Source organism: Lemur catta, chromosome 5 (assembly GCF_020740605.2).
Source record: "Lemur catta isolate mLemCat1 chromosome 5, mLemCat1.pri, whole genome shotgun sequence".
NCBI classification, from domain to species: Eukaryota; Metazoa; Chordata; class Mammalia; order Primates; family Lemuridae; genus Lemur; species Lemur catta.
In genome coordinates, this window is record NC_059132.1 from 29986938 (window position 1) to 30058547 (window position 71610).

General features: G+C 42.2%; 4 protein-coding genes across 13 annotated transcripts in view; 1 reads left to right on the forward strand and 3 right to left on the reverse strand.

Annotated features, from left to right (window-relative positions):
* Positions 1 to 4700: 4700 nt before the first annotated feature.
* On the reverse strand, positions 4701 to 20885 carry LOC123638061 (zinc finger protein 569-like). 4 transcript variants are annotated; one of them, XM_045551357.1, is made up of 6 exons: positions 20786 to 20885; positions 10725 to 10870; positions 10301 to 10345; positions 9409 to 9535; positions 9021 to 9116; positions 4701 to 6802 (listed from the first exon to the last, which is right to left on the reverse strand). In XM_045551357.1, the coding sequence occupies exons 3-6, from the start codon at positions 10313 to 10315 to the stop codon at positions 5886 to 5888; spliced, it is 1155 nt and encodes a 384-aa protein (XP_045407313.1). In that variant the 5' UTR covers positions 10316 to 10345; positions 10725 to 10870; positions 20786 to 20885; the 3' UTR covers positions 4701 to 5885. The 4 variants fall into 4 exon arrangements, with proteins under 4 accessions (XP_045407313.1, XP_045407314.1, XP_045407312.1 ...); XM_045551358.1 differs by lacking the exon at positions 20786 to 20885 and adding an exon at positions 12347 to 12480 and having other exon boundaries at positions 4701 to 6799; XM_045551356.1 differs by lacking the exon at positions 20786 to 20885 and adding an exon at positions 12347 to 12480.
* On the forward strand, positions 20846 to 29935 carry ZNF300 (zinc finger protein 300). 4 transcript variants are annotated; one of them, XM_045551352.1, is made up of 6 exons: positions 20846 to 21169; positions 21894 to 22020; positions 22706 to 22749; positions 25669 to 25795; positions 26036 to 26158; positions 27349 to 29935. In XM_045551352.1, exons 3-6 carry the CDS (start codon positions 22735 to 22737, stop codon positions 28881 to 28883), a joined length of 1800 nt encoding a protein of 599 aa, XP_045407308.1. In that variant the 5' UTR covers positions 20846 to 21169; positions 21894 to 22020; positions 22706 to 22734; the 3' UTR covers positions 28884 to 29935. The 4 variants fall into 4 exon arrangements, with proteins under 4 accessions (XP_045407308.1, XP_045407309.1, XP_045407310.1 ...); XM_045551353.1 differs by having other exon boundaries at positions 20846 to 21138; XM_045551354.1 differs by having other exon boundaries at positions 20846 to 21003.
* Positions 29936 to 44864: 14929 nt separating this feature from the next.
* Positions 44865 to 46362, reverse strand: IRGM (immunity related GTPase M). The gene has a single exon (XM_045552698.1). The coding sequence runs from the start codon at positions 46355 to 46357 to the stop codon at positions 45071 to 45073; it is 1287 nt and encodes a 428-aa protein (XP_045408654.1). The 5' UTR covers positions 46358 to 46362; the 3' UTR covers positions 44865 to 45070.
* A 20353-nt stretch (positions 46363 to 66715) lies between these two features.
* The window catches only part of SMIM3 (small integral membrane protein 3), a 24602-nt gene continuing 19707 nt past the window's right edge, over positions 66716 to 71610 (reverse strand). For 3 of the 4 annotated variants that reach the window (XM_045551363.1, XM_045551361.1, XM_045551362.1), the window contains exon 2: positions 66716 to 68076. In XM_045551363.1, coding sequence (XP_045407319.1) covers positions 67883 to 68065 — 183 coding nt within the window. In that variant the 5' untranslated portion in view covers positions 68066 to 68076 and the 3' untranslated portion in view covers positions 66716 to 67882. Of the gene's footprint in view, positions 68077 to 68625; positions 69122 to 71610 lie in introns of those variants that run through there. The other variant, XM_045551364.1, reaches the window with a different exon arrangement.

Sequence of the window (71610 nt, forward strand, 5' to 3'; positions counted from 1 at the left end):
CTCCTCTAGCACAATGAGCAGCATGTTTATCCTTCCAGAATTTTCACTATGCCTACACACACACACACCATTTAAAATACACATGTCACAGCATTTTCTGTTTGGCTTTTCTTCTTCTTTTTTCATAAGTATTAATACTATTATACATTATCATTGTGCTACAACTGGCTTTTCTCATGCACGCTACGTTTTGGAGATCTGTCCATGTTAGTACCTTTGATCTACTTACTTCTACTTACTGCACAATGTGGATGTTTAATGGTTTACTCGCCTGATCCTTCCCTCTCCCAGCCTTTCCCTGCCGCAGATAATGCTTCTGTGAACACCCTTCAAGGGCTTTCTTGCGCACATGTGATTTTATTTTTCTAGGACAGAAACCTGGCTATGGAATTTCCAGTCATCAGGGTCTGAATATCCCCTGGGCAGCTCCCTGGGTCGTTTCTTCTGATTCTCAGGTACCATGTGTAAATCACCAGCTTGTTATTCCTAACCTCCCACTGAACATCTGCACCCAGACGTCCCTTGTCCCTCGGGTTCCTCAACCTTACAAGAAGACTGAGGAGACTCCTCTCCCCTGTCCCAGCCCCTCCCCGGGTGGACACACTCACATTCTCCCAGAAATGCGGAAACCTTAGTCACAGTTCTCTCCTCTCTCTCCTCAACATCTAATGAGATGCCAAATCTTGCGGATTTTATCTCAGTAATGTCTTTCGGTTCTTATTCCTTCTCTAGTTACCTTTGCTTGTTACTTTAACAAGCCCCAAACTAGTTTCCTTGTTACCTTATGGAATACACCAAACTAATGCTCATAAAGCACACACGATGTCATTCTCTTTGGCAAGTTCCCTCCTGAATACAAAACACAGGAGGGTCTCCTTGGCGTGCTAGTCCCAGACTTCTCCAATCTGGCTCAATTTTCTTCCTCTAGCTTTTCTGTCTTCAGATTCCTCCTCTTTCACACCCGGGCACACCGATCCCCTTGCCATTCTCAAATATGCCTGGATTTCTTGCCTCCAAAGTTTTGTTTCTGTGTTTCGTCTCTTAGAAGTCTCTCTCCTGGCTCTGCCTGTCGAAGGTCTACCAGCCCGTCTAGGGTCTGCGCATGCACATTGAGCATGTGGGTTCCAGGGGTCTGAGGCAAGTAGCCAATTTCCTAAGCTCTCTAACCATCAGTTTTCTTCTCTGTAAAAATGAGTATGATACCATCGAGGTGTACGAGGAAGTTTTATAGAGATTATGAGATTAGTACAGTGCCTCTTATAGAGTAAACACTAAATACACCCTCGCTCTTTTTGTTATTGTACCTCTTTCATAAAGCCCTGCCCAGCCTCACTGTCAAAGTGAATTAATTTCCTGCCTTCCTGGGCCCTCCTCTCTATTACGGTGGGTGTGAGCACTGAGTCAGTCGGTAATTTATGTATAAGTCTGTCCTCATACCGCATAATGACCCCCAAATGGGCAGGGATTTTTCATTTGTGCGTGCCTCATAGTGTCCCCAGCACAGCGCCTAGAATTGAGTTGGACGTGGCAGAAAGTGGCCCTGATGTCGGCTTATTTGGAAGCATGTGAAGGGAAGAGCGCCCGCCGTGGGGGATCGGTGGGTGGCTTTGCATTCCAGCACGGCGCTCGCTGGCTGGTGAGAATCTGCACACATCGCTTCCTCTCCCCACGCCCGGTTTCCTCACTCATGCAGCGGACATAATACTAATGCTAATGCTCGCCCACAAGATTGGGAAAAGCTTATGCATGTGAAAGGACTTTCTAAATGCTTTTCTTTAGGGGAAAAAAAAAAACAAAAAACGACAAACCTTAGCCTGTCTGCCCATGGTTGCCTGCTTCCCCCTTGTGGTTAAAATTAAAATCGTGTATGAAAGTCAGTCACTATAAATCATCTAGCAGCTAGTAGCTGGAAGTTTATCTCAGCATTGTTTACAGTACCAAAAGATTGAAAACAAACCAGATTCCAAGCAGAAGCTTGGCTAAATAGATTGTGATACATCCACACGGGGGAATATTTAAATAGAATGAAATAGATATCTATGCAACGCTGATGAGTAAAAACCTAGTTATATAAACTACATCCCATTTTTTCTAAGTATCTATATAAATGGGAAAGGATCATACACTAAATGTTAATAGTGTTTATGATGCGTGGTGAAATTCAGTTGATTTTCACTTCCTTCTTTATAGCTGTATATCTGAGTTTTTAACAAGGAGCATGTACTATTGCTATTAGAAAAAATTAGCTGCTCCTTTAATTTTGGGAGAACCTATCAACAAAACAAGAAACTCATGAGTTAGCATCTTTGGCAGACTGATCTGAGTGAAGAGGCAGCCTCAGCCATCGTTCATCTGCTCCTTGTGCATGCTCCGCGCAGAGAGCCCCGTGCAGGGAGAGGTGGTGTGTACAGACAGGGAAGGATCCCAGGCTGGAGCTCTGGGAGCATGTGAGAGGCGGGCTGGTGGCAGCAGTGTACCACTGTTCTTGGCCAGGCTGATCTGAGTCCTGAATCCAACCCTTTCAGACTCACAGCTTAGCCGTAATCCAAGGACCATCACAGGCCTAACTGGAAAACCGAAGCGTTTCCAACCTTGGCACTACAGACATTTTGGGCCAGATAATTCTTTGTTGAGGAGGCAAGGTCATCAGCACGTTTACCCTCTGTCCACTAGATGCCAGTAGCATCTCCCAGTTGTCACACTAAAAATGTCTCCAGACATTACCAAATGTCCCCTGGAAGACAAAATCATTCCCCATTCAGAGCCACTGCCCTAGAGAATTCCCACACCTGTTCTTCCTTCCATTATGCTCTTTCCTTTCAAAGCAGGAAAGGGATTGAGATGCCCCCAGAGAACAGGAATATTACTCTCTCGACCTTCACAGGCAGAAAGGAACGAATGAACAAGGCTATGATGATTTGCTGTAGGAGAACAGCTCCACGCCAGCACTGACAGCCTCGCACACATCCATACAGGCCACCTTGAATTGCAGCTGGTAAGAGTCTTGGCAGAACGATTGTGATCATCCCAGAACAGGAACTCATGGTAATCTTGTGAGGAGCTACTACAAATCTATTTCTTGCTTCCCTATCTACGAAGGTGGCTATCATGAAACAATTTTCTTATCATCTCCCAGGTTCTGATGAAGTGTGAGGCTTTCTGCCTTGCCCTTGGGGTACAGCTGCAGGCTATAAAACTGCTTCATTAGAATTTTGGCTCCTCAGCAACAGGGTGTCCCATCATTTGTGTTTCAGTCATATAGCCACTTTTGGTATCACACAGTGGAAGGGCCAGGGCGAGCTGGCACCTTTGGGTACTTTTCCTCTTGCTCTTTGCAAGTAATAAATTCTGAATCTGCAAGGGGTTCACTGTCACTTTGCCAGTCAAATCTGTCAGGACTTGGCCTTGTACTTGTGCTTAACAAATTTGGCACCCACAGTAAAGTTATAATGCCTTTTAGAAGACAAATGGGCCTGCATGGGCCAGGTTAGGGGACAAGAGTCTGGGATTTGGTAGCAGATCCTCTTGCCTATGTGGTGCGTCAGAGGGTAGGATAAGGGTCCTCTCACCATCCTGTTTAGGGATTGTGCCATCCAGGTTGGGGAATAAGACTTTGCATGGGATTGCAAAGACCAGGTTAGGGGACATGATAAAAATCCCAGGATTCAGTGGTACATTCTCTTATCTAAGTGGCAGGCCAGGGGGGAAAGAATGTGTTCTGAAACCCACAGCTACCTGGAAGAGTCTGGCACGTTAGAGCTCACCAGCCCACCAGTAGATGGCCTAATGACAAGGAGTTTGGAGTGTCAGCAGATGACATTGCTCCTGAGCAAACAATTACAGGCTAGATGTAGAGGGGCATGCAGGGCAGTGATTCCAGGCCCACGCCTGAGTCAGAAAGATACACATGGTTGTGAGAATGAAACACAGTGATGCCTGTGACCCCCTACAGTCCTTCCCATCTCTCTCTAGTACAGGCCTAACTAGAATGAATGGTTTCCTTGTCTGTCTTCATAACTAGAATGGGAGCTCCAGTTATATCCTTAAATAATATAAAAATAGCTAATATTTTATGAATACCACACATACATTATATTGCATAATTTCTTGAAATAATCTCACAAATTAGGTGCTATTATCTCTAATTCACAAAGGAGAAAATGAAGCTGAAAGCAGATCCAGTATCTAGATCTGTCTAGCTCCAGAATGAGAGTTCTTATACCACCTTTTGTACATTTCTTCCGTGTAATTCTAATTCTGTCACAACTCACTTTAGGAGCATCTGTACCCTCTTATCCACTCCATTTAGAATGGGGTTCCACTTTTAATTCATAAATAAGGAAAAACTGATTTCTAATGGTATGGATATTCACATGGAAATTTACAGAACACCTATCCCCACCCCCACCCATTAAATGGTATTTATTTTAGTGAACAATTCTCTTTGCAAAAAGTTTCTTATATTTCTGAATTGTAAAATCCTCATGAAAGTATTTCTCTTACTAATCTGTCACAAGGTTAATTAGCAAATGCCAAATAGATAAAACTGGTGTGTAGGATAGCAAGTCCTCTATCATATTGGTGGCTTATGTAGTACTTATAATTTGTATACTCAAGCTGATGAAGTACTCTAGTGAAAAAGAACAGTAGTATGTGTATCTGTCTGCTAGGACAGCAATAACAAAATACCACAGACTGGGTGGCTTAAACAACAGAAGTTTATTTTCTCACAGTTCTGGAGGCTTGGAGTCTAAGATCAAGGTGCAGCAGGGTCAGTTTCTTCTGAGGACTCTCTCCTTGGCTTGTGGATGGCCACCTTCTTGCTCCTTCTTCACACAGTGGTCCCTCTGTGCACACCTGATCCTGGCCTCTCCTTGTGTGTCCTAGTCTTCAATTCTCCAAGGACACCAGTCAGATTGGATTAGGGCATACTCTAACAGCTTTATTTTAACTTAGTTATTCTTTAGAGGCCCTATGTTCAAATAAAGTCACATTCTGAGGTACTGGGGGTTAGGGCTTCAACATATAAATCTGGCAAGCAGGGAAAATTCAGCCCATATTAATATGCAAGAAGAGGGTAATTTACCCACCTAGAACTACTTTTTAAATTATAGTGAGTCTTATAAGAGGCCATGACTATTTTGTTTTGCTCATTCAGCCACATATGACAGCTATCTCATATTTATATATTTTACGTAAGTAACACCTTTATATACTATATCACTAATCAAGAAGCAGCAGGAGTATATTATATATACCAGCAAGCAACAGGAAAAAATTTGTTATATTATACTTTAGAATTCTTATTGAACACTGTAGTTTTGCTTATAATTCATATTTTCTGAAGACTGAAGAAAAATGGCATTATTTAATGTGGAAAATCTTGGTAGATGACATTTTGTATATAATATTTTGTATTCACAATTATGATAGATTCACATATGTAATTCCAACACATATATGACTTACGTTATATGGGGCATAACATAATGTAGTGCAACCAGGACTTACAGTAATAATAGCACTTATAGTAATGCTTTTATAACTTGTTGATTATCCACATATGATTTTCTAATTTTGTTCTGACTACAGAACAAAATATTTTAATATTTTAATATTTTAAAAGCCTTTGTGGTCCGCAGTGAACATTTGTCTGTTAATAAGCAGGTATAATTTCTGTAATATCTTCTAGAAATACTTTGGAATCACATCTGGAATATGATTTCTATAGAAGCATAGCTATGTATTTTTCTAAATAAATTAATAGACTTATCCTTAGTAAGGTTTTTTGATACATAATAAGGTTTGACTTCTACTGAAGGCTTTTTATAACTTCAAATTCTAGTTGAAGGTATGCCCTCATTAATTTCTTTTAGGGAATTTTTTTATTTATGACTCCTCTTATGTCGACAGAGGCCTGAGCTATGTCTGAAGGCCTTCCCACATTGACTGCATTCATAGGGTTTTTCCCCTGTATGAGTTCTGTGATGTATAATGAGGTCAGACTTCTCAGAAAAGGCTTTTTTACACTCACTACATTCATAAGGTTTCTCACCAGTATGGATTTTCTGGTGTCTAATAAGGCATGACACTTCAGTGAAAGCTCTCTCACACTCAGTACATACATAAGGCTTCTCTCCTGTGTGTATTCTCCGATGTACAAAGAGGTGTGACCTCACACGGAAGGCTCTCCCACATTCATCACATGCATAGGGTTTCTCTCCAGTATGAGTTCTCTGATGAATGTTGAGGTGTGATTTCTGGAAAAAGGCTTTCCCACATTCATTACATTCATAGGGTTTCTCCCCAGTGTGAATTCTCTGATGTTCAATGAGGTGTGACTTATGGGAGAAAGCTTTTGTACATTCAGTGCACTGATAGGGTTTCTCTTGAGTATGGACTCTGAGATGTATAATGAGATTCGATCTCTTGCTGAAGGCTTTCCCACATTCAGTACATACAAAGGGCTTTTCTCCTGTGTGACTTCGGTTATGTATAACGAGGTCTGACTTCTGGAAGAAGGCTTTCCCACATTCACCACATCCATTCTTTTTTGCATGTCTTCTCTTGCCACTGCATAAATTTAAACAGTTCAAATTCTTACCATTAGAGTCACATTTTTGGAATCGTTGTTTTGAAGAGGCAAAGTCTGTGCTCAGACGAAATGTATTTTCAAGTGCATTACACTTGTGACCCTTTTCCTCAGTCACAGTTCCCTGATCAACACATTCAACATGCCTTGAAAGTGTTTCTTGGCACTTCTGGTGTCTCTCCATGTGGCCATCAACGTGCCAGACTTCTACTAGAAAGAAGCACAATAAACCATATACTGGTGAATACATCTCCGGATGAATTATGGCTCATAAGTTTTTGCCATATTATGAGATTGAATCTTTACTTTCAGGCCTAATATCCATATCTAAAAGAAACAGCAAGACTAAACGGACTTTCCTAAAGAGCACAGCCCTGTCAGCTCCTTGCTTTTGAACTTCTGGACTCCAGAACTCTGGGACAATATATTTCTGTTGTTTTCAGCCACCCAGCTTGTGGTAATCTTTTATGACAGCCCTGGGAAACTACTACAATGTTAAAAAACAAGACCCTGTGACAATGCAAGGGTTGTGGTGGTGAGGCTACAATGCTAGAAAAATGGAGATAAAAACACTCTAAATCCAATCCCAAAGACATTTTTTTAAGAAACAGAAAAATCTATCCTCAAATTCAATGGAAGCTCAAAGGACCCCAATTCATCAAAACAATCTTGAAAAAAGAACATAGTGGGAGAACTGACACTCCTTGGCCTATCTTGGCTTTTGATATGCCTTCCCCACTAAGCTTAATCATTTCTAGCTTTTGATTTAAAGTGAAAGACATGCAACTCTTCTTTTTACTTAAACATTTAGAAGTCATTTTAGGGTTATTAATTGGCCTAATTTTAATAATGTGTCTCAGGTTATACGAAGAGGGAGAGAGGTCAGTGGAGCAGTGAAACACATACAATATTGATCAATTAAGTTCACTGTCTTATATATCACAGTATTATGTTATGATACTAATATCAAAGATCACTAATCATAGATCACCATAACAAATATAATAATGAAAAAAATTTGAAATATTGTGAGAATGGCCAAAATGTGACACAGAGAAACGAAGTGAGCACATGCTATTGGAAAAATGGTGCCAACAGACTTGCTCAATGCAGGGTTGCCACAAACCTTCAATTTGTAGAAAACATATTATCTGTGAACACTATAAAGCAAAGTGCTTTAAATAAAACAAGGTATGCCTGTATTTTGTAAGGGATTAATATCCAGAATATACTAAACTCCTACAGCTCAGCAACAAAAAGACAAATAACCCAATTAAAAATGGGCAAAGAAGTTGATAGACATTTTTCCAAGGAAGATGTGCAAATGGCCAATAAGCACATGAAAACATGCTCAATCAATCATTAGGGAAATGCAAATCAAAGCCACAATGAGATACTACTTCATAGCCATTAGAATGGCTATTACTTAAAAAAAAAAAACCCAGAAAATAGCAAGTGTTGGTAAGGATGTAGAGCAACTGGAACCCTTGTGCATTGCTGGTGGGAATGTAAAATTGTTCAGTAGCTGTGGAAAACAGTATGGTGATTCCTCAAAAACATAAACATAGAATTACCAATAAGATCCAGCAATTTTACTTCCAGTTATATATCCTAAAGAAATGAACGCAGTAACTCAAACAGATATTTGTACATCTATATTTATAGCAGCATTATTCACAACAGCCAAGGGGTGGAAACAACTCAAGTATCCATCAATGGATGAACAAATAAATAAAATGTGGTATATACATAAAGTTGAATATTATTAAGCCTTAAAAAATGAAATTATGATACATCCTACAACATTGATGAGCCTTGAAGACATTATGCTAAGTGATATAAGGCAAAAACAAAAACAAATATTGTATGATTCCAATAAGAGGTATCTACAATAGTCAAATTCGTAGCAAGACAAAGCAGAATAGTGGTTACCAGTGGCAAGGGGTGAGGTGAATAGGGAGTTATTGTGTAATGGGTACAGAGTTTCAGTTTGTAATGATGAAAGAGTTCTGGAGATGGATGGTGGTAATGCTTGCACAATGATGTGAATACATTTAACGCCACTTATAAATGGTTAAAATGGTAAAGTTTATGTTACATATATTTTGCCACAATTACAAAAGAATGAAAGAGGAAAAAAAATCCTGTCAAAGTCCTAAATGAAATTAATAGGATCATGGGCAGAATACACCTGAAGGGGAAAATGTTGCTCTCTAAAACCCATGCAAGGAGCACTGATGCAGAAAGATGACATCTGGAAATGGTGTTCAGATAGATAAGAAGCTTATGTCAGATGTCCACAGTTATTTCCAAAGGTCCAAGGCCCATAGAGTCTTGTAGCATATTTCTCAAAAGTGCCAACCTTAACTGACCAACTGTGATCTCACTTTTACTCACTGCCATCCACACAACTCTTTACCTAACTCACCTGGAGGTCTCCGTCTTGGGAAGTCTCTCCTTATTATCCATGGTTCTTTTCCTTGTTCCAACTTGTAGATCACAGCTGGCTTGGGGATTCGGCATCCTGTCAACGGGAAATAATATGGGGTTTGGGCCTAGCTATAATGCTTGGGCTTCAGTCCTTTGAATTTTGAACTTCATCAGAGACTATCTGATGAAGGTGCCCTAAGAAAGGAGGTCTTTAAACAAACTCCCCCAAAATCCAGACCTCCCAAAAGATTGCCGATCTTAATCTCCTGAGACTCAAGTACATACACTTGTAAAAGTACTTCAAAGGGCTGGCAATTTGGCGTCAATGAGAAAGGAAAAGTACTCCACCAGGCACAATCCAATCAACACTGGGAAATGGTCCTCACCCAAAGAGATGATGTTGGAGTAGTTCTCCAGCATGACATCCTTATATAAGGCCCTCTGGGTAGAGTCCAAATACTGCCACTCCTCCTGGGTGAAATGCACGGCCACATCTTTGAAGGATACTGGTTCCTGTAACAACATATTATTTCTCCAACTAAAGCGGTTAGTATGGCATAAAATGGAAGAAAAAAAAACATTCCTGGCAACTTATTCTAAGCATGTTTATTATTATGTAAATGGTAGTCGGGCAGGCACTGAAATTTAGCTCCATTTTATTTTGGGTGACATTACACTAAAAGTTGATCTCATTCTGCCTCATTAGCACTGTGCTAAATTAAACACAATGCTCATGTGTGTAGTTTTATGTCCCATTTTGTGGCTAACATAAAACTATATTTGACATACTTTATACTTATTCATCAGGCCATTCATTTATCAAGTCATTATACACACATTTACTGAGTATCCACTACAAGTCCAGACCTGACTGTCCTAAGTGCAAAGGATCAAATATTGGAAGCTGATTCAATTTGCCAAGGCATAGAAATGATGCTCTCTCTGTATTGAAAGTTATACAATGAGAAGGCACTGTTTAAATTACTGTTGATTGATACTTTTTTTAAACAACAAAAACATTTTAATTTTTAAGGTTTCTAATGTTTTAAAACTACAGTGTAAGAAATATTTGTTTTATTCTTTTTCATTTCCCTATACATGTATAACCAACAATAAGAAAGTATTTAATGTTTCAAGAAAACATTTTTAAGGTCACAGAACAATTGTAACCAGTGGGAAAATCCCATTGATGATGGAGATTGTATGATTTCGGCTTGCATGGCTATCTTTACAGTCCCGCACTACTGGACCTGTATAGAATGAAACATGCAAACTCACCGGGCACTTGGTCATTTTCTACAGCACTTGAGTGAAGGCAGATATCTATGAAGGCAGAGGTAGGGTAAGAGATAGAGCCATGAGGTAGGGCAGAGTAAGAGAGAGAGCCAGGTATGACTTGAAGATCCCAGAATCACTGGCCTAACTAATCTCCCCACAGTAGGTAAATCAACAAAGCCCTCCTGAGGGAGAATGTCCCTTGGGCCCTCCAGAATTCACTGTAGGAAAATTACAGATTTGCCCTAAGATTTTAGCTACAAAGATATCTGTTGTAGCACTTTTTAATATACAGAAAAGTTGGAAACAAATTTGAAAAACTGGTTAAACGAATAGATTATAGGACCCAAAGATAAAGTAACTTGCAGTCATCAAATATGACATTGTCAAATATTTATCATTATGTAAATGGTAGTTGGGTACATACTATTCTCTGACCCTTCAGTCATGCCTTCCGTAGACTCTAACCAGGGCCATTGCAGGCAGAGACAGGCTGGAGGAGTCTGCAGGTAGGATGTACCAGGATTGGTTTTTCAGTAGGACCCAAGGACTAGGCAGAGACACCAACAAACCCTGGAAAACATAAGGTGCACAAGGTGAGCTTCATTCAACAGTGTCTCTGAAACCTTCCCCAGGGGAGATGAGGTGCAGGTCCCTGTGCTTTAAGTTGATGAGGAGAGTAAATGCTATGTTTTAGGTTGGGAGATATACTGTAAGGAATATGAAATTTGGAGACAAGCATTTGGGTTTGAATTTACCTGCTGGCTGTTTGACCTGGAGCAAGTCACTTCACCTTTCTGAGCTTCAGTAAAATTGGAAATAATACCTGTATTATACCAGGGGCTTTTTAGTTTTTATTTTTTGGATTAAGGTAAGTTTATTTTACAAAACTACTTAGTGTTAATTTATGTGTGTATGTATGTCCATGCTGGCTGTTCCCTCTGTTCAGTACATTCTTTCACTATTTCCTTCAAGTTTCTGCTCAAATGTCACCAAGGAGACCTCCCTCTGTCTACTTAATTTACATTTAACCCCCCCAATCTCAACCTTACCCTGATCTACCTTTTTTTTGATATATAACACAATTATCTTCTACCATATTACATTATTTATTTCTTATGCTTATTGACTGTATGTATTTATTAAAACAAAAATTTCATGAGGGTAGGATTTCTGTCTGATTTGGTATTCTATCCCCAGCACCAGGAACTGTGCCTGGCTCACAGATGCTTAATAGTCACTGAAAAAAATATCTATATAGCTGCAGTAAGTTTCATAAAACAATCCTTGTTAGGTGAATACCCATGTGATAGTTTAGAGTATTTTACTTACGTGTTTAAAATGCCACTCATACAAGAGTACATACTATGAGATTCCATTTGTATGATGTTCTAGAATGGCAAAAGTAACCTCTGGCGTAGAAACTGAGACACTGTTTCTTGGCTAGGTGGAGGGAGGCGATGATTGAAAAGGGGTAGAACTTTGTGGGGGATTGAAATGTCATATATTTTGATGGAGGCAAGAGTTACACAGGCGTATACAATAAATATTACACTTTTATTCCCTGTAAATTCTGTGCATTTCATTCTATGTAAATTATACTCTAATTTTTAGCAAGAGCACTGGTAAATAAAGATACTAGCTTGAGTCATTAGGTTTCACGACCCATACTCACTAACGGGTTGCAGTCTACTCTTTGAAAAACACTGACTTACAGGTTGCTGTTAGGGTTAGACGCCTCCGCAAAAGCAGGTAGTACTCGGTAAAGCTTGGTTCACCCCCCGCAGCCGGGAGGGCGCGCCTCACCGTTCCACTCGCCACGCGTGCGCGCAGACACCGCTGGATGCGCTTCGGAGCGCGACACCTGCAGTGCCAGCGTACTGCGTCATGTCCCCAGACTGGCAGAAACGCAGACCCCGAAACTCGCCCCGGGAGCACGCCCGCCCGGGGCTCACAGACCCAGTTTGGGCGAGGGTCCCTACAGCTTTTAACACACGCCGGTCCCCGCCTACCCCAAAGTCCCGCTGAGCCCCGTTGTTCTTTCCCCACCTTGTCCGAGCCTGTGTCCTTTTCCTCGGCTTGCCGCATCCCCAGCGCACACCGAGGCCAGCCAGATGAAGGGCGCAGCCCCTCGGGACTCACCCCGGCCCCTGGGCAGCGCAGTGAGGACCGGTGTGTGTGTTGGGGGGCCGGGGGGGGGGGAGTGCACACATGCGCAGAAGAGGGCTGCGCCTGCGGGGCTCGCCGGAGCGCGCTCCCCGGGACTGCAAACTACATCTTCCAGGATGCCCGCGCTGCGATGGTGCACATGCGCGGCCACAGGCCGGGCGCGCGGCTTTCCCCGGCGCTTTCCATCCAATTACCGCACTGCATTCCCCACTCCAGCTCCCCACCCTTTGCCAAAAAGCCACCCAGGGAGAGCGACGCACTGGCACACTGGGCCGATCTTGTGGAGGACTGCTCACTCTTAACCTGTGTAGTCTGGCCCGGCTCCAAGTATGAGATGTCGAAGTCATTGTGACTGCGTACCATGCACTGTTCTAGGTGCTTCGAATATAGTAACAATTCTGTGAACTTGGTTCCGTTATTAATCTCATTTTACACATAAGGAAATTGAGACACATAGGGATTGATCAACTTGCCTGAGGACACGCAGCTAGTTAGTGGGAGACCGAGGCAGATTTGATTAGTAAACGGCCACTCTCGGGCTAAATCAGCCAACAGCCTGTTTGTGCACTGCCTGTGACCTAAGAATGTTTTTTATATTTGTAGCTGACAGGAAAAAAATTAAAAGAAGAATATGATTTGTGCTCTGGTCTTAATTTATAGAGGCGACTGAGTGTTGACATGGAGAGGTCAATGCCATTGAAAAAAAATTTCTCAGCGTTGCCATAGAAATCAGGGGCAGGGCGTGCCATGTAGGGGCAGAGGGGGAAGCTCCCTGTCAGTCAGGAGGCAGAAAGCAGGGAGGGGAAAGCATAAGACGCAGCGTTTATTGTGATTTACTTGGGAAAGGCCAGGTGGGCAGGATAAACATGTTAGGATTGGCTCATTTGAATAATTCAGAAGGGCTTTGGGACAAAGGGTTGTCTTTAGTTGTCTGGTACCTGGTCCGAGGTTGATTTAGGGCAGGGGGAAAATATTGGCTTGGTGTGTGAGAGCTAGATAAAAGGAGGTGGTTGGGGGATGGATTTGGGATTGGTTGGTTTGCATATTTGAGGAGTGCTTTCAGGAACGTTACCATGTTAGGAATTAACTAACTCTGGGAGGGGCAGTCTTTCCCCAGCCAGCAAATCCTCCTGCCCAACATTTCAAAACATCGTAACATACAGAAAACAAAAAATATAATTGATACAGAATAATGGCCGGGCGTGGTGGCTCACGCCTGTAATCCTAGCACTCTGGGAGGCCAAGGCGGGTGGATTGCTCGAGGTCAGGAGTTCAAGACCAGCCTGAGCAAGAGCGAGACCTCGTCTCTACTAAAAATAGAAAGAAATTATCTGGCCAACTAAAAATATATATAGAAAAAATTAGCCGGGCATGGTGGTGCATGCCTGTAGTCCCAGCTACTCGGGAGGCTGAGGCAGTAGGATCGCTTAAGCCCAGGAGTGTGAGGTTGCTGTAAGCTAGGCTGACGCCGCGGCACTCACTCTAGCCTGGGCAACAGAGTGAGACTCTGTCTCAAAAAAAAAAAAAAAAAAGAATAATATCTCATGACACATGAAGATTATATGAAATTATAATTTCAGTATATATAAATAAAGTTTTATGGCAACACAGACACATTTATTTAGTATTGTCTATGGCTGCTGTTACCCTACAACAGTGGAGCTGAGTTGTGAACAGAGGCTATAAGCCCTGCAAAGCTCAATTTTTTTTTTATCTGACCTTTCACTAAAAGCAATGTTTGCCAATTTCTGCTCTATAGTAAATGCCCTTAATCTCTATGATGTACTGCATAAAAATGAAAATGTAAAATTATAAAAATATTTTTTTAAAATATAGGGGATATGTATCAAATATTTAGAGCTAAGCTTGGAGAGTTTAGGACTTTCTCAGGTCTTTAAAAAATTTTTTAAATTGATGCATAATATTTGTACATATTTATGGGATACATGTGATATTTTGATACATGCATACAATGTGCAATGATCAAATCAGGGTATTTACAATATCCATCACCTTGAAAATTTATGATTTCTTTGTATTGAGAACATTTGAAATATTCTCTTCTGGCTACTCTGAAATATATAATATATTGTTTTTAACTATAGTCATCCTACTGTGCTATCGAACATTAGAACTTATTCTATCTAATTGTATCTTAGTACCCATTAACCAACCTCTCTTCATCCCTCCCCATACCCTTCCCAGCCTCTGGTTAACTACCATTCTACTCTCTACCTCCATGAAACTGACTTTTTAAGCTCCCACATATGAGTGAGAACATGAGATATTTGTCTTTCTATTCCTGGCTTATTTCACTTAACACAATGACCTCCAGTTCCATCCATGTTGCTGTAAAAGATTTCATTTTTTATGGCTGAATAGTATTCCACTGTGTATATATACCACATTTTCTTCTTCTTCTTCTTTTTTTTTCTTGAGACAGAGTCTCGTTCTATTGCCTGAGCTAGAGTGCCATGGCTTCAGCCTAGCTCACAGCAACCTCAAACTCCTGGGCTCAAGCAATCCTCCTGCCTCAGCCTCCTGAGTAGTTGGGACTACAGGCGTGCACCACCACGCCTGGCTAGTTTTTTCTATTTTTAGTTATCCAGCTAATTTCTTTCCATTTTTAGTAGAGACAGGGTCTCGCACTTGCTGAGGTTGGTCTTGAACTCCTGACCTCAAGCCATCCTCCAGCCTCTGCCTCCCAGAATGCTGGGGTTACAGGCATAAGCCACGATGCCCTGCCACACATTTTCTTTATCTACTCATTTGATGGACACTTAGGTTGATTCCAAATCTTGTCTGTGATGAATAGGGCTTCAATAAACATGGGGATGCAGGTATCCCCTTGATACACTGATTTTCTTTCCTTTGGATAAATAACCAGCAGTGGGATTGCTGGATCACAGGTAGTCCGATGTTTAGTTTTTTGAGAAACTCGCATTGATAATGGCTAACTTACATCCCCACCCACAGTGTGTAAGAGTTCTTTTTCTCAGACTTGTAGGAAGACGGCAGACTAGAAGCAGACTGAGTGCACTGCTTTCAAGGAGAGGATCTAAAGTGGTAGGTGGATGGTTACCTAGAGATAACTCTTCTTGGAAGGAACACTGTAAAACTCCGGAGAAATGATGGAGACATTCAGAGAGAAGGAGAAGGTGATGGGGCGACTCATTTGGCAAGATTGAAGGGAGCTGCGGGGAGGCATACACACATGGGGAAGGTCAGGAGGATAGAGCTTGCGGGCTCCACGCTCCCCCTGCTGGCACTGTGGCCCCAGCTGTGAGGGGGCTCCCTCCCCCACCGCAGACCTCTGGACTGATGGGGAGCTGCTCAGAGTCTGTGCAGAGACATTGCGCCAGACAGCAGGCGCAGCAGGGATTGGGTGGCTGCCAACCCCTGGTTTCTGCAGCTGAGACCATCCTGAGCATTCAGATGCAGGACGCCAGGTCTGTGTGGGACCCTGGCTTTGCAACAGCAGCCTTCACATTGTCCCCGCTGGCCTGGGGAGGGAGCCGGCAGACCAGACACTCCCCCATGCCATGCCCTGTGACTTGAAGCCGAGCGTCCCCCTGCCCGATCCGAGCAGAGGAGACGCAACAGGTGCCACAGGGACCACCTGGGAAGACTTGAGCCACTGCCTCAGCGGGACCTAGGCGGGGTCGCTGGGCCACTGGAACTCACTCCTGCCCACGTAGCTCGGTGTCCGCAGTGGCCATGCTGCCAGAACAGCTGGCTGCCCAAGCAGCTCAGCCTCTGTGGTCCCCAGTTCCGGCTCTGGGTTTCTTGCTGCGCCAGAGCCCGAGGCTCCGCCCCTGTGGCACCGGAGCTGCCAGTGGGCCTGCAGTGCTGCCCCCAAGATTCCAGCGCTGTGCCTGGACCCCGAAACCCCACCCTGAGTCTCCACCAGTGCCGCTGGGCCCACAGAACAGCCCCGAGGTCCAACGCTCTGCCAGGGACCCCCTAGCCTTGAGCAGCCATTACACCTGGACCTAGTTCGAGCAAATGCCCACATCCCAGACACCCACGACAACCTCTGTGGACAACAGTATGCAGATTCCTCAAAGAAATAATTATAGACTTACCATTTGACCCAGCAATGCCACTACTGTTATCTACCCAAGGTTAAAGAAGTCATTTTGTCAAAAAGACACATGCACTCGAATGTTTATTGCAGCACAATTCACAATTGCAAAGATGTGGAAGCAACCTAAGTGTTCAACAATTCATAAGCGAATTAAGAAAACGTGATATATATACCATGGAGTACTACTTAGCCTAAAAAGGAGTGAATTAATGTCTTGTATAGCAATTGGATGGAACTAAAGACCATTATCCTAAGTGAAGTATCCTAGGAATGAAAAAATAAACACCACATGTACTCTCTAATAATTTGGAACTAATCAATGGGCAAATATGGGCACAGAGAGAAGTAAAAGTCATTGGAAATCAAGAAGGAGGGAGGAAGAGGAGGGAAGGGGCAAAAACTCACCTAACAGGTACAATGAACACTATTCAGGTGAGGGGCACACTAATAGCCCTGACTTAAGCACTATAAAAGCTACCCATGTAACAAAAACATTTTACCCCCTTAATATTTTGAAATAAAAGAGTTCCTTTTTGTCTACATCCTTGCCAGCATTTATTATTTTTTGTCTTTTTGATAATAGATAAAACAAACAAAATATGACTCTGAAAGGTGGAGAGAAGAAGGCAGACTGGTTAGAAACTTTGGGACTCAAGCGGATGAGTTTCCTAGGTTTTCTTTTTGCCTTGTATATCCCAGGGCTGGAACTGAAGAAGCTGGTAACTCAGAAACATCATTGGACACACACTAAAAAGTCCTCCTGCCCCCCCAAACCCTGCTTTCTAGCCAAAGGTCAGGGTAACATAACCAGGTAGAAAATTTTTAGAAAATAACTGCTCTGCTCCAGCCAAATGCTATGGAAAAAACTAGCTCCATCTGCACTTCTATGGATTGAATTCTGTACCCCCCCTTTCATATATTGAAGTCCTAATCCCCAATGTTATTGTATTTGAGGACAGTGCCTTTAGGCAGTAATTAAGGCCAAGTGAGGTGTTAAGGGTAAGGACCTGATCTGATAGGATTAATGTCCTTATAAGAATAATAACCAGAGAGCTCCTCTCTCTCTCTGCCACATGGGGACACAGGGAGAAGGTCTGCAAAGCCAGGAACAGATCCCCCAATGGAAAAAGCACAGCTGGCACCTTGATCTTGGACTTTCAATCTCCAGGATCAAGAGAAAATTAATTTCTGTTGTTTAAGCCACACAGTCTGTGGTATTTTGTTGTGGCAGTCTGAGCAGACTAATACTCACCCATGTCAGAAAGATGGAGTGGGGAGTCTAGACTCCCACCCTTGCCAAGTTGTAATGGAGAAGGCTGAGTATGGAGTCAGGAATTTCATCCCTATTGGATGGTAAAGAGCCCTTCTTCATGCATCCTGTCACAAAGGACCAAGGGAAGAGCTCAGACTTTCACAGCCATCCTGCAGTCATGAGGTTCCTCTTCTTTTCCCACTGGGGTGGTGTCAGAGAGTACTGGGGTAGTGGAAAGTCAGGATTTTCACCACTGCTGAACAGTAATGAGGCTCCTCCCCTGATAACATCAGTGTAGGCCACTGAAGGGGAGTAATAACAAGGTACTCCTACCCCTTCCAGACAGACAGGTAACAGTGGAGGACTAGTGGGGAGCTTAAACTCCCATTTCTCCATAAGGTTTGTGTGCTTCCATTTTTGTAATTTTAGCATCACCATGAAAATATGTATAGCCCACTGGTTCCACGAGGAGGATGAGAGACACATGGTACAGCTGACCCTGCTAACATTTTCCTTCAAGGCCAGACTAGAGTGGAGCTCCCAACCAACCTGCTGACATGTGAGTGAGACCAGTTGAGGTCAGCTGACTCATAGCTAACCCATAGTCACATAAATAATAATGATAGTGCTAATCACAAATACTTATTGTTTTAGGACATTGAGATTTGTTGTTGGATTATCATACAACAGCTGATACACTAGATTATTATACAACAGCTAATACATTCTATTGCTAAAGAGTAGATTTTAAATGTTCTCACCACAAAGATATGATAAGTCTGTGAAGTTATGGATATATTATTTAGCCTGATTTAATCATTCCACAATGTATACATGTATCATAATATAACATTGTACCCTGTAAATATATATAATTATTATTTGTCAATTATAAATAAAATTTTTTAAAAGAGAAAAGCTGTGGAACTGATGGCTTCACTGGTGAATTCTATCAAACATTGAAAGAACTAATACTGACATTTCTCAAACTTCCAAAAAATTAAAGTGGGAGGAACACTTCCTAGTTCATTCTATTAATATGAGGCCAGTATTATGCTGATACCAAAGCCAGATAAAAACATTATAAGAAAACTTGATACACTGTTGAAAGCAGGATTGGCTCTATACTGTAAGAGGCCAAGACATTTGTGATCAAAATTTCTCCTTTTGTTCAGGACATTTTAGTTGTAACATCTGAATTAGGAAATGTTACTCTATTCAGTTTTCTTTTCTTTCTTTTTTTTTTTTTTTTTTGAGACAGAGTGTCGCTTTGTTGCCCTGGCTAGAGTGAGTGCCTGTGGCGTCAGCCTTGGTCACAGCAACCTCAAACTCCTGGGCTCAAGCGATCCTACTGCCTCAGCCTCCCGAGTAGCTGGGACTATAGGCATGCGCCACCATGCCAGGATAATATTTTTTTATATATATTTTTTAGTTGGCCAGATAATTTCTTTCTATTTTTAGTAGAGACGGGGGTCTCCCTCTTGCTCAGGCTGGTCTCGAACTCCTGACCTCGAGCGATCCGCCTGCCTCAGCCTCTCAGAGTGCTAGGATTACAGACGTGAGCCACCTCGTCCGGCCTATTCAGTTTGTTATAGCAATGAAAGGAACTATGTCATAATAAATTTGTGTGGTCTGCCAAAGTTAATTCAGCAGCCACTATTTTCAACTCAGCACTGGTGTCTTTTGAGGAGAAGAAAAGCTTTTTATTTGTTTGAAGTACTTGCCTGTCTGATCCCAGACTTGTAAGATTCAGTCTCCATAGCTGCTTTCACATCCCCTTCATCACTATGCCCAATCCCAAATTCTTTTTTGTATATTGTGCAGTATGCTCTATTTTAGTTGTTTACCTCTCTAATTCACTTGTATGTCTTTACAGCTGTCATTAAGATAAGTGCCTTTCCTGGATGTCTGGATCATGCTGGCGTTGTTATTATAATCATATCCATTTTTATTATCTGAACTCTTAGGAAACATGGTCACAATATTTACAATGTCAAAAACGAAACTAGCACTATAATCGGTACAAAGCCCAACAGTTAACCACAACTGTCAGAGTGATTTGTTAATGCTTACGATTGCAATGCACATAAGTCACACACTTATAACCCAGCACTGCGGAGTGACGCAGCAATGGATAATCCGTTATTGTAAACTGCAAACCACGGTCGCCAACATCAGGCGTCAGGGGAAAAAACAGCAATAGCGACTAGGGAAGGCACAAAAATCTATGCCTTATCCACTTGACAATACAAACTGCGGCTTTCAGCCCTGCTTTTTGGGCCACCGCATGGGTTTTGTACTTTCCCTCCAATTTTCCCCACTCATCCCAGAAATCTAGGAATTCAGAAGTCTCAGGGAGGGATTTCCTGGAACACAGGACTTTCACTGTGAATCTTGGGACGGTTTCAGGCAAACAGGGACGGTGGATCAGCCGACCGCAGTTTCCTCCTTGCATTCCGTCAGCGACCTCCTCTTTTCAGGCGCCCCATCTCCCTCATTCGCCCCTCTCCTTCACTGCGCCCTGCTCTGTCCCCAGTCGCTCTCTCTTAGTCCCTTAGTTTCCCATTCTCTGTTCTTAACGCTTGCATGTTTTTGCCCCGTAGTCTCTATTTGCTCACTTTCGCCTTTATTTTATGCCTGTCTCCTCTTTCCTGTCACTCAATTTTCTTCCTTTTTTTTTTTTTCAGTCGGCTCCTACAATGTATTACTGTACCGCATAGTAACTTCGCGCTCGGACCTTTCCTGTCACAGTTATTAACACAGCTCCTCCCCAAGTGCGCTCTCCCTGCGCTTGGGCCCCGTCTCCCGCACGGGACCCGCCCGGAAGAGGGCTGGACCATTTCAGTAGAATCCCCAACGGAAATCTCGTGCCATTCCAAATTCCTCCTCCTTCGCCAAAGCATCCTTCCAGTAGAGGATGGTATCACTTCAACTTCTCCAATCCCCTTGCAAAATCTCTCTGCAAAAGTGCGCACCTTACCGGTTTGTGTCTTCGTCCTCCTTTCCGCCGTCTTCCCCTCCCTTCACCACCGCGGTGGCACAGCCCAGTCCGAGGCTGGCACCTGTCGCGTCCCTCGGCCTGTACGGAACAGGACGGGCCCTCAAGATGGCGGCCCCCGCGCGGAGACCGCGCCAGGGCGCGGCCATGTTGCCTCCTGAACAAAGCCGCCCAAGGAGCGGAGTAGGCAGAACCGCCCGGTACGGAACCGCTCAGCCTCGGGAGCCCGGCGCTTCGCTCGCCTACAGGAAGTGGGGGAGTTACCCAATAGGGATGTGACAGCGGTCCCCATTAAGCCGTGATGGGCGTCTCGGGACCTGATAATCGAGCCGGGGGTGAGGAGGAGGAGGATCTGTGCGGTGATGAGTGAGTCCGTGGCATTGGTAATGGCAGGGGAGGGGTCTGTGAGGTCAGCGATAGAAGGTTTATGAAGTCCCTGGTGGGGGACGTATGTGGGATTAGTGTCGGATATTGGGGGGAAGTCAGGGGTGGAGTGAGCTACGCGAGTGCCGAGACGATGGGGTGTCTGCGGGGTCGGGAATGGAGTGCAGGTGGACGGACTGGGGCGGGTAACTCGGGTCAGTGACTTAGGGAGCTCTGGGCAGGCAGTGATTGGTGGTGGCTGAGGAGGTGTGGACCGGGCGATGCGGCCGTCCACGAGGTCAGTGACGTGACGGACGTGGGGGATTCGGTAGGGCATGTGGTTGCTAGGCCCGAGGATTCCGAGAACTGGAGGAGACAATATTGGGGTCAGTATGTCATGACGGTCAGGCGCAATTTACTGGGAAAGGCTTTCACTTACTAAATGCATTAAATTTCCACAGGTCGTAGGCAATTGTTGAGTTCTTAAGCTCAAGCCCCTTCTCACATCTTTTCCGAGCCTTTTCTGGTGGCCACCCCAGAAATGATCATTTTACAACAAAACCAAACAAATCAAAATGGATACGATTCTTTTGAAAAGTGTGATTTTAATCCTCTTCCTTCTAAATTTATTGAAATCATTTTATATTTTATTCAAGAAACATTTATAAAGCATCTGCTTGGTCCAAAGATGAATATAGGACTATTTCTCTTAATTGTTTCCTTCCAGATCTGTTTTGATAAAGCCAGGAGTACCCCATATAAAATAGTCTCCCTGTCATGGGAGCCCCCACTTCCTCTGAACCAGTTCAGCCCTGTCTACGAGACTCATCCTGGGACTGAGAAAAATTTACCCGGTATGTACCTTCCTGCATGGTGGTATATTCTCTTTTATCAGTGGTTCCAACCTATCACCATTTCGGTATGTAGACAGTAGGACTGTTGGAAATCAGCAATAACAATTTAAATAGAAAACACCTTAAAATTAACACTTTAGTCCATGAATATTGTTTTGGCTGGAGAGTTTGCTGAGTTGGGGGGAAATCTAAGAGGGCTTTTAGGAGATGATTGGAATTCAGCTGCCAGTTCTTTCTGGGAAATAAAGAAATGCATTCCTCAGTTTTCCTTTTGGTCATTCCCATTCCTACTGCCAGGGAGCTACATCTGCAGTTAAATTCTTTTTATATATTAGTTCATGATTATTGCCTTATGATAATGTTCTACAAATAGAATTTCTGGTTCCTAGGGGGAACAAAAAGTTGTTAGTAAAATCAGCTGGAAACATATCTTCATGTCTATCCAATTAAAAAAACAATCCAAGTTCAATATGATCATACAGGCAGAAGAGGAAAAAAGGTTGATGCCTCTTTCATATGGTGCTTGCCGGTGCTTCTGTGAGGCCCAAACAACGTTCTCCCACAGGGTAGTCTTTTATCCACCTGACTTCTGGTGGTGCTTGTTTCTAGATTGGTGAATGTGGAAGCTACAGTCTTGGCTTAGGCTATGAGAACTTCATTCTGATCACCAGTTTTGCTTTTTCAGGCATCTGCCCTTTTGGAAGAGAGCAGAATATGATGAAGTCACAGGTGAGTTGCTTTTTTAAAAAATTTCCCCCTTAGTTTTCAGGACAATCAAATAGAAAGTAAAGATAGCTAAAATTTGGATTAGGGAGAAAGTAGCAAGAATAAAGATCAAGACCTAGAAAGAATTGCTAGGTAATATTAGAAAACCTGGCTTGAAACCATTTTTATAAACTAATGTACCAATTATTTTGATCTTTCTTACAGACATCATCAGTTACATGATTTGCATTCCCCTAAATAGAAAGATAAATTTCTCATAGTAAGAAAATGTTTCTTGCCATATAAAACTAAAACGATTTTTTTGAAGGTGGATTTTCTAGGAGATGGGGTGCGTGGTGTCTTCACCAACACTCCTTTGCTAAATGCCACAGAAGATTTCTCGTAGCTATGTCTTAAAATTATCTTTTTTAGAGGGAAAGTACCGTAATGTCATAACCAAACTCCTTGAACTTTATTCTTTAGGGCAAGGGTTGACAAACTATTACCCATGGACCAAATCTAGTGTTTTTATAAAGAACATTTTATTGGAGCACAGCCATGCCATTTGTTTACATATTTTTGAGCTACCATGGCAGAGTTGACATAGTTATGACAGAGATCATATGGCCTGCTATGCTAAAAATATATACTTTACCAAAAAACTTTGTTGACCCCTTCTTTAGAGAAGCAAGATGATTACAGACGCTTCCTATAGTCCAGCTTTATGCAGAGATAAAGTCTAGATCATGCAGGATAGGCCCATTTTGAATGGTCTTCTAAAATATATATTTCTCTCAAAAAGCAGTTTTGTTTTTTTTTTTTTTTTTTTTTTGAGACAGAGTCTCACTCTGTTGCCCGGGCTAGAGTGTCGTGGCATCAGCCTAGCTCACAGCAACCTCAAACTCCTGGGCTTGAGCAATTCTCCTGCCTCAGCCTCCCGAGTAGCTGGGACTACAGGCATGTACCACCATGCCCGGCTAATTTTTTCTATATATATATATATATATGTTTTTAGCTGTCCGTATAATTTCTTTTCTATTTTTAGTAGAGACGGGGGTCTTGCTCTTGCTCAGGCTGGTCTCGAACTCTTGAGCTCAAACAATCTGCCCGCCTCAGCCTCCCAGAGTGCTAGGATTACAGGCATGAGCCACCGCGCCCGGCCAAAAAGCAGTTCTTAAATTGTATTTACCTGGCAAAATTTTGGAGGGCAAAGGTCCCTGATACTCCATATCTTTTGCTGTGGCTTCAGCGTTTTTAGGATTACTGTCCAATTCAAGGGTGTTCCTCTTTTGTCCTACTATTTTTAAAAGCCTGTTGTATTTTTTCTCCCTGCCAACAACCATTATATACATGATATAAACATTTAAAATGATATAAAAAGATAAAAAAAATTTTAAAAAGAGATCTTTTGACTTAAACTTACCTCCTTCTGGGATAATCAGTGTTAACTGTTTGTTTTTAACCTTCCAAACCTTTTTCAATATAAGGAGAATTGCAATTAAGTGTTTTATGTGAAAATACAAATGTGTGAGAATGTCCCTTATTTTCTTGTACTATTCTTTTAGAAAAATAACGTTATAGTAAACATTTGGTTCCACAGCCTGATTTTTAACTTACTGTCCAGTATAAATGTTTTTGTATATAGTTTGCATATCTTCCCATGTCAGTGCATAGGATTTTCCCTTATTATTTCATGATATGCACAATATTTCCTTGTGGCTTGGTTGCCTGGGATTGTGTCCTCATCTGTAAAATGGAGATTCTAATCCTCATAGGGTTGTTGTGAGAATTAAGTAAATAAAAGCCATGCTTAGAACTACAATTACTTTATCATTATCATTATTGTTGTGAAATCAGCTTTTACATAAGGAGTCTTATGTATATTAAACAATAGAGCTTAACAACTGAGTTCTATTGCAAAAAGATAGTTTCTTTGTCTTTTTTTCTTTTTGCATGTCAGTAGCTTTAGAACTGTGCTGTCCAATATAGTAGCCACGCCACTTGAAATTGCATGGTCTGGATTGAGATATGTTGTAAGTGTTAAGCACATACTGGACTTTGAAGATATAGTTCTAAACAACTCAGTAATGGTTTTTAAGGATTGATTACATTTTGAAATGGTATTTTGAGTAATATATTGACATATATATATTATTGAAAATAATTTTTTGAATGTGGCTCCTAGAAAACTTAAAATTACCTATCTGGTTAGTTTTATGTTTCTGTTAAGACAGCACTGCTTTAGAGAATAAAAATAGCTATTTTTTATTAGCACAATAAATCCAACTACCATGGTTAGTTAACTGATTAAATGCTTATTCCTTCAGTAAGAGGACTTTATGGTTTTTCTATACCATCCAGAAGTGAAGTCATAATTTTCACACATATCCTTCCTTTATCCCTCCAACACCTACTCCACTTCCATTTCTTCCATCTCTTAATGGCACTTCTATTCCCCCAGCTACCCAAGTTGTAAAAATTATTTATAGATGATAAAAATATTGGATTAGGGTCTACCCTAACAACCTCACATAACTAGTATATCTTCAATGACCCTATTTCCAAGTTGTGTCACGTTCTGAGGTACAGGAGGTTTGGACTTAATATAAATTTTCAGGACATATAATTCGACCCATAACATGTGGCTTCAGCATTATTCCTTTCCTGTTGACTATCCAACTGTTTCAATATTATTCATCAATAATTCATCTTCCAGTTCTTTGGGTGCTGCCTTTATAATTTATAAAATTACCATATGTCTTAGGTAGGGCATTTTATGGTTTACCTCTTCTTATCTGTTTGGTTCTTCTTACCAAAGATAGGATTTTACATTGTTTTTCCCAAAAACTATGATACAAAACTAGATGTGGGTGTAGTTTTGCATATCATAGTAGAAATGATGAGAATGATTGCTTCAGATTGAACGGGAATGTACTGTTACAGGGGTTAGTATCATTCAAGGATGTGGCTGTGGATTTCACCCAGGAGGAGTGGCAGCAACTGGACCCTGCTCAAAGGACCCTGTACAGGGATGTGATGCTGGAAAACTACAGCCACCTGGTCTCAATGGGTAAGGCTCATTTCCCACATTACTCAGAGTTGTCCAATCAAGTGCCTTTCCTTATCACTTGCTGTGAGTAGGTGATTCCTGACATGTAATGACTTTTATGACTTTTGTACCTTCCCAAGTGGTGGTCATTACTTTGCCAAGGGCTAAATGGACAACTTCATTGTAGACCACCTGAAACTGCACCTTAACTTATTCCTTCAGTGCAATCAATCCCAATTTCTCTGTGATTCCATTTAATAGGGTATCCAGTTTCCAAACCAGATGTCATCTCCAAGTTGGAACAAGGAGAAGATCCATGGATCATAAAGAGAGACATATCAAATTGGATGTATCCAGATGAAAATCAGGCAGATGGGGGACAAGGGAAGTGACATATCAGTTTGCCTGTTTTGTTTTTTTAGTTGATTGGTGCCTTAGGCTTCTGTTTTCATCCTTATTGAAATCTATTATTATCTGCTCCTGTGCTGAGAATTTAGTAGGTATTCAACAAATAATTGTTGTGCGCATTTGGTAGGCATTCAACAAATAATTGAAAACAATTGTGAGCTTTTTCAGAGGAGTGCTGTTTCTTGTTGATCCTCTCTCTCTCTCTCTCTCTCTCTCTCTCTCTCACTCGTATATATGTATCTTTAGTTATTTTTATGAAAGGGTTTTAAAGGCAATAGAAGGCAAAGTCTTTCCAAGAGCATAGGTTTTATTTTAGGAGGTAAGATGCCTGGATACATGTCTGTACATAATTAAATGTCAAATACAATTACTGTTTTAAAAGTTCACAGAAAATTAGAGTCTAAAGAAATGTGGTGGAAATTGAGAAGACATTTTTCAGAGCATGCAGCTGTAGCTGCTCTGAATTACATAAGTGCTGGTGAGATTGAAGGCGGAAGGTGAAGTCAAGCAAACAGTATGAGAGAGAGAAGAGTGTATAAACAAAACCTTAGAGTCAGGAAGATATGGCTTTTCTGGGAGATCTTTGCTGGTTTTACTTATAGAACTACATATAGAAGGTAGTTTATTGGGAGTAATAGAATTTAAGCATGTATTCTTGGTGTGATTCTGATACTGAATCCATAGCAGGATTTTGGGTTTTTCTGTTATTTATGTTAGTTGATAATTAGGAAAATAGAGTGAGAAGAGTTAAAGTATTTTGAGTACAGAAGAGACCTTGTTTCTTTGGAGTAGGGGCAGGAAAATAGTTAAATATATATAGCAAATGTTTTATAAGATAAGTGAATTCATAAGGTAAAAAGAGTTTCTATTCAGAAAGTAGGAGAATTGGAAGATTCTAGGAGTAATTCAAGATTGGAGTGATAAGATCTCAGACACTTTTCTATTTCCTTCAGGTTTAATCCTTACATGACGATTTCTGTTTCACATCCTTGTCTACCTATTCACCTAATAACACTGTATGTTGTACTGTCTTCTGAGATGGCCTGTTTCTATCCCAGTTCTCTGAGTTTATCAACTATGTTGGATCATCCATTTGTTCCACTTCTCTTCCCTCTGTGAATTGACTCTTATGATGACTCTTTGATTTTTATCTTTTCTTCTTTTAGGTAGGAAGAGTAACCTTCACAACTCCCAGTCATATATTTTGGGTGCTGTTTCCTTCCATAATAAAATACTGCAAGGAGTCACAAAGGATGGTTCATTTTACTCAATTTTAAAAGTCTGTCAAGGTGATGGCCAGCTTCAGAAATGTAAGGAAAATCAAGACAAACTTTTCAGGCAAGTCACATTTGTCAGCAGCAAAACAGTAACTGAGGCATCAGGCCATAAGTATAATGCATTGGGAAAAACAGAGCCGGATACATCAAGACAAAGACTCCATAAATATGATGCTTTGAAAAAGAACTTAAAACCAAATATTGACCTGCCTATTTATAATAAGAGCAATTCAAGAAAAAACCTTGATGAGAGTTTTGGATGTGGAAAATCATCTAGCCACAGTGAATCCAATTCTAATCTTGAGAAAATTCACAATGGATTAATACCCTGTGATGATTATCAGTGTGGAAACATTTTTAGCAATAAACAATCCCTTATTCAATATCAGAATGTTGAAACTAGGGAGAAAACCTGTGTGTGTATTACATGTGGAAAAGCCTTTGCTAAGAAGTCACAGCTCATTGTACATCAGAGAATTCATACTGGAAAGAAACCATATGATTGTGGTGCATGTGGAAAAGCCTTCAGTGAGAAGTTTCATCTCGTTGTACATCAGAGAACTCATACCGGGGAGAAACCTTATGATTGTTCTGAATGTGGAAAAGCCTTCTCTCAGAAATCATCCCTCATTATACATCAGAGAGTTCACACTGGGGAAAAACCATATGAATGTAGCGAATGTGGGAAAGCCTTCTCTCAGAAATCACCCCTCATTATACATCAGAGAATACATACTGGGGAAAAACCCTATGAATGTAGGGAGTGTGGGAAGGCCTTCTCTCAGAAGTCACAACTTATTATACATCATAGAGCTCATACTGGAGAGAAGCCATATGAGTGTACTGAATGTGGGAAAGCCTTCTGTGAGAAGTCCCACCTCATCATACATAAAAGAATTCACACTGGTGAGAAACCCTACAAATGTGCTCAGTGTGAGGAAGCCTTCAGCAGGAAGACAGAACTCATTACACATCAGTTAATTCACACTGGGGAAAAGCCCTACGAATGTACTGAATGTGGGAAGACGTTCTCCCGGAAGTCACAGCTCATCATACATCGGAGAACACACACTGGAGAGAAACCCTATAAATGCAACGAATGTGGAAAAGCCTTCTGTCAGAAATCACATCTCATTGGACATCAGAGAATTCACACAGGAGAAAAACCTTATATATGTACTGAATGTGGGAAAGCTTTCTCTCAGAAATCTCACCTCCCAGGACATCAGCGAATTCATACAGGAGAGAAACCTTATATATGTCTTGAATGTGGAAAGGCCTTTTCCCAGAAGTCAGACCTTGTTTTGCATCAGAGAATTCATACTGGGGAAAGACCCTATCAGTGTGCTGTATGTGGGAAAGCTTTCATCCAGAAGTCACAACTCACTGTACACCAGAGAATTCATACAGTGGTAAAATTGTAATGAGCTGACCATAGAAAATTCTTCAGTATTAGCTCAAGCCTTAATAATTACTAGAAACCTAATTAATTTGATAAACTTGGGGACAACTGCTCTATAGATCAAATGTAGCAAGGGAGTTTATGTTTCTGATGTGGTGCTGCCTAACTTTTTCAGAAAAGATGATGGAAAATAGTTATATAAATGAAAGACATTTTAACATGGCATGTAAAGCTTTTAAAGTTATGAATTGAATGATCAGTAGAACAAGTTATGTATACAGAATATTGTCAAGTTATATATTGCTTATTATACCACATAATAACCAGATGTGAAGTTACTAATATTAGCTTGGCATAATTATGGACATAAAGTAACGTTCTGTAAAAGACATACAAGAAAGCTGGAGTAAAAAACAGAATAAAACATCAATTCCTAGAAATTGTAATTTAAGAAGAGGCTTGAGCATGACTCCTAAAGCTACATACATGTAAAATTGTTGTACAAAGATGGAAAGAGGGGTTGATCAGATTCAATAAATTTGATGTATATACATTTTCCCATCTCAAGCATATAAGTTGACCTCCACCTTTGGAAGAACCCCGGAACTTGACGTTCATGCATTTTGACCAGGTCTGCCTTTATTTTACCCGACTGGGAACTTGTGGTAGAAAGACTTTGGTAGTGAAGACAGATAGTCTTGAGTTTTAATCCTGGCTCAACAATTCACAGATTATGTGACTTCAGGCAAGCCTACTTAAGTCATCTGAATATTTTTTCCTATCAGAAATAAAAGTAAAATGTAGAGCACGTGTTCTATGTTAAGATAACATTAATTCTTTTTTTTATCTTTCCTCTATCCTGTCATGAATGGATGCTAAGACTAACGTGTAAAAGCCACATCTGAACTTGCTTTGCCCTCTGGACACTCTGCTTTTGATTACCCACCTCTCTAGCCCATTTTACTGTCTCTGACCCAGGTGGTCTTATTTTTGCTATGTTAAAATGACTTTTTTTAGTACTTTCAATTTATTTGTTTACATACCCTTATATAAACTGTGATGATTGCACATAAAGACCCTGCCTAATGTCTCTTCACTCCTTTCTGACCCCTGTCCTGCATCCCCAACTGTTTTCCCTGGAAACTGAGAACAGTTTCAGAGGAAAACTCTTGGGGGTGAGAAGTCATACCTGCATAGACTTGAGAACTTGAGGTCTCTAATATGTCTCCTACCCTATTTTCTGTGGCTCCACCTACTCTCCATGATCAGCTTTAGATGAGCACTCCTGGAGGTGCCCTGCAGGAGAGCATACTTGGCAAGGATGAGGGCATCTGTGGGGTGAACACAGTATCTGCACATAATTCCTGCTTGATTCCTTTATATTTCTTAACTACCTGATCCCCTTCTTGCATGGTTGAACTGTATGTTGTGAAAAGGCAGGGCTCCTCTGGGTGAGAGCCTCTGTAGGGGAGAGGGCCCACCTGTGAAGGATGTAGAAACTCAATATTAAATATCTCAATCCCCCCTAAAGTGATTTCTATATTGTTGGGAGTGGAAAAAGAAGTTGAAACACAGAGGAGCAAACCTGTTCATAAATATAGGGTTGTGTATAAAAATACCATGTACCAGATGGCCAACATGTGGCTACAAAGCTCTAGTGGATTTTTAGCACTATTTATGTGGAATTAAAGCTACAGTTGTTATAGATCATCCCCCTGTTAGTAAATGGCAGATACTCAGTTTTCCTCAGTAGTTCTATTGAGCTTACTCTGATGTCTTATTTTATATAATTCTATATCAGGCTTATTCTGATGCTCCGTTCTACATAATTCTTTATCAGAACATCATATAATTGCCCCTAATGGTGTATCTAACACATATAATTAGTCATATCCTTCAACATTCCTTGAGAATGTTAGATCAGTTTTCTAAATATTCAACACACTTCATATCAAGACCTCAATAAACTTTTTTTTTTAATTTACAACTTGGTTCTAAAATTATATATGGAAATACTCCAAGACAAGAATAGCTGAGACCCTTTTGAAGAGCAAGTTTAGAAAATTTACCAGAGTAAGACTTCTATAAAACAATGGTAGTTAAGACAATGTACTGTTGCACTTGGTTAGTCAAATAGATCAATGGTGTAAGAGAGTCCAGAAACTGACAATTACCTGTAGACACTTATGACAAAGTTGGCACTCCAACAGTGGGAGAAAAATGGTCTTTTCAATAATGTTTCTGGTGCAGTTATCCATATGGGTAAAAAAATAAATAAAAACTTACACTTAACTGCATACCATTCACAAAATCAATTCTGCCTAAACCTATAACAGAGGGAAATGTATAGCAATAAGTACAGGCTAGGCAAGAAGAAAGCCAGAGGACTTTATGAATGACCAGAAGAAACATTCTCCCCTCCCCCACCCAGAGACAGCTCCCGGGACAGGTGTGAGGATGGCCTGTTGGACCTGGTGTCCTGGCTCCAGACTCCCCGAGGAGCGTGGAATTGGGTTGCTTTAAGCACAATTGCTCATTGTGGTACCTCACACCTTTTTCATGGGTTTTGTGATTCTGTCTGTGACCTGCCTATTGTTTGAGCATTCAGCAACTCAGGAGTCTACTTGAAGGCATCAAGATGTGGTCCGCGGCCCTTTCATTTCCTCAGGTATGTAGGAAGACTTGTAGTCATAGGGAAACGTATCTTTGAACTCTGCCTGGGACTTGAGTTCCTCCTCAGGTGGACTTCCTTTTCTTGCACTAATTCCACAGGGGGCTCAGTGGAATGTTCAACTGAGAAAATATTATTTTAAAATTTGGCCTGAGAGCCTCCAGAAATTAGGATTTAATGTCAAAAAGATCAATAACAAAATAGTAAGGCTAATGTATGTATAAGGCTTTGTGATTAACAAAGTGCTTCCATGCACTTTATCCCAGGGGATTATCAGAACAATCCTGTGATATTGATAAACCAGATGCTCTCTCAAAGGAAAAGTCTGAAACTTAGGGAAGTTAACAACTTGTACAAAGTCAGGCCCCAATATGTTGCCTCCAGAACAACCTATAATACTTCTACTAAGTCTGACACCACCACCTCATGGGCAAGACCCATTGCCCAGTTCCGTCAGTGTTTAATTCCCGTGGGGATTGAAGTCTCCCAGGCTTTGACTTACTTTCTATGTGTCTTGCCTCCAAGAGATGATTTTTGAGGACTGGCTTTAGGAACTGAGGTTCTTAGCAATTGTAGACCTGAGACCTCATGAAAAGAGATGTACAATTGTTCCTGGGAGAGCCCTGTGTTGAATAGCAAAAGCTTAGCTTTTAAAACTCTCACTTTGTTTCTCTTCCTGCCACCAAGCTGATACTAAAAGACAAGAAGAAAAAGAGGTGGGACCCATTTCTCACTCTCCCCATTCTAACCAAGCAGGAGACATACATCATTAATGAATGGTGTGACATTCTATGTTGATTTGAGTTCTGTATTTCTGCCATGTTATTCATTTTTAAAGTTGATGTATTGCCTACAGATTCGCCTTTGTCAAACTCAAAGAATGGTTTAATGCCTGTGGTTGTCAATTGCTACTTCAGATAGTAGTCCTATATCTGAAGGGGCACTGAATCTCACATCTTGTTTTTTTTTAATTTTTTTTTATTTCAGTATATTATGGGAGTACAAAAGTTTAGGTTACGTATATTGCCCTTGCCCCCTCCTCCCCGAATCAGAGCTTCAAGCATGCCCATCCCCCAGATGATGTGCATCTACACCAACATTGTTTTGGGACTTTTTGATGAAGGCCATTCTCACTGGAGTTAAGTGATACTTCATTGTGGTTTTGATTTGCGTTTCCCTGATGATTAGAGATGTTGAACCTTTTTTCATATGTTTTTTGGCCATTTTTCTGCCCTCTTTTGAAAAATGTCTATTCATGTCTTTTGCCCACTTTTTGATAGGGTTGTTTGATTTTTTTCTTGCTGATTTTTCTGAGTTCTAAATAGATTCTAGTTATCAGCCCTTTATCGGATGTGTAGCATGCGAAAATTTTTTCCCATTCTGTAGGTTCTCTGTTTGCTCTCCTGACAGTTTCTTTGGCTGTGCAGAAGCTTTTTAATTTAATCAGGTACCATGTATTTATTTTTGTTGTTGCTGTGATTGCCTTTGGGGTCTTCTTCATAAATTCTTTGCCTAGGCCAATGTCTATAAGAGTTTTTCCCACATTTTCTTCTACAATTCTAATAGTTTCATACCTTAGGTTTAAGTCTGTTATCTACTGTGATTTGATTTTTGCAGAATCTCACATCTTTAAGCACAAGTATGTTCCATGCCATAGGATTCTGTTCCATGAGCAGAGACATTGCTCTCCAGCTCAGCCCAGCACAGAGGAGAGGCTTGGCCCACAGTCATCTATAATGGGAAGGCAGCTGCTAAGCAAGCACTGAAGGCTTGTTCCCCTCAGGTGTCCGGAACTCTATGAACCAACCCCTGCCCCAAGAATCACAGTGTTTGAGATTTTACCCTGCAACTTTTCACCACACCTAGGGAGATGAGCTGTGAGCTTTTTTCTTTTCTTTTTTTTTTTTTTTTGAGGCAGAGTCCCGCTCTGTCACCCTGGCTACAGTATCGTGGTGTCAGCTTGGCTCACAGCAACCTCAAACTCCTGGGCTCAAGTGATCCTCTTGCCTCAGCCTCCCCAGTAGCTGGGACTACAGGCATGCGCCACCATGCCTGGCTAATTTTTTCTATATGTTTTTAGTTGTCCAGCTAATTTCTTTTTAGTTTTTAGTAGAGACGGGGGTCTCGCTCTTGCTCAGGTTAGTTTCGAACTCCTGAGCTCAAAGGATCTGCCCGCCTCGGCCTCCCAGAGTGCTAGGATTACAGGCGTGAGCCACCGCGCCCAGCAGAGCTGTGAACTTTTAACAGAAGCCCTAGTCCCCGCTCTACCCTTTGCCCACCTAACTTGCTCTCCTAGACAAAGATGCCCTAATCTCTCCCTAGAGTTCCCATTCCTGATATCTCTCCATTCCAATAATTGATTTGGAAGAGGGGGAGTAGAAAAAGGCTGAGCTTAGGGTTCCCTTACCTGATTGATGTCCCTGGCTTTTTTTTTTTTTCAAACAATGGGAAATATATATACATCTGACTGTGGTAACAAGACAGAATGATGACTCCAGCTCCATAGGAAAAAATGGAACCAATGCCCCAGGGCTCACTGAGCAGAAGCAACCATCCAAAGTTCTCTGTTATCTAAAGTGCGTTGCTACTTCAGTTAGCCGAGCACAGAAAACACCCTCTCTAAGTCTAGAGTTCCAGACCTGCATCACAGAGCCATGCAACAGTCGCAAAGGGTTTTTGAGTGCAGGGGAGGGGACAAGGAGAGAAAGGTGAACCCAAGACCCGTCCCCCACCATCTAGCCTAGCAAATCTCACCACCCTATGTGGCCACTAGATCTCTCCTCTAGTTCTCCATTTTCTACCTACAACTTTTCAGGATATCAAGTATACATGCACACGTCTTAGTTCAAGTTTCTCTTTATTCCTATTGTAATCTGAATATGCACTGTATTTTCTCTTCATACTTGGAGATATAGGCTTGGACTCTACCATGTCCACAGCCTTTGGAGGTCTGAGGACCTCCCAGGAATTACCAGAAATTATTTTTAAAAATTCCTTTATAAGAAGTATATAATACACAGGCAAAATTGCAAATATCTTCAGCATACAGCACAATAAGTTATCACACACTGAAAACACTGTGAAATTGGCACCCATGTCAAAAAGCGGATTTTTCCCAGGACCTGGCAACTTCCCCAGTCCTCCCTCCCGGTCACTACCTGGGATCACCTCTCCTGTTGTGCTCCTATGATAACCACTCTTATGAATTCTAATAGAACCAATTATTTTTGCCAAGCACACTTTTATGCCTTTTGTATGTATTTATTCATTTAATCTTCAGAATACTCCTCTGAGGTAAATACTGTAATTGTCCCTGCACTGCAGTGAGGAATCGAGGGAGCATAGGATTGAAGTTATTTGCCAAGGTCACACTGCTAGCAAACAGCATGGCCAGGATCCAACGCAGGAAATCTTGCTCCAGGATCGCTTTAACCACCCAACTGTGCTGTGTAAAATATGTCAGGCTGGATCAACAGTCCAAGTCAACACAATTGGAAGTGTTGAAGAGTAAGCACTTACCTCTGCTTAGCACTTTGAATGTTTCACAGATGGGCTGTGAACATATTGTTTTAATTGCTATCCCCTCACTTGTGGCTCAGAGCACTGTGGGAAGGCCAAAGGCTCCGAGAGGAGGGGCTTGCCCAATGGTCACAGATGCTAAAGAGCAGAGTCAGATTTGAGCCCGTCACAGGCGGAAAATAACAGCATTATTTTCTTCTCCATTTCACAGAGACCAGAAGGAAACTGAGGCCATAAGAGGTCAAATGAGTAACAGTTCCTTGTCTTCAGCTAGTCCAGTTCAGCACTCTGCATGTGGATGTTGCTAAACTTGTGTAAAGTCCTAGTCGGTCCTTATCTCTGTACTGAATGTTTAGATGCAGCTTGACCCTTCTACCTCATTGGGGGAGCCTGGGTTCTCCACTGCACTCTTGCAGGTCACAGGAGATTTCTCATGACTCAGGCAGGTGCTGTAGAAAGATGAGAGGAGAATTAGGGAGATAAGTGAGGGGCAGGGTGAGCAGGGAGAAGGCTCTCTGTGAGTTTGGGAATCCAGTAAGGGTAACTTGTGGGGACTTGACCTGTCCTTACAGCCTATAGAAACGTTAGGAGAGGAGACAGTGCTGTGGGGAATAAGGGTTTCCATCAGCACACCTGGGTTCAAATCCTAGCTCTGCAAGCCACTAGTTGTGCACTCGGGATGGGTCATTTCATCTCTCAGGGTTCTGCTTTCTTTATTTATAAAATAATGTTGATAATATTACTGCTTACCTAAATGATAGCCTAAATAAGGTCATCTATTTTTTACCTTGTAGATGGCACAAATGGTGCCATTAATACATTTTCTTTTCCCTGTGTCCTGTCTTTGTTGAACTCTCTTTCCTTGATAGAGTAAGTATCTGTATCTAGAGTATCAATGAGATCTTACTCCCTTGCAAAAGAAAAATGAAATAGAAAAATGTGTTTTCTGGCCAGGCGCGGTGGCTCACGCCTGTAATCCTAGCACTCTGGGAGGCCGAGGCAGGTGGATCACTAGAGGTCAGGAGTTCGAGACCAGCCTGAGCGAGACCCCGTCTCTACTAAAAATAGAAAGAAATGATCTGGCCAACTAAAAATATATATATAGAAAAAAGTAGTCAGGCATGGTGGCACATGCCTGTAGTCCCAGCTATTCGGGAGGCTGAGGCAGTAGGATTGCTTAAGCCCAGGAGTTTGAGGTTGCTGTGAGCTAGGCTGATGCCATGGCACTCACTCTAGCCCGGGCAACAGAGCAAGACTCTGTCTCAAAAAAAAAAAGAAAAAAAAAAAAAGAAAAATAGTGTTTTCTTTGAATGCCTTCCTAGTGTTGGATGATTGCATCAATCTTGCATGATTGGCAACAAGGCCTAACTTAGACACATGCAACAAGGAAAAAAAGCACGGGATAGACAGGTAGAACTGGCTGTGAACTCCATTTCTACCACTCCCCACTGAGTGGCTGTGTACATCTGAAAGCATCGCTTCTCAACTCTGATCCATAGGTTGCTCTCCACATCACCTCCAACGAGGTGTTGGGTTGGAGAGAACTCTGTAAAATGCTGCCGCCAGATGAGTGGGTTTTATGACTAGGCAAAGGAGAATGGGAGTTGGAATTTGTGTCAGTGGCTCCCTTTATAATAACAATAGCTCCCGATATCATTGTCTAATGTTTCCATTCTTCTTGCAGTTTCCAGGAATTCTTCCTCTGTTGAGATTTATTCTACCCACTTGGATTCTTCAGATACCTATAGTGCTTGTTTTCCCGTATCTACTTCTCAGCTTCTACTGCAATCTATTCTGGTGTCTTGTCCTTATCATTGTCCTTGCTCGGGGTTATTTTTTTTTCCTTTTTCTATGTAATAAATTTCAGGATACTTTGTCACAGTTATGATATTGGGCCAAATAATTGCAATCCCATTTATTAATAATATCATTTAATATAAAATAAGCAATCCAGACTTGTGGCTTCATGCAAATTTTGAAAGTGACAAGTCTGTTCAACTTAGTTATATTGACATACAATATATCCTCTTAAAGTCTTTTAAATTAAGACATTGATTTGTTTTCTAAAAGGATGCATTAGATTTTCCTGCTTGATAATCTTCAGTTACGTGCAGCTTATCAAGGCAAGTTAAAAAGTACAATTAAATTATAAAAATTTAATTTGAAATATGAAATCAAAATATGTTTTTTACAACTACCTAGCTATGTACATTTCATACATCAAAAAAATAGCAATATTAAACAAAAATCATGAAGCGCGATGCATTTGCCAGCTGTGCTACTCCATGAGCAAAATCACCTGGAGTCCTGGAGTAAAAAGTAAATTTCCGGGCCCAATGTGGAGCTATAAAACCAGAACTTCAGGAGTTGGGATCATCAAAGCCTGTGAACCAGTAATAAAAACCATGGTTTCCAATTAGGTTTTAAAGTAAAAAGTTATATGTAAAATTTGGATTTAGGACTTGGGCTAAATTCTGGTTAGAATCAGCTTAGAATGAGAATAATCCTTATCTCTAGAGAATCATACCCTTGGAATTTAATACACTCTCTCTCACACTTCTTGATTGTGGACTCATGAGAGAGATGAATTTTCTGCCAGAAGTAAATTGAGACATTAATTACTGACGTGAAAGAAGAGGAGAGGCACCAATCATGCAGAGAAGCAAGAGTCATTGTCTAGACCCAGGCTGTTTTTATAGGAGGATATACTTGTCCATCTAGAGCAAAAAAATTGGTGCTCAGGTGTAGTCTCTGCAACTATGAGCTTTCTGAGTCTCATAAAGGGCTGATGAATATCTGGGAAATTGTTTGAGAAGAGGAAAAAAGAGAAGGTTACACATAAGGTGACAATTCTTAAATCTCCTTAAAAGCAGCACATATCATTTTCCACAAGACTTCATCAGTGGAAATAAGTCATATGGTCAGTTCTGAAATGTATGTTGCAAAGAGTCTAATTTGTCCCTCAGCAAGGATCCCGATGTGGCAGACAGACTCTAAGGTAGTCCCCAGTTGTCCCCTCCTCTTGTTGTGCATCCCTTGTGCAATCCTCTTGAATGTGGGCAGGAACTGTGACCTGCCTCCGACTATGGCAAAGGTGATGGGGTGTCATTCTGTGACTACATGACATAAGACTATATCCTCTGCCTCACTAGTGTATCCCCTTCCTTGCTGAGTTGGATGAGGCACTGTGCAAGTGGAAAGCTGCACTGTGAAGAGAGAGAGCCACAGGACAGGGAACTGAGGGTGGCCCCAGATGACAGTCAACAATGAAAAATCCTCGAGAGAATGAATTCTGCCAATACCTTGAGTAAGCTTGGAAGCAGATCCTTTTTCAGTTGAACATTCAGATGAGACCAACCCTGTCGGCCAACCCTGGCCGACAACTTCATTACAGGTTGGGAGAGACAGCAAAGGACTCAGCTAAATTATACTCAGGACTTCTCATCCACAAAATCTGTAAGATAATAGACATGTGTTTTTTTATTGTTATGTGGTAATTTGTTATGCAGCGATAATGAACTAATACACCCATATTCGAGGGTTCTGATAGGAAAGAACAGTAAATAGTTTCGAAAAATAACTCAATCTGCATAGTCCACTTTTCTGGATATTCACAAACATTTACCCCCTTTTCCTTTAGAATGCAAAATATCCTCGCCTCTTCTTTAAGGGACACAACCAAAATTTCCATCATCTTGGCCTAAGGCTCAAAGTCCAGGATCTCATGATAGTTTCTACATAAGTTTCAGATGTACCTTTTCTTAATTCAGAGACCTGTGAACTAAAAATCACAATTTATTTGCCCCCACACCCAACATTCAATGAAGGAATAAAGGCAGGATACCCATGATGAACATGCACATTTGGAAAGAGAAAGAACAGGAGGCTGAGGTAATCTCTTACATTGATGACCACCAAGGAACAACTCCTTCTGTTGCTCCCCTTTAGCCCCCTCCTCTTGAATCTGAGCTGGCCCCAGGACTCATTTAAGCAGTAGAGTGCTGCAGAAGTAATTTTGTGCTGTTCCCGTCCTAAGCCTTAAAATCTCCTGACAGCTTCCAGTTTTGTACTCCTAGGATCCAGCCACCATAGAAAAGGTATGATTGTCCTGAAACTATGACACTTTTAAGGAAGCCTAAGGGAGCCACTTGGAGAGGCCCCATGGAGGAGGACCAAAGTGCTCCAGATGACAGCCTTACAGAAGATCCTAGCCCACAGCAAGGACCAACTGCCACCGTCCTGGACATTCTAAGTCAGTTGAACCTCCAGTGAGTCATCTTGGACATTCCAAATCAGTTGAGCCTTCAGGTAACTGTAGTTGTAGTTCATACCATGCAGAGAACTACCCAGGTGAGCCCAACTAACCCACAGACGCGTGGGCAGCAATAGATGGTTGTTGCTGATTGAAGCCACTAGGTTATGGGTGGCTGTTACCACCCACTGAGCAAGCTTAAAAACCCTTACAGATGTTAGATTGCTCATGAAAGGATGAAATTAAAGTATATAATACTTTAAATACACCCTTTAAAAAAATCAGTTTCCTAGATCTCACAATTAGTTCACAGGAGACATAGGGAGGAAGAACTAAGTTAACATAAAAAGGCCAGTGAGCAAGGCAAGCAGCACAGGCCCCAGCACTTGGCCCTGGTAGCTGTCTCTGTGTGTACAGGGCCACTGTGGTGAGAGACCTCAAGGCAGAAGCAGAAGTATTAGTAACAGTGGTGGCAACAGTGGCCACAGCCTGAGGAGCAGCACAGGGACCTGGGAGGCTGGCTGGCCTATCCATCTTGGACCTTGTTCCTATGGTGTCTGCATAATTATTAACTCGTTGGCATGAGCTCCAGGACAGGTACTGTGGGTGCTCAGGCAGTAAACTTCGTCAGTAAATTATTACAAAATAACAACATACACTTGGGCATTGCAATAAAGCTTATCAGGGAGTTTTTAGAATTTGTTAAAGAGTTCAGAACCTCCAATTTTGAAAACTGCTGCATCATTGCCATGCAAATACCCACAGGTTTAGAAAAAAAATTAAATTCGAAGATCATCCAATTTAACAGACTATTTTTATATAAGGCTTTTGATAAATTGACCAGTAATAAAACAATTTAAAAGTTAATTTTTCCTCATAACTGAAGATACAGTGATGAGAAACATAAACAGGTGTTTTGCATTATAACTTGAAGGCACTTTCAGTTTCTTATTTGAACTCTACAAGTTACAGTAAATGTTATAGAAAACATTAAATTGCCATTGCATAAGTTTTACACTTAAAATTCAGACTCATGGGAAACTTATTTGTATGAAGAGCTAATTTTTTTAGAAAAATTACATAAGACATCAGTTTTACATGTATTAAAATTTATATTTCAAAATAACTTATCAGAAAAATGCCACAATTATATTATAATCTATAAAATACTCTTAATACCTCCAGTAACAGTTCCCTCACTAGAAAGGTTCTTCTCAAAACTAAAAATTATCAAAAATTAGTTGCAAAAGTTAGTTGCAATCTTGCATTTGCCAGGAGCAACTCATTTTGCTTTCAATTGTATCAATCTGAAAATAAAATTGCCAAAGATATAAACTTTGATTACATAATTATTGAGTGTTCCATCTTTTCTTGATTGATATTGGGTACTATCTTTATAATATGGAAAAATTTCGTGTATATACATTATTAACTTTTCTGCTTTGTTCTTATGAGAAGATGGTATATAAAATCCAAATTTGGAAATTTAAATATCAAGGGCCATTGGAACACTTGTATACTCCTGAATCTTGCCTCTAATTTGCCTACATTGTTCATAATTTCCTGCCTCACTGAAGTTCTGGTGTACTGCATGTGTTCAAATAGGCTTGAACTTAATGAGATGCAAACTGGTTCATGATACAATTTTATTTCCAATCTACTCTTCCTAAATATATTCATTTCATCTTTCACACTCTACGGCTGCCTTAACCTTGCTCCCTGATATGTCCAGTTGGCCCTCGACAGACACGTGGATCAGAGATGGAGAGCTGGGAAACATACAAAGAAATCTTAGACTGTGAAGAATTTTGAGCCCAGAGAGAGATAAGAGAGGTGAGGGTCAGAAACACTCTCACTGGAGTCCAAGGTCCATTTCATGCAAGTTCATAAATGTGTCATTGTCTTCCACTAGGTGACCTCCTACAAACCAAGCTTTACAATGCACAGTATGGTGTCTGGGGAATGCATGATGACCTGATACATGTCAATTCCATCCCCTACTACTTCCAGCACTGCAGTTCATCTACGTCCCTGCAAAAGGGAAAGAGCTCACAACAGCTCTATTACTCTCTCCTGCCTATAAATGCTCTAACAGAATTACAAGTAGGAAGATAACCCAAGAAGTTCTCATCTAAGAATGTTTTTAGTAGGCTTTTTGCATCGCTTATTTTAAACAAGTCTGGAATTTATAGATTATGGGGCACAACTTGGAGAATTGGAGTTAGTCTTGTAGGTTTCCTACCTGAGTGACTGACGGAATGTAAAAACTGAAAATCTCTAAACTTCGTTTGGTGACCTCCCAGAGCTAACTTGTACAGTTATGACACACAGTTAAATGACACACACGGTAATACTCATCTCTTACTCAGGCACAAAATACATTCTAGTGCAAAAGTCGATTTTTTTAAGTAAATCTGATGGTTTGAACCCTTTCAGAGATGGATGTTACTGTTTTTGTGCTTGCTTTTTGCTTATATCCTTCACTAATTATTAGTGAAATTCTGTATTAAGTAAGATGTATAATTTCTGTGTATCTGCTTTGACGATTTGACCTCTGTGGGAGTGTAATGACTTTTAACCAGAACTGCCATTCAACCAGCTTTTGGGTTGCTTCTGAAATTACTATAAATTCTTAGGCTCAGATTCTCATTATTAGCTTCTATTATTATCTTATTTTATGGGAATTATATATATTTCTCATATATTTTAAAATATTTTAGTTCTTAAAGATGTCTTGTTCTTACCTTTTCCCGTTACTTTTGACTCCTTAGGATAAATCATTCATTCTGATGACGTTATTCACAGAAGTCATATTTTTCTTTTTTTTTTTTTCTTTGAGATGCAGTCTCGCTCTGTTGCCCGGGCAAGAGTGCCGTGGTGTCAGACTAGCTCACAGCAACCTCAAACTCCTGGGCTTAAGCGATCCTTCTGCCTCAGCCTCCCGAGTAGCTGGGATTACAGGCATGTGCCACCATGCCCGGCTAATTTTTTCTCTATATATTTTTAGCTGTCCATATAATTTCTTTCTATTTTTAGTAGAGACGGGGTCTCGCTCTTGCTCAGGCTGAGAAAGGAATCTTAAACAATCACAGAGCCTGTCCCTCCATGTCTCTAAATCTGTTTACAATTAAAGAGTTTAATGGCATAGGGGACACACTTTTAAGTACATTGAAAAAATCAGCTCACTCCTCAGTGGTCCTGTTACTAGTGGTCTTCGCTTCAGATAGATCTTTTCTCTAGTCTATGCTCTCACCTCCTGGGCTCAGGGTTGGTGATGCTAAAACTCTTCTCAGATGTATTATGAAGGTCACATGGATCAAAAGACACAGACTTGAAGTATACTGGAAAAACAGAGAGATTCAGAATTTGTCTGGAATATTGAGCTGGGAGATGAAAAGATATCTGTCTCTGGGGTCCTCCACTTCACATCCTGCTTTGGTCCTACTGTGCTTAGTATGTGAACATCTACTTCTCTGCCCGATACATACCGAGTGGCTAACAAATGTTCACTGAATACAATCGGCTGGTCAACATGTGGTATTGTTTCCTTTGAGATTTTTTTTTTTAGATTTATTGAGGTATAACTGACAAACAAAAATGTATATATTTAAGATGCAAGATAGCATGATGTTTTGACATAGATGCAAGATAGCACGATGTTTTGACATAGATATACATTGTGACATAAGTACCACATTCAAGCTCATTAACGTATTCATCACCTTACATAATGATTACCTTTTGTGTGCACACACGCACTGGTGTATGTGTGTGGGGGGAGGGGGTGAGCATACTTAAGATCTACTGTCTTAGCAAACTGCACGTACACAATACACTACTATTCTACATATTCTAGATAAGTACTAATCTGCTAAAAACAATGGTAAAGAGGAGATCATGAACAAAAACCCAAAAGCACAAAAAAGCTTGGTACGTCTGGGGAACTGGAAGTTGACTGCGGTTGCTAGAACTAAAAGTGCCAGCTCAGTAGTGGGAAATGAGGGGAGAGATACAGGAAGTTCTTGAGTAATTCATTAAGCTAACAGGTCTTCCCCTTCCAGGAGATACGAAGCAGAGAAGAGAGGCTTATAAGGTGATTATAGAATTTATCACCCAAATGATGGCATGATCACAATCAGTGAAAAATAGAACTTTCCTAGCCATGCTGGGCTGATGGGCATCCTACATGTGAGGGGTTAACTCAGTCAGTCTGGGAGGTGGCATGGAGAATGGATAAGAGGGATGGGAGGAAGAAAGCCACTATTACAATCCAGATGGGAATTGGTGAGCAGGGGAGAGATATATTTGTGATTAAAATTAGCATGTTGAGTGAATAGAGCTTGGATATGGTGAGGTGTGATGAGGCTAAAAAAAGAGGGGGAAATCAAGCTCTTTGTCTTAGGTCCTTGATCAATGAATGATCTGAACTAAGGACAGGTTAAAAAAAAGGAACAGTTTCGGGGACAGAAGTACATACAAGGTGATAATTGAGCTCTGCCTATACTGAAGCTGGAGTAACAATGGTATACACATACCTAATTCAGAGATGTGTTTGTAAAAGTGTAATGGAGAGGAAATGCTAAAAATAAACTGAGGCATGTGCACTGCTTTGCACGGATGTCATGAATGGCCGGGTTTGCTGTTCAGATCAGTGATTTGCCATTTTCTCTGCCCATGGCATTGGAATGCACTTGCTTTGCAATTATTTTTAGTATACTCCTGAGATGATTCTCTTTCATTCCCCACCAGTTCACCATCTTTCCTTCTCCACTCTGACCCGTGTGGACTATACCAATGGGTATCTGGCCCTCTGGATCTGCTCGGATTTTGCCCGTGGACATCGCTCGCAGCCTGTGAGGGAGGAAAGTGAGGGTGAGGTTTTATTTTCTCCTCTCCCCCTGTTAGTCCACTGGTGTTAGGTTGCAAACCTCTACCATGGCCACAGCTCCTATCAGGTGGGCCTCTTGTAGTACATACCACCTTCAGATTCAAGCAACCTGCCTCACCACTTGCCTGTTCCTTGCCCTGGAGTCAACACTTTGTCTTGGTGGTCTCTCTGCACCCTACCCTTACTCTTGAAAATAGCCTCATTATTAAAGTCTTCTCAGATGACCCAGTGTGAGGGTGCCATAAGCTTCCTGCCGAGACGTGGATGATACAAGCCTGTATCGGCTTTCAAAATACTGATCATTTTTAAGTACCTGGTAGAGAGTGCCGTGAAGGGAAAGGGCCTTTGAAGCAGGCAGCTTGGCCTGGGAAACTTGGCCCCAGCACCGAGTAAGTTTCAGAGAACAGTTTCAACCACACTCTCTGTCTGCTCTCCTAAAACTGCAACATACCCTCCCGCACTGGGTGTGTCTCATTGGGTCCAGTGAAATGAAGGGAAAAAAGAAGTGCAAAAGAGAGAATGAAAGGGTCAGTGAAGAAGAATGATGTTAACTTTAGTGAAGCAGGGGGGTAAGATACTGATCTGGACATGCGAGCCACTTTGCAACCGAAAGTTGTGGTTCTGGGAAACTGATTTAATGACTTCAGCAACAACAACACAATTGTTCCTCAGATGAATGGCACACTGATTTGTGCTAGTAAGATAAGCAATTTTCATCATTCATTTCAAGGAATTTATGACACTAAGAAATAGAAGAAAATATTAACTGAAATCTCTGATTGAGAGTAGAGAAAGGGGTGTCCTACTGAAAAAAGAACCCACAGAGGTCCTTCCTGCCACCTGACAAAAGAGCCTGCTGGACTTTTCCCAAGTTGGCTTTCACTGTGGGATGATGGAGTCTTCCAGGACTTTTCTTAGGATCGCCTTGGTGTCCTTGGCAACTATCTCAAGTAAGTACATTTGTTTCATTCGTCTGAAGTAGTGGATGATGCGGTCACCTAACCATGGGATGTACCTAAGGAGACTAAGGAATGCCCTCAAGACTGTACAAGTCATCCAGGTCAGTCTCAAATCCCTTTTGTTGAGACCGTGCACATCACAGGACTTCATGATGTTCGTGTAGTCTGTGAATGTCCTCCCCATTCTCTGTGCCACCTGCCAGAGAGATTCATCGTCCACACCAAAGAACAACTGGTAGGCTTTCAGACACACAGCCAAATCATCTGCATCCGAGATGCCACAGGCATCGTGGAGAGACTGTGTGGTTATTTTCTTCCGCAGGAAGGTCGCTTTGTCATTAATGGCCGTCTCACAGGTGTGGGACAGGTTTTGAAGAAGGTCATGGCACCTATTTTTTATGAGATCCATTCGCAATGTGTCTCTAAGCTTTGGGAAGTCGTACGATAAAGGTTCAAAGCTGGAGACCAGGAATATAGGGGGTTCACACACTTGCTTCTTCTGGAGATTTTCCAGAATATTTTCTCTGATAATCTGCTGGAGCTGCTCTTCTGGGAGGGCACTTGTGTTGAGGTCCATGTCCAGCTTGGTCCAGACAATGTAGAACTTTTTTCTCATGTCCTCAATGCTTTTGGCAAGCATCACATGATTCACGCTGAACTGTTCAGATGCGATGATGATGAAGAAGTCATATTGGCTGAACTGCATTTCCACCAGGTAGTTCTCCAGGCTTTTGGTGGCACACCCTGTGCCAGGCAGGTCCCACAGCACCACATTTGGAAAGTGGGGAGATAAATAGCAGGCACATGTTTGGGTGGTTTTTAGCACCCCAACAGGAGTGGAGGCCTCCCCTTCATGTCCTATGTTCCGAAGCGCATTGATGAAGCTGGACATGCCATTGCCAGAGTCCCCTGTCACAGCAATGTTGACTGGTGTCCTCGACACTATCTTCAGAGTCTCCCTGAGGGCAGAGACCACCTCTGGCAAGTTCCCATCCGCTACAGCTTTCTTGATGTTCATGGCCTCCGCCTTGGATAAAATACCCCAGTGCTTACCCTGTGGCAAGACAGAGGTTAAGGATGCAGACAATGGAGCGTGAGGGGACAGAGGGAACTCTGTCACATCAGTGGGCGGTGCAGGAACCTGCAGAGGCAGAAGAGCAGGTGAGTTAGGAGGGACAGGGTGCATGAGGGTAATCTGACTCAGCATCTCCGGCTCACGGTTTTCTCTGTCAACGACGACCACAGGAAAGACAGCTGTATTAAAATCAAATCAAGCAAAACGCACTTATTCAAGCAATGTGTGCCTTCCTTTAAGGAGTGGAAAAGGTGAGGCCCCTGAAGAACCCTCTGAGGCTTGTTGTGCCCCCAGTAGTCAGCAGGAATGTGGTCACGAGAGGACTTGAGTAGCAGAACAAACCCAGTCTCCCAGATGCCCCCACAAAGGTGTTTTGTCTTTTATTCCATTACTCTCCGCTGACATAGGTCTGTTCCTTCACAATTTTCAGTACATATTTTATGGCCAGGAAAAGACCAGGCAAGTAGAATCACCTATAGACCTGATCAAATTAAAAAGCTTCTACACATCCAAGGAAACAATCACGAGAGCAAATAGACAACCCACAGAATTGTTGCATGCTATACATATGATAAAGAGCTGATAACTAGAATCTATAAAGAACTCAAGCAAATCAGCAAGGAAAAATCAAACAACCCCATTAAAAAGTGGGCAAAAAACATGAACAGAAACTTTTCAAAAGAAGATAGACTAATGGCCAACAAACATATGAAAAAAAATGTTCAGCATCTCTAATCATAAGGGAAATGCAAATCAAAACCACAATGAGATACCACTTAACTCCAGTGACAATGGCTTTTATCAAAAAGTCCCAAAACAACAAATGCTGGTGTGGATGGGAGAAATAGGAACACTCAAACACTGTTGGTGGGACCGCAAACTAGTACCACCTCTATGGACAGGAATAGGGAGATACCTCAAAGAACTAAAAGGAGAACTACCATTTGATCCAGCAATCCCACTACTGGGTATCTACCCAAAGGAAAAAAAGACATTCCATTAAAAAGACACCTGCACTTGAATGTTTATAGCAGCACAATTCACAATTGCAAAGATTTGTAAACAACCCAAGTTCCCATCAATACATGAGTGAATTAATAAAATGTGGTATATGTATACCATGGAGTACTACTCAGCCATAAAAAGATGGTGAACTAATACCTCTTGTTTTAACCTGGATGGAACTGGAGACCATTCTTCTAAGTGAAGTATCACAAGAATATACAAACAAACATCACATGCACTCACCATTGACTGGAACTAATCAATCAACACTTACGTGCACATATGGGAATAGCATTCATCGGAAATCAAGCAGGTTGGGGGGAGGAGGGGATGGATAAATTCATACCTAAATGGGTACAGGGCACACTATCTGGGGGATGGGCACACTTATAACTTTGACTCAAACAGTACAAAGGCAAGTTATGCAACCAAAACATTTGTACCTCCGTAATACTCTGAAATAAAAAAATACATATGTATATATAAAAAGGTTTTTAAAAGTCACCTATATATTTCTCTCCTGTAGGTGGCGCCAGAGGGCATAAAACATCCGATTCTGGTTGCCTGTTTGAAGTCATCGTCTGTTCCTGTTTCACATTTAACCTCGCCAAGCAGGAGGGCTCACTTGAAAAGCGATATTGAGATGCTGCAAAACATATGACGTAAGCCGCCTTCTTTTGACCTTCCCTCAGCTGCCGTTAGTACTGTCATATTGGGCCCAGCTGAAGTGAGGGGGGAGGAAGTCTTCTCAAATGTTCTGCTCTTCTTCAGGGCAGTGATTAAGCAATTTACCCTCTAGACCTGGCTCCTGCAGGTTCCCCACGGGGCCGGGTATTTGGACCGATTGAAAGGGGATTCTCTGCTCCTAAAATGGCCTGGCAGGCCTGTTTCACACACTCAGTGTGAACACATACTTGCACACTCACAGCACTGTGCACACCCACTCACACTTGGTGTGCACACTCACCCATGCCCAACTATGTTCACTCATGCCCACACACACTCTGTGCACACACCCACACACACCCATTCACAGTGACACTTGTGCACACACCCTAACGTATTCAAGCTGACACATGTAAACACCACTACGTATACACACTCATTCCTCCTTGCTACACACAATCATACGTGTTCATTGAGGCTGAAACATGTTCACCTACCCCCACACACACTCATCCATACACACCCATACATGGTGACACATGTTCACACAACTCACATTTGGTGCATGCATGCTCCCACACATACTGTGCACACAGATACACACTCACTTAGGCTGACACACGTTCACTCTCCCACAAACGTGCCCTCGTGCTGGGCGTGCACAATGCCCACACACGCTCCCACATGGCACATGCTCACACACTCATGCACACACACAGTTTTGCCTCCTGAGTGCCCAGGACAACGCCCAGTACTTGCCCTGTAAGAGGGCCCAGGAAATAGAGAACTGGCTGCAGCTGCCCACCTGTGAGACGTGAGGAAAGGACCTATCAGCGGGGCCAGAGAGCCCCCGTTCTTTGGGCTGTATGTACGTCTTCAATTTCTTGATGCCTCACTTGTCTTGGGAAGAATTTGTGACACTCCGAATAATGAGGGCAGCAACTGATCATTGACTTCATCTGTTGCTAAATAAGGTATCTGCTAAATAAAGTAACTCAGTTGTAACAATAATTATTTTGGTTTACAGTAATAACTAGTTTCTTCTCATCAAATGCTACTCAGATTACAGTTGCTTTTAGCTAACTCACAAAGGGGAAGAGGCAACCTACGGAAGCTGGAGGAAGGAGTGGGATAGTTGCCAGGTTGGACTGGGACCCCCCGCAGCCTGGCAGGAGAACGCAGTAGGGAGGTCTGGCTCTCAGAGTCTCCCCTCGTGTCTCTGCATGGGCAGCTGGTGGGTTGGTTAAGGTGAGGAATGAAGCGCTCCCCTTCCCCACAACATTATACCTGATAGCTACACAGGGGAGTGCAGCAGGAGCACATGCAGGTGGAAGATGGGGCTGGGGCCCTTGGCTGGGCCATTTTTTAACCCAAATACTCCCAGAGTGCACTGCTTTATCTGGTATTAAATGCTTGGCATCATATTATGCATATGCAAATCTTGGCACTTACCATAAAATATTTCCACTACACTCTTTACCAGTGTACCCCTAGCACCCAGAAGTTGTTTAACGTATTTTCATTTGATTAATGAAATACAATGCATTTTGTGTATGTTCTTAACTTACTATTTGACAGATAAATTGACTCCCCTTTCTAAACTCTGTCTACCTGCTGAGTCTGGAGCCTACTTGTATGCACTCCATTCTAAAGCACACTCTGCAGGGTGTTACAGTCCACAGTAAGTGTGGGAGGTTAGCACAAAACCCTCATACTTTTCCAGACTTTTTCTGTGACCATGACTGTGAACCAAGCCAGCATCTCCAAACCTGCCTGCCCACCTGTCCACCAGTGCTGAGCCACATGGAAGGGAGCCGTAGACCCTGCAGCGCAGCTCCAATTGTCTTGCCCCAGTTTTTGCTCATATGATCCATTTGTCCTGTGCCCACAGTGGAGGTTCACCAGCTGCACCCTGGACCTGCCTGAGCCCCAGCCCCAGGATTCTTCTGTGGCTGTGGCTACCCAGGCCCATGTGTCACTGCCAGGCCAGGGAGGGCATGGTTTACTCTGCATGGGGTTGGATTATCTTCCAGGAGGCGTCAGTGTGCCTGTGTGTTTGTGTGCATGAGCCTCCAGGAGCACTGACCTGGAAGTTCAGCAGAGGTTATCAAAGTCACCCTCAGTTGCAATTGCCCCCAAGCTCTGCTCTTTGAGTATCCTGCCCAGATTGTATCACTGGATACTCTTCTCCAGACACGGGTTGAGGAGTCCTTGTAGAAGAAGAGGAGGCCCTTCTAAAGGGAGCCCAGAGACCAGGTTCAACTAGAGAGTGGCAACCATACCAAAAAAGGTGAACCAGACTCCGGAAGGAGCTTCTTCCTAAATTTACTGAATGGGACTTCCAGTAAGAGATACATTTCATATAGGAACCAAGTACACCTGCACACAGATGCATCAAAGGTATTACAAAACGAGTTGCCTTAAACCACTCTATACTCTGGTATCTTATTCTATTTGATTCCATTCCATTATATGAAAGTTCTTTCTTTCATCTGTTAGTTTTTTTAATGCTGGTCATAACCCATTAAATTAATTTCATGAGCCAAGGCACACAGAAGGAAGAACATAGATTAGTGGATTCCCCATGCAAAGTTATATACTTCATTCCACACCCAATTATCCTGATCCCCAGACAAAGGTACTTACAGTGAAGTAGAACCTGGCTTTAGCACTGATATAGAGTCTGGGACATCAGAGAATTCCATGAGCCCAGAAACCAATGTGGACCAAATCCCTAGCTTTTTTCCTGTCTGATCATTATCAGAAAAGGCTGAGGGAAAAATCAGTATGATTTATTCCCGAATAGCACAACACATTTCCACAGTTCAACAGCGTATGTGCTGGATGGGGCGTTTTCTGAAGACGGTGGGAACTGCCACACCCCTTCCCTTAGCCCAACACATACACACACACACACACACACACACACACACACTCATTAAAGTCATCTACAAAGGAAAGATTTAGTGCCCTGTGGTAAGAACAGGGCTATGGATTGCAGATCAACATTTTAACTTAGAGGAGTTAAAAGGTCAGTTAGACGCCTCATTTCTAAACTCCCAGCCTCCAGGTCCCTATTCCTTGGGTGATCTAACCTGGCCAACTGATTGATGGACAATTGCAGGCCATCCCAGACACTGCCTGCAGCCAATCCTGATCTCAGGATGCTGTCTACACATCGAATGGCAGGAGATTCCAACTTAGTCTCTAAAGAATATGAGTGGCATGTCCTGCCTTGTTTGTCCAAATTAATCCCTATCAGAAAACTCCTAATACCAGGGGATGTGGATGAGGGGTGCACTGCCTCCCACACTTGTGGGTTGGTAGGGTTTGGAGCAGCAAAAGTATTTGAGAGTGTTGTACTCAGAACCTGACAAATGTCTGAAGGGAGACCTGCTCTGAATTCATCACTGAAATGAAACAAGCCAGACCCAAAGCTCTGCTATCCTGCGTGGCAGGGCTTCACCTCCTACTGTCTTCACAGTAGCCCAGTTTTAGCCAAGCTGCCCTCTGACGGGCCCTCTCACTTACCAGCAGCTGGAAGCAGAGTGTCTATGATCAGAAGTCAAGGGAACTCCTGGTACTTTGCCCCTTCCCTAGGGAAGTGTTCACAGCCCTTCCAGACAGAGGCAGTTCCCTCTAGGCTTATCCAAAACCTGATACCAGGCCCCGTTTGCTCCAAAAAGATAAAGTGACAGATGGAAGTTGTAGAAAGAGCAGAGAAATACCCAGAGACGGATGAGGAGCTGGAAAGTGACAAGCTGAGAGTCAAGAGCTACCTTCCTGGCCCTGGCTGGTGGGTCAGTCAGCAATCACTGCTCCCCTGTTTTTGTACCAAAGTCCTCCTCCTCCCACCATACCCACAGCCCAGCGGGAGGGGTTTGATGAGGCAGCTTCCCATTTCTGTTCCTGGAAACGGCTTATTTCCAGAAGTAGACAGCGTTTCACTTTCTCATGCCTAGAAGCATGAGATCCAAATGGTACAGGAGGCGAAGCAACACTGGCCTTTGCCACATGGGCAGGGAGGGCATCCTTGGGGTTCCTGCTGCCCCTGCAGAGGCCAACTGGGTGCCACAGAGTCCCATAAGGGGCCCTGCCTGCCTCCTCACCCCAGAGCCCATGACCTCATGCATCGGTGCCGAGTCCTGTGCGACTGTGGACACGCAACCCCAGGTGAAGCCTGGAGCCACAGTTGAGTGCAGCCACATGGAAAAGTCATCTCCCTGGGTTGCCTTGCCCCTGCCCGGGTCTAATATTCACCTCCGCCTCACCCCCTCCCCCAGTTCCGCCCTGGGCTGTGGCGTGTACCCTTCAGCAGGGTGCTCCTCTGCCTTGCCGTTCTCCTTCCTTCGACAGGGCCCCACTGAGGCAGCACCCTGTGACCTGCTCCCTCACGCCTCTGCCACTGTGCACACCCCTGACCACCTGACACCAGACTTTAGAAGCCTTGCTGACGTCCGTGTTCTGCACTAGATACAGACTTAGAAATCCAAGGCACCACACCCGTGTTGCTTGCTCTGTATCCTCAGATCTTGTGCATAGGGCCACGTGTGACTGGTGCCATGTTTGAATGTTTGTGTCCCCAAAATTCATATGTTGAAACTTAATCACCAGTGCAGTAGTATTAAGAGGTGGAGCCTTTAGGGGGTGATTGAATGGTATTAGTGATGTTATAAAAGAGGCTTGAGGGAGCCTGTGTTTGTCCCTTTTGCCATGTGAGGACACACAGAAGGTGCCATCTATGAAGCAGAGTGAGCCCTCACCAGACAAGAAATCTACTGACTCTTTGATCTGGGACTTCCCAGCTTCTGAAACTATGAGCAATAAATTTCTGTTGTTTATGAGAGTCTTCCCACTGTAAAGTTTCTTACTATAGCAATGCAAATGGACTAAGACAACTGGCAAACGCGAGGTCAAGGTTTGAGTGCCAACACTACACACTACTTGCTACGTGACCAGCTGCTTAATCTCTCAATGATGCCCATGTCCTCTGTTTTAAATGGGGTCACTAAGAAAAGCTCCCCAGGATGTTTAAAGTAAGCGGAAAGACGCCCCAGGGCAAGGGAGCTGTGAGATCATAACAAGATGATACAGTGTATCTGTTTTCCAGGGATTTGCAATTGCAAAACCACTTACGCAGCTAGGAGATTGTGAAATTGGCTTTGCCACCCTTGAGTCCTTGCCCCGGTCAGAACAGAACAACTGTCACATTGAGGAGACAGGACAACAGGATCGCTGTAGGGAGCGTGTGGATGTGCTTTCACCAAAGACCAAGGTTAAGGGCTAGAAGGAAGAGCCCAGAGTGCAGGACCCAGGTCTCCGGGGGCTAGATGACCTCTGGCGAAAGGCACTAGGAATACCCACCTGTTGCAGAGTCCGAAGAGGCAAGAGGGGGCCTGTGCGTTGGGGCTTTGCCTATCCCAAAGACGCCACAGGGGACCCGAGTGAGCCCCTCCTGGCCCTCACAGTAGGGGGTAGGAAGTAGCATTCACCACCCCAGATGCCATCGGGGCCGACCGCAGCTGTAGGCACCACATGCGTGAGACTTGCCTGCTCTGCACCCCTGCCCCTCCGCTCCCCACCCCTCTACCCTCCAAGGGTCCCAAACAGCAGAGACTCAAAGCAGAAGAGGTGGGAGAAGGAAAAGACCAGAAGCTGACAATTTGCTTGTCCCTGTTGCTGAATTCTCAATCTGAGGTGGGACTGACTGGGGTGAGGGAGATTTAGGTTTGACAAAGGTCTGGGGTTTGTTTATCAGAATGTCTGGACTTCTGATTACTTGAGTGTGACCAGGAGAGAGGATATTTCCTGAGCATGGCCAGGGAATGTTAATTATTATTCCTGTGTAATATTTTGGTCAAGTACCGGGAGTACTATGCGTCCCTGTTGGAGCAGTGACGCAGGGGGCAGATGAGGAGGAATCAAGTTGCTTTCAGTGGTCCCAGAGAAGATTCCTCAGTTCCATCTCACTGTGTCCCTGGTACCCAAGGGCCAGATCCCCTCAGTGAATAGGGGCATGAGCCTCAGCCTGCCCAGCACTGGCTGTAGAGGGAGGAGGCCCCAGGGGCTGGATGGGAAGGAGGAGGAGGAGGATCTCACTGCATTTACACTGACCATGAATCCTGCTCCGTCACCCTAATCACCAGCTCTGCTCCCTGAGGACTTGTGCATTCCTCTCAGTCATCGAGAGCCCTAGTCCTGGCACAACTAGCGTCTTGCCATCTCCTCTCTCACTGACCTGAATGGTGGTCAAAAGCCTTTCACTTTCCTATTCCTAGAAACTCCTGCTTTGTCGGAACAGAAGAAAACATAATCTGATTTCACTTTTCTTGTTAATATATGGAGCTTTCAAGAAAAAGGTAGAATCACTAACTTAAATTCCAACACCCTCCCACTTTCTAATAGGCAAATCAGGCATTTCTGTTCCATATACTGTGATTGGTGTAAAAAAAACAAATCAGGTGTGAATCCCGGTCTTCCACCTAATGAGAGATTTGGAGCTCATTGTCTCTGCTCTGGGCCTCAGGCTCTTTAGATATTAATCAGTAGTGGTAGCCCTCAAGGATGTGGGAACCACGCTAAGAAAACCCCTGGTGGCCTGGGATCAGAGGGCAGGTTTCATTCATGACGAGGGTCCCTGTGTTTCTTGCCATCACTGCCCATCCCCACTCAGCCACAGCAAGGTAAGAAGATTCAAAGGGTTTTGCCAGAACGTCTTCCCTCTTTGTTTTGGGAACAGGCAACTGTTGCCAAAACAGATAACATGTACATCCATCAGATTTGACACTCTTGGAAGAACAGATGGGAGGAGAGTGGTCAGAGCCAAGTGCCAAGTATATGTAGCCAGACAAGTAGAAGGCAGCAAGAAGAGATGCCTTTCATGAGAAATCTTCAACGGAGGGAAGAGATCTGGGGTGTTTTTCTGATGGCTTGTCCCTGGGTGGGGAAGGATACAAACAGAGGGGTGAACAGGCATCTGATACTAGAGAAAGTGTCCCAGAGGGGGCTGAGGTCCTTGGGTCCTTCTCAGCCGGTGTCTGGAGCATTCTGTCAATTTGTGTCTGGGATTCATTATCTTAAAACGATTCTTCATTTTATTCAGGGTTGATGAAGATGAAGTAGGGATAAGGTATGCGTGGGCAATAGAAAAATCTTGAAGAATTTAGTTATTTATGGTCTCACTATTATTCTATTGTTCTGGCTGATGTTCATCCAAGGACGCAGGATAAAGTGCTCCTTACACAGCTCAGGTAGAGGGTGGGTAGTAGTCAGGAGTAAAAGGGCATGTGTGCTGTGCACCTAGGTCTCTAGCAGAAGGAAAACAGAGGCAGGAGTGACCAGGGACAAGAGTTGCTTCCCATCTATTAGAGGCTGGTTCTCTTCCATCCTTGCTCTTCTCAGTCACTGCCTCTTACAAACTCCTCAGCTCTGCATGTTGCTGACTTTACCTGGGTATCCATGGGTGACATTCAAAATATTTAACCAACAGAGATGGCCTGAACACAGACCCACAGAACTACCTCCCCGCTATTGACACCAGGAGTTTGCTGGCACACGGCGTGGAGGATACTCAGTGAAGATGCACTCTTAGTTATCAGTAGATTCTACACAACATAGCTACCCAGATCTGCCTCTGTCTGCGGCCTCAGGGACACATGTGGCCCTCCAGACCCCCAAGTGCGGCCCCTCACCGGAATCCAAACTTCACAGAACAAATCCCTTTACTAAAATGATTTGTTCTGTAAAATTTGGATTCAGTCAAAAGGCCTCACTCAAGGATCCAGAAGGCCAGATGTGGCCCCAAGGACACAGGTTTCCCACCCCTGCGAGGGAGGGAGAGAGAGAGAGAGAAAGAGAGTGTGTGTACACTGGCCAGCCCACTCTATTAACTTGAGTGAGATGTCCTACCAATGTTTCTCTCTGCTATTCTGCTTTAGAGCTGTCTTCAGATCCAAGACAGCCTATTTGCCCAGTGTGTTTGTGCAGCCCAGAAGTATAGAGTAGGTAATATTATTGCAGGTGGGAGGGGCATCCTTTTACGTATTAGGAGAGAATTCCAGTGAACTTCATGACTCATGCCTCTTTTGAATATTCCTAATTATATTCTACTTATCATCTGTCATATTTTGGCACTGCCAGATTTCATTTTGTATTTTTCACATTAGACATTTCTAATTGACTCCAAACAAATATGAGTAAAGAGAAGTAAATTAAACCCAAGGTAGACTAACTATATTTTTATACAATCATCAACTTACAGAGTTAGATGAGACTTCATTTCACACATACACATACACACACACACACACACACACACACACACACACACACACACAGTGTTCTTCAGCCAAGCTTTTACTGGGATATTTCCACTGATGGGAAAGGCCTTTCTCTCTGAGCAAGAATGTCCACTGCCGTGGAGGTCTGATTGTGAAGAAGCTTTGATTAGCTTGCGCTTAGATCTGTATTCACGATGCATTCAGTCACCAGAGTCTGTCTGATCGTTAATAATATAACAGAAGTTCACTCTGCCTTCCAATTAAGAGGATTCAAATTATAAGGGAAAAAATATTCTGTCCCTATTAAAATTTCATTTCTCCACAATAAAAATTCCTGTTTGCTTCAAATGCTATGCTAATTCTAATTTTATTATTCACTTCTATCCTGGTGCACTAGATCTGGACTTGTTGTCACTAGGCAGTGCCAATCTTGAAGTATATTACTATATTGTACAAAGTGGACAAACCACCTCTGGTTGGGTCTGAGAGGTACAGAGAAACATAAAACTACCACCTCTCCACTTCTTATCTCTTATTGATACATTCAAATGTACTGACATCTATAGTTATACTATAGAAATATCATTAGATTGAAAGAAAACTGTTTTACCAATACCAAGACTGTAGTATAAAATGCATATGGATAAACTAGTTAAAATACAGATGCCTCATTCCTACCCTTTATAGATTCCAAGTCAATAATGGCAGCATCTATATGGAATTTTAACCTGTATACATTCAGATTTGGAAATCCATGGGTTGGACTTACCACCCAGTTTAACATAATAAAGATGCTGTGTAGAGTAAAATCACTATTGCGTGAGTTATATGGAATGCATTTCTTGGAAAAGTTGAATTTGGTCCAGGACCAACATGACACGACTGTCAGTTTCTCAGAGTCCTGCTCGGCTGAGTGTGAGCTGGGCCCGTTGTGCACTCCTGCTAATTGGCCGTAACAACCATCCTGCAGTCTCTGTGCAGATGTGCTTAAGTAGATCCTCTGGGAGGGGAATTCAGTCAGAACCTCCTCTCAACCAGCCAGTGAAGAAACCACTTGTACACTGTCTACACTGTGATGGTTACACTCGCTTGGTTCTGCATATTCTGCCTGTTCTATCCTAGGACAAAACTCTGTGGTGGGGAAATGGAGATGAGGATCTGGATATTAACCTTGAAGGGTATTTTTCTGCAACATATTATTAAGGTCTAATTTTTGCGTTTACTTTTTTTACTCTGATATCTAAAATTTTCTGGATGATACTCAAAATCAGCTTAGTTGGACTCTATTCATTGTCCATCTCTCAAGTATTACAATAGGTTGTCCAAGCACCATTGTGCCCATTTAAATTTTGAAATCCTAATGTTAACAAAACTTTATCATTTATAAAAAATTTCCATGAGGATCCTCTCAGTTTCTTTGGTGAGATAGGAGGGTGTGGTGCTATTTTTTAAAACATGGCACCATGTCTCCACCAACCAATACACTCTGCATGATTTAAAACCTGGAGACAATAAATTATGAGGATATTTGTATTTCCTGCACTATGGCCCAGAAACTCTCCCGAGGCCACAATTGGGGCAGTCATAGGGCCGGCATTATTTATTTCCTGTTTCTCAGGGATCACTGTGCTATTTTCTGATATTCAGTGTGTGAGAAACCATTATTTCCTTTATTCTGTCCTGTTTTTTGTGTGTTGTTTTTCAGGTGGAAGGATAAATCTGGCCACTCTCATTTTATCTTTGCCAGAAAGAAGTGGGGTAATTTTTAAATCTTGGTTTCAATAATAATCAGAAGCCCTTATTTTATACCTTAATACCTTAATAACCTTATATTTAATGACATAAACTTATTTGCTTTCTCTTCTTTAGGATTTTTAAAGACTCTTGAAGGTATATTAACTTGGAAATTTTTAATCCTTTGGGGATTTCAGCATACCATTTAAAGAAAGCTGACCTTTGCATGATATGGTTTTACTTCCTTGTGTATTGCTTCCTTTTGCAAAGATTTCATTAAATTAAGAAATTCTTCTAGGAGACATTATATATTATAAACAATCATTGGAATAGTAATTGCATTTTGGCAGTTATTGACGATATTGAATATTGTCAGTAACAATAAATAAACTCAGCATGTGCACACATGCTCACGCACGTCAACGTCCTCTAGAAGTTGCAGAGGAGGGAGAGGGCTTTGGTACTGAGTCAAAGGGACCCATATTGTTACATACATACACAAAAATAAACACAGAATATCCTATCTATGGTGAGAAGGATAGAATACAAATGACAGTCTCAAGTGCTAGGAAATATTAATACCAAATTCCAGACACAAACTAACACACACCCAAACAAACAAAATAAGTCGCAGGCTATATTCCCTGTTACCTGCCATCCAACATATATTGACATCATATGGTCAAACCATAACTCAAGTACCAGAATTGTGCATCATTGACAATGATGGAGACAGATTATCAGGAATATTAAATTGAGAAGGACCTGACCCAGACTTGGCCACAGTTCTGGCTTAGTGAACAAAAGGCATGAAGTCCAGTTGCCACATAAGGCTGTTCCAAGGAGGCCAGGCAAGGTGACCCCTGGATGGACCCCAAAGGGACACATCCAGATAGGGTGCATTTTCAAGCTGCCTGTCTCTGCTGACTACAGTGATAAGACTTGGGCATGACCTCCATGGCATAAACTGTTAAAAGCTTTAGAAAGAGGATGATCTCTTAAGAATTGAAAGTTATCTAGATGGAATGTGCTTACAAAGAAGTTGCTAGCCTAAGTATAAGGGTAGAATATAGCCTAAACATTTTATAATTAATAAAATGAATTCCTGAAAATGTCTCCAATTCACACTTATAATCTTCCACAAGCACTTCCCAGTCCGTGCTTAAAGAAAAGTGTGAAATTCTTCTATTATACTAACTTCTGAAATATGTACTTCAATTCTGTATCATAGAGGCGAAAAAAAAGTCTTTTCTACAATGGAAATTAAAAGGTAGTTGGTTAAAAGAAAGGCTCTATAAACATTAGAGCAGGAGCCATCACAATGATTTGTTTCTAATGAATTTGAGTGAGAGATTGTGAGCTCCTGGGAAGTCAAACCTCATAAATGGGCCTGACACTTTCAAATTAAACCAGTACCACTCATCACGTGAGTTGGCTCCTGGAGGTGGGGACAAAAATCAGAAAATGAGGCAATGCAGCTACCCAGGAGGCTGAGGCAGAAGGATCCCTTGAGCCCAGGAGTTTGAGGTTGCTGTGAGCACTCTAGCCAGGGCAACAGAGCCAGACTCTGTCTCAAAAAAAAAAAAAAAAAAGAAAAATAAGGCGGTGCTTTCATTCCTACAACCCTCTGTCCACCGCAGGCCCAGCTCACTGGTCCAATTGCACAGAAGCATATTTGGAAGTTTCTTTGACCACATTTTTCTCAAAAGAATTTTGGTAGAGAACTTTTTTTAAGTTCTTTGTATTGCTTTCCCCCACCTGAGCGTGACTGATTGGATCAAGCAAAAGATTAGCTTTGTCAGCGTCAGGTATTAGCTCAAACTGAAGAAAGAGAAGGCAGGGAAACTTCTTCATTTAACAAAGGAAGGAAAACACCTCCGCAAGAAAAAGATGTTTCTGAAAGTAAGAGATGAGCAAAATGGCTTTTGCCAGGTAGACTTGTTAAAGGCTGCGTTCCTGTGAGTTTCTGAGGTGCTTTTCCACAAAACTGCAGGATCCGTCTCTGAGGCTTCTGTTTCCAAAGAAATCCATGACCCGCCCTCCTTCTGGAATGTTTTCAATGGGGCACGTAAGAATTTGTGTGAGGAGAATCATTTCCCTTGCCTTTTCTCCTGGGTGGTTTCCTATCAAAAGGAAAAAAAAAGAGACTTTTTCACATAATTCTATTAGTTACTCAATATTTCTATAGGGATTGTATAAATAAAATAATTGGGTTTTGCAGGTGCTAAGAACTCTGAGAAGCAATGAAAAGATCTCTTAAATACCTTAACATGTTTCCAGAATGAGATTTTCTTCTATGACCAAAAAAATCATGTTTTCTTGAGTAAGTTTGAAGTGGAAGTTTTAAAGTACATTTTGAAGCATTTTTACTTTTTTATTTTTATTTTAATCTTTTTTTTTTTTTTTTTTTTTTTTGAGACAGAGTCTCGCTTTGTTGCCCAGGCTAGAGTGAGTGCTGTGGCGTCAGCCTAGCTCACAGCAACCTCAGACTCCTCGGCTTAAGCGATCCTCCTGCCTCAGCCTCCCGAGTAGCTGGGACTACAGGCATGCACCACTATGCCCGGCTAATTTTTTCTATATAGATTTTTAGTTGGCCATATAATTTCTTTCTATTTTTAGTAGAGACGGGGTCTCGCTCTTGCTCAGGCTGGTTTTGAACTCCTGACCTCGAGCAATCCACCTGCCTTGGCCTCCCAGAGTGCTAGGATTACAGGCGTGAGCCACCACGCCCAGCCCTATTTTAATCTTTTTTAACCTCATGTTTTAGGATTCTCCAGAGAAGCAGGACCAGCAATATATCCTATTAGTTCCATAATAAATCTCCACATAGAGAAAGACAGAGACAGGGATTTGGGAATTCGCTTACATGATTATGGAGGCCAAGAAGTCCCATGATCTGCCATCTGCGAGCTGGGGAACCAGGAAAGCCAGTGGGTAATTCAGTCTAAGTCCAAAGGTCTGAGAACCGGGAAGTCTGATGTCCGAAGGCAGGAGAAGACAGATGCCCCTGCTTAAGAAAAGAGAGCAAATTCACCCTTTCTCTGCTTTTTTGTTTTATAATGTTATTATAGACCTGCTAACACTTTTTTCCTACCATGGAAATCTTTACGCGAATTAAAGAGCCTCTCACACACTTCAATTTAATACTTTGTGTGATTGGGACAATTTCAAAGTTGCTTGTTCAACTTTTGGCATTAAGAATTTCAAAGGGAATATTATTATCACCAGCATTTCATTTCCTAAGCTCACTTGATCTCAGCCAAAAGGCCCAGAAACAACCATTTCACAATTTCAGTTCTGTTCTCTCTCTTTAGCAAGAATTACATAAGGGCCTAACTTGAGTTTTATCTTACTGAAAGATGTTAAATGTTTTTTTGCAGTCTTAAAAGTTTAGAAAGCAGCCAGGCACAGTAGTGCATGCTTGTAGTCCCAGCTACTCAGGAGGCTGAGGCAGGAGGATCACCTGAGCCCAGGAGTTTGAGGCCAGCCTGAGCAGCAAAACAAGACTCCACTTCTTTAAAAAAAAACGAAAAAAAAGTTTAGAAAGCAATTTCCATGAGGAAATAAAACTTAAAAATTGAAAACTTTGTGTTTTATTAAATAATTGTAAATTATGAAATATGAAATAATTATGAGTTATGGAATATTTTCTGAAATGAGCTTAATATAGAAGAGGTACAAGTTTTATACTTGTTCTAAGGCCAAACCTACAGAATGCCAGTAAGGAAACTTTCTGCTAATCTCACTACCTTAGTGATTTTTAAAACCCCACACCCGGGACATGGGCCTTTGGTGATTTTCCATTATTGGCCATCATTTTTATTTTTTTTCTGAGACAGAGTCTCGCTCTGTTGCCCGGGCTAGAGTGAGTGCCGTGGCGTCAGCCTAGCTCACAGCAACCTCAAACTCCTGGGCTTAAGTGATCCTACTGCCTCAGCCTCCTGAGTAGCTGGGACTACAGGCATGTGCCACCATGCCCGGCTAATTTTTTCTATATATATTTTTAGTTGGCCAGATAATTTCTTTCTATTTTTAGTAGAGACGGGGGTCTCACTCTTGCTCAGGCTGGTCTCGAACTCCTGACCTCGAGCGATCCACCGGTCTTGGCCTCCCAGACTGCTAGGATTACAGGCGTGAGCCACCGCACCCAGCCTTATTATTGTCCATCTTATAGTTACCATTATTGAGAGCCTCTTGTAAGTCAGACATTGTTCAACTCCTTTATTTATATTACCTCACCTAATCTTCCCCACGCAGAAGTAGCTATTATCACCATTTTACAGATACAGAAACTGAGGCTCGTTATTATTAATAGATCACATTTATTGAGTATTGGCTACATTTAACATTTCACCTTACTTTTGTGACCCTCATTTCATACTCATAACAATCCTATGAGGTAGGTATACCTATTTTCACACCTATTTTAGAGATGAGGAAACTGAGGCTCAAAGAGTTTGTTACTTGCCCACAAAAAAAGTAAAGAATAGTGAAGCCAAGATTCTACAGGCCCTTGCTCTCAACCTCTGGTTATATGGTTTCCTGGGCAGGGCAGGAGGCAAGCTTACAGCAAAGGGTGGATTCTTTCCATCCCCAAAGAAGACAGGGAGGGGAGTGAGGAAAGTCTCAAGACAGCTACCTTCAAAACGTTCAGACTGCCACAAGGAAAAGGAAGTTGATCTCTCCAGTGTGGCCACAAGAGGGCAGGGTAGCATCGCCGGATCCTGATTTCACACTCTCACTAAGGGAAGAACTCTAACAGGACAGGTATTAAGAGTGGGCTTTGGCAAGAAGCAAACTCCTCACTGACGTGTGGTTCTCAAACTTTAATCTCGCTGACCACCCCGGGGCTGTATTTAAAAGCAGATAGTCATATCACTTAAGTCCAGTGAGAACAGCTTTTATCAAAAAGTCCCCAAACAACAAATGTTGGCATAGATGCAGAGAGATAGCAACACTCATACACTGCTGGTGGGACTGCAAACTAGTACAATCTCTATGGAAGTAGAATGGAGATACCTCAAAGAACTTAAAGTAGACCTACCATTTGATCCAGCAATCCCACTACTGGGCATCTACCCAAAGGGAAAAGAGACATTCTATAAAAAAGACATCTGCAATCGAATGTTTATAGCAGCACAATTCCCAATTGCAAAGATGTGGAAACAAACCAAGTGCCCATCAATACATGAGTGGATTAACAAAATGTGGTATATGTATACCATGTATACAATTCAGCCATAAAAAAATAATGAACTATCTATTGTATTATCCTAGATGGAGCTGGAGTCCATTCTGCTAAATGAAATATTACAAGAATGGAAAAACAAACACCACATGCACTCACCATTAAATTGGCACTAATTGATCAACACTAATGTGCACATACGGGAAGTAACATTCACAGGGTGTCCGGCAGGTGGGAGGGGGGGATAGGTCTAAGTCCACACCTAACGGATGCGGTGTGTGCCTTCTGGGGGCTGGGCACACTTGTCCAGCAGTGCAAAGGCAATTAATGTAACCAAAGCGTTTGTACCCCTGTAATACTCTGAAAATAAAAAAAAAAAAAATTAAGAAAATATAAATAAATAAATAAAAAGTAGTCTACAAAGAAAAATAAAAAGCAGATACTCAAGACCCTCTCCCAGGGATTCTCAGGCAGAATGTCTCAGGTAGGGCCCTGGAAGCTGCATTTGTGAACAAATGCTGCTGGGTCAACCTGCTGCAGGTAGTCCAGGACCACACAGGAGAAATACTGAACAGGCAACGGCTGGCAACCTGACTGTCACCGAGGTGGGTACCCCCATGCTACCTCTATAGTCTCTGAAACCAGAACGGTAAAGATAAAATGTAGATCGGCTGGAAATGCGATAGGATTAACACTCAAAACTTCCAGAGAAGAACCACTGCATCTGAAAAAGTGTTGTACCGCCATCTGGTGGACTGCCTAAAAGTTCTGCACATTCATTCACCCTAAGAGCATGGAATGATTTTCTCATTCCATTCCGGTACACAGCACATTGCACAGACCAGGAAGCCAGACTCAGAGGGCTCCGTAAAGTCTAGGCACACACAGAGCCGAGCTCCCACACCCAGCAGTTCGCAGTCTACTGCTTCTCATGGGCTTCAGCTGCTTTGTCGATCACAAAAGTCTCCAGGTTTTCCTCCTGCTGGCAATTAAAGGAAGGTGTAAGTTCTAGACAGCTGTCATAGAGAAACAAAGTTCCCAGATATTTCAGTGCAATGTTTCTCAAAGGATAGGAAGCTGCCTGAATAATGCAGAATTCTTGGCTGTATCGTAAACTCACTGAAGCAGAATCTTTGTGAATAGGGACCAGAATTTTGTATTTATAAAACCTCTCCAGGTGATTCTGGTGCAAACTAAAGCATGAGAACCAGGAAAGGAAGAAAACCAGAAATATAACAGCAGAAATTACCCCTGTAACAAGAAATGGAACAAAATGACACAAATAATTTTATTAGTGGCAAAACGACAATACATGTATTTATGATTTTATTGACAATACATGCATTCATGACAATTGTAACTCATGAAGAATCAAACACAAGAAATGGTCACCATAATCTCATGGCCTCCAATAAAGTTACCTTAATCTTCTCTATTCTCGCCATCTTGTTTGGATGCATAGATTCTAAATAGTGTCTCTATTTGTAAGCACCTCCACATTTCTTTGTATGAGCAATTGACCTATTCCAAGTCTTATATAAATGGCTATGAAAATAATAGTAGTTCATGTTGCATTTTCCAACTAGATTACCAGCGTTGGTCCATTATATAAAAATTCTGGAGGTGCCACTGAGAAGGTAAAATTTTGTAATTTACTTTTTGTTGCTTACCATTATAATAGGTAGCACTTAGTTACTGTGTTTCATTCCATTGTTTGTACCACATTTACCAAATCATTTCACTATGACTATATGAATATTGCAATTGTTTCTCATTTTTTCTTATAATAATTCTCAAATTAGTTGGTTATTTCTGGAGTTGGGGTTGGGGAGGGGGGAGTTTGAAAGAAGGGTTATTAATGCTTTTTAGTTATTACAAGAAATAATGTTCTGATTTACCAAACATCCTTTTCTTCCAAAATGGCATTTCTGCTAACTTCAGTAAGGAGAGTAAGTGTTAAATGTGGAAACGTGAACTGACATGTATTGGGAGCATATGAAAAATATGTTCATGTACTATTCTTACCTACAGGTGCACATACATTCTCTTTACTTTTTTTTATTTAAATCATTCCACACAATTAAATAGCACAATGTAAGCAGCAATTTCAACAGATACAACTTTTTTCTTTTTTAAGACTAGTCAAGTGCAATAGTGAGGAGGGGAGAAAGTAGTAGAACAAGGAGTTCAATCTGTAACTGACTGTGAACAATCAAGTGAGATAACTCACTACCTTCGGACCAGCCTAGATACAACTTTTTTAAACTGTTATTTATTACCAGCCCTTTATTTTTCAAAATGGCCAAGAAATTTGGATTTTAAATTTGTATTTTCATTCTCTTTTCAAAAACCACTATACGGTGTCTCACATCTTTGGATGATGTTCACCTATCTTGCTATCCTTATGGTATTATTTCAGAAACTGCTGGGCAAAGTTTTCATACCATCACCACCAATCTCTCTGAGATCTCCTTGAGACCACCAGTTCCTTGGCATCTTATTTCTCCAAGACCATTTGCCTCTCATTAATAGAGTTCTTCCCCCAAGGATGCTGAATCACATGGTGGACTTAGATGTAGAATTGCTAGGTCAATAATTGATAGGAATTTATAGATTTTTTTTCCATCTGGATCAATCAAGGTGTACTCTGTAAGTTAAATAGGCTTTAATATAGGGAATTATCCACTTAAAATCATGAAAAGGATTGCAGGAGCAGAGAAGGCAGGGGATACTAGAATTCCTTACAGATCAACACTGCAAAACCAGCCACCTTAGGGAATTGCTACTGCTGCAAAAATTGGTAGGCTAGGGAGTAAGAAAGCCACAATCTTGGCTGTGGGCTGCAGGACTGTCCCACCTCAACTGTGATCCAGGTATCAGACTCTGCACCAGCTGCGGGGCTCACATCAGCACTGTGAATGCCTCACATCCTGTCATCTCCCAGCTCAAACGGACTAGGACAAATGTCCTTCACCGCTTCCTCCTGACACCCTCCTTTAACTCTTACCTCTATTCCACAGTGCTGCCTCTGGAAAGGGCTGCCTGTTCTCACCATCTCAGCTTCCTAACCCACAAAATATGACAGCACCCCTATCGAAACACCTCCCAGCATAGGTCCTTTTCAATCTCCTTGCTTTGCTTTCCCCCTCTATTCCCTTTCTGCTGTTTAGTGTCCTCCGAGTTCTGCATTTAACAGCTCACTCCTGTCAGTCTGTGCACTCTGATCCTGCCCTCTTGTATGCCAGACCGAACACACCCGATGATCCCCCAAACCATAACCACAGCCTTAAAATCCTTCCCAAGAATAGACCCAGCTTCCCAACTGCATCCTGAAAGTGTCCCCCTGAATATCAAAGCACCTCAGACTCAACATGTGCAACACCAAATTCATTATCTTACATCGAAAATTTATTCTTCCCCCTGCATTATCTGTCTGTGTAAACTGCAGCACAACTTCACCCACTTGCTGAAGCTGGAACCCTGGAAATTAATTTGATTCTTCTCTTCCCCTTTCTGTTCCTACATTCCAACTGTGTCCAAGGCCCATAAATTCAGTGGAATCCTTTTACCTGAGTTCTGAGTTTAACAGGTGCTCTTGAAAGAAAGATCTCAGACATGCTCATTCTAGCACTTTATTGGAAATCGGTTGTGTACATCAATGAAATCAGATCAAGGTAAAAAGCTTCATTTTCACACAATAATATCCTGATATCTGTGCTATCTTGGTACATAATTTAATAAATCCCCAGATGCTCTTGATTTTGATATCAAAGAGCTTGCATGGTCCCAGAAATATCTCTATATAAATATAAATCATAGTGTCTAAAATAACCATCACTGTTTTGACTTGGTTCCAAAACTCCTGGGAACGTCTCTTAAAACATAAGTACCTTGGATGGCTGCAGTGCTGGTGGGAGGGAGTGAAGGAGCATACACAGAGCTGACTGTAGCGGGAGCTGGGCAGAGGGGGACAGCCTCCTCTAGTGTGGGGCACATGAGGGATGGGGGCTGGAGGTCCTGAAAGCTGGGCAAGGAACTCAGCCACGCTACATTTTCCAACATTGCTTGAGTGTCAAAGCTAACAGAGACGTGAGACTCCAGGGCAGAAAGAAGCCCATCACCCCAACTCCCTTGTCATTGCCAATAGGTGGCAGAGCCCTCCTCTGGATTACATAGGGTCAGAGATTCTGGCACAGAGAAGGTTCTGGGAAGTCCTACCCATCTCCCTCCCCCTGCCACACTCAGTTCCCTCCCAACTGAGAAACCACAAGGGAGGGGCACCATAAAAAGAATAACTTTGAGCCAATGTACCGCCGGCCCCTTGGAATGAGGACAGGGTGCCCTGTGTGTGGTTCGACCTGAGGGGCACAGGCAAAGGCTGCTGTGATGCCAGGGTCTCCCTCGCCACCTTTGAGGCCATCACCAGCAATTAGGTCCTTTGGTCCTTCAAAGCTTCTCAGCACCCAGCATTACACTTGTGTGTCTGTGGTGACTTTACTGCTCACAAACGGCTTCCGGCTCCACTAAGTCCTTTGGTTCTTACAACCCTATGAGGTAGGAAGGGCAGGGAACACAATGCCCATTTGAAAGATAAGGAACCTGGACCTCACAGAGTGAGGACCCTCGACCAAATTCACACAGCTGGTCGGTGGCAGAATCAAAACCAGAACTGAGGTCCAAGCTCCAAAGTCCCTCCTGCTGCTCTGCTTTTCTGAGAACAGGGATGAGGCTGGGGGAGGGACTCCTGTCCTCATCCCTCACCTGGCCCTGCTGGAAGGAAGGTTCTCAGACATTCCCACTGAGGACCGGATGAGTCCGCATACGGTAGATGATGACCGCAGTGGCTGGGCACAGCAACAAGGAGGTCATGATGACAATGGTGGCCAGGATGATGAGGACAATGACCCAGATGTCCAGGATGTGCTTGGGAAGCCCGACTTCCACGGGGACTTGGCTGACGGCATCCATACTGCTTGACTCTGCAACAGGAAGGAAAGGGAAATCACTGTTGCGTGCAGTCTCTCTGCCTCCCAAGTTAGAAGGAAATCCCCAGAGTCAGAAGCTTGAGTGGCTTACCAGATAAGTCATCTTTAAGGCTCCTTGATTATTAATGACATTACAGTAAATGGCTTCATTTACCAAGGGCTTCCTATTACCAAGCCTGTGCTAGGCACCTGTATGTCTATTAACCCATTCAATCCTCTCTTGGACCACTAACCCTATGATGTAGAGATTATATTACTGTCCATTTTTTTATTTCTTGGCCTTTATCTTCAGTTCTGCCCATTTGACAGATGCAGGCCCTAAAGCCATTAATCTGACCAAGGAAATGAACCCAAGTGGGTGGGACTCCAGAGCTTCCATGCTTAACTATTAAACTACCACACTACTAGTCTGTCCCCTCATCTGTAAAATGAGAGACACACTGTTTTTGGTCCTGTACCTCTTCTCCCATTCTCCTGGGAACGGAATTCCCTCTTTTCTGGGAAGGACTCACTTATTCTATGTGGCTTAGTTGAGACACTCACCTGATCACAGGGATGGACGTGTGACCTAAGCTTGGCCATTACAAATCTCCATAACCACAATTCAGGCATAGGAAAGTGACCTAAGCTAGGTCAACCAAAGTCTTCCCTGGGGCTTTTATGCACAAGCTCTTGGGAAAGATGATTCTTTCTGCTGGGATTGCTAAACCGAAAGGATGTGAGTCTGGAAAGGATGGGCCTTGGGCTCTCTTGCCCGTAGGTGGAGAATCTGTCGTAGAGATGGAAAGACGGATGAAGCCTTGATGACCTCACTTGAGCACCTGAACCCAAAAAGGCTGGGGACCACTGGTGTATATAAATAGTAAAATAAAGTAAGGTATATCCATATAATGGATCACGGAGCTATTATCATGTATTCATTCATTCACCCATTTGTTCATTCATTCATTTAACAAATATATAGTGCTTACTACACCTCAAGCATTATTCCAAATGCATTACAAATATTAATTTATTTAACTAACACAGCTATTATGGAAAACAATCTGAAGATTCCTCAAAAAACTAATAACAGAGTTACCATAATAATCCTAGTAACCCCACTTGTGAGCGTATAACCAAACGATTTGATATCACTATGTCAAAGAGACTTCTGTACTTCCATGTTTATTTCAACATTATTCACAATAGCCAAGTTATGGAATCAACCTAAGGGTCCATCAACCATGAATGGATAAAGAAAATGTGGTATATATACAATGGAATACTATTGAGCCTTTAAAAAGAGAGAAATTATGTCATTTGCGACAACATGGATGAAACTGGAGGATGTTATGCTAAGTGAATAAAGCCAGGCACAGAAAGACAAAGACCTCATGTTCTCGCTTGTACATGGAGCCTAAAAAAAATCTAATACACAGAAGCAGACAGTAGAATGGTAGTTACCAGAAGCCAGGAGGTGGGGGCAATGGGGAGATGTTGGTCTAACAATGTTTCAGTTAGACGGGGGAAATAAATGATAAGTATCTGAGATTTTTAAAAATCAACTTACTTACTAGTTACTAAAAAGAATCTGATCTGCAGTGAGCTACAAAATATTTTAAGTGGAAAAAAATAAACAAGGTGCAGGATAGTGTGCAGAGGTATAGGATAATTCCTTTTGTTCAGATTTTGTAGAATTAAGAAGGTAGACAGGCAAGGATATAAGACATGAAAACTATTTTCTGAGTTTAATCTCAAGAAAGTGTTAATAGTAGTTACCTTTTGGGGGGTTAGACCAGAGACAGGAGAGGTTTGTGCTTTTCATTTTTCATGTTTTCATTTTCATTTCAACTTTCTAAACATGACCATGTATTAATTCTAATTTTTTACACCAACTGGGATGAGGGGAAATAGGATGTTAGTGTTTTTTTCTTTATAATTCTCTGTATTAAAAAGAGTAAATGCACACATATATAATTTTTAAATCAAATAAAATTAAGGTATGAGACTAGATCAGTGGTTACCAAATGCCATTTACCATGGTAAGTGACCTTAAGACAGTATAAAAACACTGATTTCTGGGTCCCAATCCAGACTTACTGAATTAGACACAAAAGGGGGTGGGAGGGGGCCTTTTGTCCCCATTGCCCAGGTGATTTGAATGTGCAGTTAAGTTTGGTACAGCCCTGGACTCAACAACCTCTAAGGTCTCTCAGACTCTTCCTCCACTAAGATTTGGGAATTGACTCGTAGGTGCTCCGCAGCCAGGCTGGGCAGATCTGGGTAAGTTCCAAGATGGAGAAGCCTCTGGCAAAGTTCCCCAGGACTAACAGGCTGGGGCCTGCAGAGGAGGGAGAGGCACAGGCTGGCTCCACCTCAGCCTTGGAAATGGAGTCACTTTCTCCCAGGTCTAAGACACAGAAGCATGAGTCACAGGAGACACAAACTGTTAAAGAGGGCCGGGGGAAAAATCGCTTTCTGTGGTCTCCTGATTGCATCAACAGCTAGCCTGCCTTAGGCCAAAGGAACCCCACAAAATCCCCTTCCTGTAAACTCATTAATTTCAAATAGTCTCCGTGACTCCAAATGCCAGGAATACATCATCTCCCTGGCTGATTTTCATAAGCAAAACCTGTCATTTACAGGAACTCAGGGCTCACCCATCATCAAGAATTATGAAACATGAAAGCTAAAATCAGTCCCGTTTCATAGATGGAGAAACTGAGGTCCAGGGGTCTTCCCCCACCTTCAATCCTAGCCACCTCCAGCATAATCACTCACATACATAAATCTGATCATGTCACTGCCCCTAACTAAAAGAAAACAAAACAGGACAAGTAGATGAATAAATGAAACTTTTTCTGTAACCTGTATCCTAGACTGTACCAATGCTACTCTTTCACAAATGCAATTGTATCTACAACCCACATCACAAAAACTGATACAAGTAAAGCTGCTCCAATAGAAGCAGTTCTACTCACTCGGCAGAGCTGAATAAATATCCTTGGACACCCTAAGCACTAGAGATTAGGGTGCCTACCCTCCTTCACATATGCAGTTCAAACTAAGAGCAACACTAAACCATAACACATGAAATTTATATGTCATGATTAAAGACATTTTTCCTTCTAATTGAAAAAAAATCTGAGAAAATAACTTTTCCCAGTTTTTTGGGTTTTGTTTTCTGATGTCCCCATTTGGTGCAGTCTGTTCATTGGTGATACAACATCACTGTTCGGTTTCCCCTTGACTTCTTGGGCTCCTCAGAACACGGTTTGAAAGCCACAGGTTGCAGCTTTCTCCAAGGGCCCCCTTCCAGAGCTACTGCTCCAGGATTCTAAGGCCTCCTGGCCGTAGATGTGGGCAGGCATCAGGCACAGGAAGCTCTACCTCCCCGTTTCACTCTTCTCCGTCCTCACATGTGGATCCTTAGATGGGCTGTTCCTCCCCATGTAACAGGAGTTCCGGTCACTTCCACCTCTCCCCACTCACTAGGAAAGAAAAAATTTGTCCCCAAAACCATATGTTCAGCGTCTTTAATTGCAT

Excerpts from the sequence above, each read along its gene's own strand:
- LOC123638061 (XM_045551357.1), bottom strand. Across the intron at positions 9,117-9,408 it reads CTCCAACATCATCTCTTTGG|GATGCCGAATCCCCAAGCCA; the intron begins GTGAGGACCATT and ends TCCCGTTGACAG. Across the intron at positions 6,803-9,020 it reads CCCAAGACGGAGACCTCCAG|TAGAAGTCTGGCACGTTGAT; the intron begins GTGAGTTAGGTA and ends GCTTCTTTCTAG.
- ZNF300 (XM_045551351.1), top strand. The coding sequence starts at position 21,502 with ATGTGGTTGCTAGGCCCGAGGATTCCGAGAACTGGAGGAGACAATATT. Across the intron at positions 22,750-25,668 it reads AGAATATGATGAAGTCACAG|GGGTTAGTATCATTCAAGGA; the intron begins GTGAGTTGCTTT and ends GTACTGTTACAG. Across the intron at positions 26,159-27,348 it reads TCAGGCAGATGGGGGACAAG|GTAGGAAGAGTAACCTTCAC; the intron begins GGAAGTGACATA and ends TTCTTCTTTTAG.
- IRGM (XM_045552698.1), bottom strand. The coding sequence starts at position 46,357 with ATGCTGAGTCAGATTACCCTCATGCACCCTGTCCCTCCTAACTCACCT.